Here is a 60948-nt window from a genome sequence, read left to right as displayed (position 1 = left end):
AGGAGACACTGCCGTTGAAAAAGGGTCAGTGGGAGGAGTCTATCAACTTTTGAAAAAGTATATGTATAATCTCCCTGTCAGTGACATAGAGGGGGACGATGTCATCAACATGATCAATGAAACAAGCGTATGCATTTACCTGGGGGTTCCGGATATGCCACAGCTGCGCCGCACAAGACACGTATTTACATATTTTTCTATTTACGACGGGTTCAACAACTACCAACCGATAAATTGGAACAAACTGGCCGTTGACAGCCTCTGAATCGTGGGGGTACAGATTCCAGTATGAGATGTGTGAGCTATGTTTGTTCATGAAAGATGAGGATGGATTAGCGCTGCATGCTGACATAGGTACACTGAACACAAATGATTCGGCTGTATTAAACCATCTCGTTCCCTAAGTCATGCAGAAATATGTCTTCATCTGAACCATGAGAAGATTTAACCATTATTTGGATATTAAGAACCTCAGCCAGTGGGCAATGGTTCTTTAAGGTAAAAATACACTTACATGAGGGGTTGGAGAATGAGGCGGACGAATGTATACAGCAGAGCGCTCTGGAATTTGTGTTGGAATTATTCAACATTGAATGCGGTGTATTCTTCCAAGTCTTGGCGTTGCCTCTGAAAGAATGGACTGAGTGAATGGTTGTGTTCTCGGAAAGAACTGCCGCTCTTTGTTTGAGGAGCCGCCTATGGCATAACATTGTGGGCGTGAAAAAGGCGTTGCCGTTTTTATAAGCACACCTTACACAAGGCCCACCATGATTGCACTGAAAGAATGTGGATTGTTAAAGCAGTGTTACCAATTCATAAATTATCCCCACACTTCAATATCGGGAGAGCATGGTGTGCATGGGACCATAAGTTTAAAGTAAGTTTATGCCAAATGCATTAGGAAGAACTTTGGATCTTTCACCACATAAATTATCAGAATCAGAATGATCTTTATTTTGCAACTATACCAAAATAAAATGACTGGCATTCAATGATGTGTGATATATGTAGATGTTAAGAATGCAGTAAGCAAGGAGATATGCCTAAAAGCTTCATACCATCCACACGTCATACAATTTTAACTGAATGATTCCACAACTATATCCACATCCTTACTTTGGGAAACCAAAGTAAGGATGTGGATATAGTTGCGGAAAGCTGTAATCAGAGGCAAAATCATTTCATACTCTTCCTACAAGAAAAAACAAAAACAAAAATTAGAAAATGAATTGTCGATGAAAATCAAACAAGGAATACGCAATGAATCCGACAGACCTACTAAGGAACCAACTTTATAATGCTAAACAACAACTTGATTGCATACTATCAAAAAGAATGGAGTTCCTCTTACAACAGCTAAGATACACAAATTTCGAGCACAATAATAAATCAGGAACATTTCTTGCAAACCAACTTCAATGTAACAATGAAAAAACACTAATTACATCTGTTCAAGACTCAAATGGCAAATTAACTCAATCACCACAGGAGATGCCACCACAGGTGCTTCTGAGAAAGCACGGCCTGCCACGGGAGCTGCTGAGGCAGTTCTACACAGCGGTCATTGAATCAGTCCTGTGTTCTTCCCTCACAGTCTGGTTTGGTCCTGCTACAAAAAAGGACAAACTCCGACTGCAACGGATAATCAAAACTGCTGAAAGGATTGTCAGTACCCCCCTACCCACCCTTGAGGAGTTCCACGCTGCCAGAACTAACACAAGAGTGTGCAAAATCCTCTTGGACCCTCCACATCCCGGTCACCAGCTCTTCCGGCTCCTTCCCTCAGCTAGGCACTACCGATCAATGCAAACTACAACTAGCAGACATTCCAACAGCTTCTTCCCTCTTGCAATTAACTTCTTAAAGAGCTAACCTACAATTTCATTGCAACATGCTGCCAGTTTCTTTTGTCTGAGTTTGTTGTCACATTTCTGTCGGGCCAATTATATACTGTCAGGTTCAAACAACCTAGAACATTTAATAAACAATAAACAAGGAAGGAAGACAAGAGATGGTTCTTTTACTCGCAAGGAGAACGGACAGAGTTGTTCGCAGTTACAATCTCCTACCGCTCTCAGCCCACTCTGCCAAACCCTCTCTTTTCATTTCCTTAGGACGGTTCGCAGTTACACAGCTGTTGCTGCTATAAAGTTGGGGGAGCACATAGCAGCAACGTGTAAACCTTCTTCACAGACGACTTCAACTTACATGATACAAACAAGGTTATATTGCTGAATAAATAAATTCCAATACTATAAGAGTAAATATGGGACAACTAATGTACATTTGTTCTAACATTTCCCTCCTGTTTATCACATATTTGCTCAAATTATCATATCACCATACATCAGTCACTTCAGTTAGATTTTCGACTGTAGGATCATTTTTATGAAAACACATACATTTAGACTCAGAGGCAATGTTAATCTTTATTCATAGCTACCTGGTTCTAGAAACAAATCAGGCAGGTCATAATGCACGTCATTATCATCATTACTGTCATTCTCTTCAGGGTCAGGACCAAGTAAAGGATACATTTGAGCCATTCAGTTCTCCATGGGTGAGATTGCTGTTGTTAGCATTCTATTAATGAGAGAACGCAGACAAGGAATACAACAAAATCCACACAAGGTCAAAATTGCTGCAAAAACAGCGATTGATACCAAAATTGAGGCTTTGTATTTTCCAAAGGCATTCATCCACATGGAGGTGTCAACACCAGAGTGTTCCTTCATTTTACCATTAAGGGTTCGGAGTCTCTCTATGGCCTCGGTGAGACTGCCATCGGTAGCTGTGTTGTTGGGAATGAATGTGCAGCATTGTTCTCCAAACATAGCACATACTCCTCCTCTCTCAGCCAACAACATGTCAACAGCTATCCTGTTTTGGAATGCCATAAGTGATGTGGCTGATAGCTGTTCACAGCTTCAAACCCACTCTGCGTCCAATTGCCCAATTTTTGCACGTTGTAATGGATGGAGTTGATTCTGTCTACGTTTTTGTTGGTGGTACACCACCAACAGATCGAGGACTCAAATCCTGAAGCTATTTGATCTACTAATTTGTACTCACTTGGAACACCACGGGGAACACCAACGGCGTCAATGTATGTTGGATCATTTTGGCCCTGCCAGTCAGCTGCTCTTTTCTGACGTCGCCAATGTTCTGGCATGACAGTGGATAAACTTGCTGTTAACTCTTATACAGACATAGGATGTGCCGATACCGGTAACAACAAGGTCACTAGGGCACAAAGACTTGTTACATTCTTTGGCAATTTATCAAATAGTCTCGCATCTCCACACCACCACCAGATGTCCCCTCTTGGCTGCGGATTGAAGTCAATTTCTACCACTATTGATACTGTAGGAACCTGAATTTTATGATCACCTATTACTCTTGAGGTTCCATGTGTGTTCGTTTTCGGGAAAGAGCTACAATTATAACGACGTGTTAAAAGTCAACCAATTTATACCTGACAGAGGAGTCTATACATTTTACAGAGCTCTGGGTCAGTAGCTACGCTTATCCTAGCCTCAGCAGAGACAGCGCAGACTGAACAAAGCTATCTGTTCTTGCCCCCGACTTATACAATGTTTCAAAGAGGAAGTATGGAATCGCTGTCATCTGATTGGTCCAACGCCCACTGACATCCTCATTGTCCTGCAGAATGATGACCTGACTCCAGGCGCGGTCTCCACAGTCTTGCATCTCATGTCCACAGTGGCTCCCTGCAGCCATTGTCTCTCCGACATCTGTTCTTTGTGGCCTCCACATGCACCCTTGTGGGAGCTTCCCTGCAATAAACTCCCACACCCTTATCTGATTTACATTATATGCTATACTGCAATAAACACCCTTGTTTACCCCCAGACCAGTTACGCCATAAAACTCTATATCACCTTCAATACCTGACACAGTGGTGCTGAGAGATTTCCTAACTGCTCTGCTCTGCCAGTAATGTTTATACAAGTAAAATTCCCGAGAGCTACCTTTGTGGAAAACATAGGTTTGTGCTTATCAACTCTAGTCACAGGAAACACGCTGTCCCAACTCATACATGTATTACTAGGATTAGTATTATTCATAACATCGATGACACAATTTTGTGGAATGATGGCTGGTATTATCTGTCATAATGGTCTAGGGCCCATGCACACTACACAGTCCTTGTGGGTCAGATTAGCAGCTTGTTCTAACATAAGCATCCAATTATTATTCTGTCCTGAAACTCCTGTAATGGACTGAATTTCCCAATCAAACTCACTTTGTGACATGCGTTTTACTACCACCCTTGCTTGTTTGGTGTACTGACTCACTTGGGGGTTCTCTAATAGAATCATGGTTTTGTTTTTGTAAATTATTATTGGGAAATAGGGGTCTGTTCTAGTAGAATATCCCCACAAAATAAAACCCCAACAGGATGTATTAGAAACAGCCGTGTCAGGCGGTCTAAGAGGGTCACTTCCCATGGTTACTTTCATATTTAACATTGATCCTTGTTTTCCAAGTGTTATCTTTATATGAAAGTACTTTGCCTCGTGACTTTGTCCTATGAACCAATAGTCACTCTCTTGGGTAGTAATTAGAGAATTCCAACTCAAATCTAATACATGTCCTGTAAGGTACCACCAATCCATCTCATAACCTTTTCCAGTTTTCTGTTTGGTGTTTGCAAATCCCTTTAAATTAGTAATCGGGAGCCTCAATTTAGTCGTTGTGTTTGGTGCTATGGTTACCCTAATTTAATTTTAATCTTTTTCACAATTTGGTTAACAAAATGGGTATCGTTATCACTGTATATTTTTTCAGGAATACCATATCGAGGAATAATATCCTTACAAAGTGCTTTTGCCACTGTCAATGCATCTGGATGTTTGGCTGGGAAGATTTCTATCCATTTTGAAAAGGCATTTATGATGACCAAACAATATTTTTTTCCCTCACTTTGGATTAATTCAATTAAGTCCATAGGGATAATTTCAAACGGGTATTGTGGTGTAGGGAAACGCCCTCTACGTGGTCTGAAATTACCTTGTGGATTGTGCCTTGCACATGTAAAACATGCCCGACAAATTTTTTTTGAATAAGAATTAAAACCATAAGTTGTATAATGTTGATGTATCTGCTCCACCATCCCTCCTGTTGAGACGTGTTACACCATGACTCAATACAGCAGCTCATTTGTATAGATTTTTTGGTAGGATAGGTTTGTTGTTTGGTCATAGATAGATCCATCCATCCATCCATTTTCTACCGCTTATCCGAGGTCGGGTCGCGGGGGCAGTAGCTTTAGCAGGACGCCCAGACTTCCCTCTCCCCAGCCACTTCCTCCAGCTCTTCCAGGGGGATCCCAAGGCGTTCCCAGGCCAGCTGAAGGACGTAGTCTCTCCAGCGTGTCCTGGGTCGTCCCCGGAGTCTCCTCCCGGTGGGACGTGCCCGGAACACCTCACCGGGGAGGCATCCGGATCAGATAAATGAATGAATCCTGATTCGGATTCATACATAAATGTCATCTTGTAATGTTGCGCCATTTTTCTTCCTCATCAGTCCACTTTAAGGGTGATGTCATTTTGAGGTCTCTCTCAACATCATTTTACTCAGGGGCGCAGTGATTTCCGCATAATTTGGAACCCAGATTCTGCAATAATTTGTTATTTTCTATTGCCAACACGTGTCTGTCCTGCAGCTGCTTCTTTTTATTAAGGCTTGAGTAGGTGGTATCACATTCCATGACCTTTTAAGGATGTGGTCAACGCCTGGAGGTGTGGAGGCTTTATTGCCTTGTGGCAATCTAGCAAAAGTGTATCTTTGTCCTCCAAATGTAAATGCAAACCAAAACTGACTATCCTTATCTATGGGTATAGAAAATAATGCATTGCTGATATCTACTACAGTAAAGACTGTAGCATCTGGTCTGACTGCATTCAACAACGTGTAAGGGTCAGGCACACATGGAGCTCTTTGAATGACTGCATTATTTACCACTTGTAAGTCTTGCACCATGCGCCATCCTACAGATTGTGGTGCTTTCTTTAGTGGGAATATTGGAGTGTTGCATGGCGAGTCATCACATTTTACTATTACTCCAGCAGCAATCAAATCTTCAATTCCTGGTTTGATGCCTTCGTATGCATCCTGTTTCAATGGATATTGTCTCACACGGTCTGTATTCAGTTTTTGGCCTGATTTGTTGTTGATTTCTCTTCCTTCAACAAATCTTCCTCATCCTCAGTGAGCATTAAGTCTAATTTTTGCTGAGAATGTAGGTGTATCCCTTCTTGTGCCTGAATTGTCCAAAATAGTGCCTTTTTTTCTAATTCTGTTGAGGCACTTATTTCTGTATTGGTTGAAAAGGTAACCCAATCAGTTGCTTTCTTCAACTATTCTCCCTAAGTCTTTCCATTTTTGATGTCTATTTTTGTACAAAAAGATGTGGGGTGGAGTCCACATTCTAAACAGTGCTTCCGTCTCTTCATTTAATGTCACTCCTGCAACTGCTGTGCTTTCTGTCTCAGTGTATAAATAAGTCACAGTGACTCTGGCTGGTGTTATTTTTGCCAATCTTCTCTCATATTCCACATCTGGACCAGGTGTACCTTTGTACCAGAGTTTAATATGCAAATCATTCTCTGACATTTTGTCTTGTAATTTGGGGATCACCTTTCTCCCTTCAGTCACTAACATAAATGTCTCATTTTTGCAAGTCTGCTTTTCGTTTTACTGCAGAACCTTCGGCTGTCGGTACTAATGCTAATCCTAGCAAAAGCAAACCATCTCGACCTAAAAGATTTACTGGACAATCAGGAAACATTAAGATGGACAATTGGCACGATTGTCCTTCAGGGTCTCTCAGCCACACAGGTTCTGATTCTATTATAACACAATGCTCGCTTGGTCTAGCATTTGGAATTGATTCATTACAAGTGGTCCTACATGCACCTGTGTCACATAAGAAAGTAATTGGTTTCCCATTTACCAATAAAGTTATTTCAGGTTTTATCCCGTCTAATGCCAATAAATCCTGTAAATTTAAGAGGACCTCTTCTTCCAAAAATTCATCTGTTTCCTGATTAGCCTTTAAATCCACATCCTCATCCTCATAAAACACCTCTGCCTCTTCCACCTTGGTAGAAAACTTCCTGTCCTTCATCTTGTAAAAGGTGTCTGTAGACTTCTGTTTCTTTTTATTATTATTGTTTTTATTATTATTGTTTTTTTAAAATATTTTTTTCAGCATGGAGGGCGTGATTTACATACTCCTCCAAGGTGCCTGTAGGCAGGCCCATGTAATGTTTGTTAACCCAGCTGCGAATTGCGTCTTTTAAACCTGCATGGAGAGCATTCTTCAACTGCAGTTGAAATGGCCCATTTACATCTCCATCTTCCTGCAGGCTGCTGTGAGTCTTGAATACAGTTGTCATTCTTACTCTGTATACCTCAAAAGGCTCATCATCCTTTTGTTTTACAGTGTAATTTGCTCTCTGTCTGAAACGCTGGGTTGCTCTGTTAATTAATCCTTGCACCCGGTGTCCCAATTTGCGACTATCATGGGCCAAAATCCCATTTGCATCTCTTGGATTCTATGGTCCTTTAATATTATGCCAATCTGGACCCTTGGCTGCCATCCACACTTGTTGGATTTCTGCACCATTTAAGTAACATGATTGCCTTAAATTTTCCAATTCCTAAACAAACTGGTTTATGTCTGCTTTACGTGGTGTCAGTCCTTCTACGGTCTTTTTGACGTCTTCCATAGTCCAGGTCCTATAAACTAAAATATTCGGGTCGGCACCATCTTGGGTGTTTGGATTGGCTACCTGAATCATTGGATACAGGTCTCCTTGGTCAGGTGACATATTAGTTATTTGTGGAGCTTTCCAATACTATAAGAGTAAATATGGGATAACTAATATACATTTATTCTAACAGCATGCAATTGTAAAGCGTCTGAGTGCCTTGAAAAACGCTTTAAAATGGTATAACAATTGATGCATCCATTTTCTACACTGCTTATCCGCCGTAAGGTCGTAGGTGTAAATTGCAGGGCACATATAGACAAACAACCATTCGCACCTCAGGGCAATTTACAGTGTTCAATTAACCTTACACACCTGATTTTGGAATGTGGGAAAAAACTGGAGTACCCATGGAATACCCATGCAAGCACAGGGAGAACATGCAAACTTCACTCAGGAATGCCAGAGCCTGGATTTGAAGCTGCAGCCTGTGTGATGTGAGGCATATGTGTTAACCAGTTTACACAGTTCCGCCCAAAAATGCTAATAATAATATTAATAATAATAACAATAATAACTAACAATAATAATAATAACAAGAAGAAGAAGAAAAATAATATAGATTTAGATATAAGCCCTTTCAAGGGACCTAATGTTGCATAACAGTCAATATAAATTATATTGACATTTTTTTAAAATAATAAAATACATTTGAATAATTATTGCATTATCCATACATACATTTTCTATAGCGCTTGTCACCAGTAGGGTTGCAGGTGAGCTGGACCCAATCCCAGTGACTTTGGGCGAGAGGCAGGGTACATCATGGACCAGTTGACAGCCAATCACAGGGCTCATCGAAACAAAAAATCATCTGCGCTCACATTCACTCATTTGGACAATTTAGAGTCTTCAACACATTTTTGGAATGTGTGAGGAAGCCGGAATGCCCGGAGAAATCCCACACAAGCAAAGCCCAGCCCCGAACCCCAAATCCCCTTCCCTTGAACTTTGCTTTTATTCAGTGATGATTATGTTGACTTAAAAGTGTTATGAGGTCACCTCTCATTTCAATGCACAACTGCATAATGTGGTGGTGTGTTGTATTTCCGTTTTGCCAAACAATTTCCTCCTGCACTGGTCATTGGGAGTTATTAAAAATACATTTAATTTTTGAATTATCTCCTGACCACATTTCAAGGAGCCTTTAGAAAAGGCCAGGCTTTGTACGACCATTGCATTGCATTTGATAGAACACATCACCTAAGGGGGAAAGTAACCCCTGGATCTGTAGACAGCATTAGGGTTTACTCCTGCACCACATTGACAAGTTTGTATTTTCAAAAGCCAATTAGTTTGACCTGACCTCACAACTCCCACCGGTCCCAACACATTTCGTGTTTGCCTGCTCTTCGTGCACACAGGGAAAACCCTGCAACACAGCCAGAAAATGGTTTACTTTGATGTGATCCATCGATGCTCTTTACAGTATGAATCAAAGGTAATTTTAAAATGTCGGAAACAATAAGATCACTGTTTCACGTTTTGACTCCAGTTTGTTTCCGGGATATTATAGCTGTTTTTATTGTGGTGTGTGTGTGTGTGTGTGTGCGTTTCGTGCTTGAGTGAAGCTATGTTCAGCTAAATGTGAACTGGCCTGAATGCACACACTTGCTGGAGGCAAGTGAGGGTTTGGTCTCTTCAGCAAGAAAAGAAATGGGATGTGTGAAGTCAATTATAATTCTTGATCCTTGGGGCATTTTGATGAAAACCATGTTTGATACTCGCGATTAAGACACCTGGGAATTGTTATAAATTGTGGGAAAAAAAAATAAAATAAAGCCCTCGAAGAACCTCAATCATAATCACTGCTTCAAACTTAGGCATGAAAATTTTGCTAAAGCTTAAAAGGGGATTCAGCAGTTTTGGCAGACAAATTAATCCAGGCTTAATTCTCACATGGGAATTTCCATAATATAAATAAATGATTCACCAGAAACCGTTCAACATGTAATGCATTAAGAAAATGGTCCCTGGCTCAATGGAAATTGTTGTAGCAGCAGTTTATCATCATGTAGCAAGTGCATATTTAAAAAACTAAGGCACAAAATCCTAGATTTGCCTTTCAAGTTCTTTTTTTCACATCTTGTTTAACATTATTTAAAAATGCAGCCCTGTGGGGGGAACAAGCCAGTGCAAACTGTAGGCCCGTCCCAGCCCGGATAAATGCAGAGGGTTGCGTCAGGAAGGGCATCTGTCTTAAAACTTTGCCAAACAAATATGAGCGTTAATCCAAAGAATTCCATACCGGATCGGTCGTGGCCTGGGTTAACAACATCCGCCACCGGCGCCGTCAGCCTGCAGGGCGCCGGTGGAAATTCAGCTACTGTGGGTCGAAGTCAAAGGAGGAGGTGGAAAGCGGGTTCTTCAGCAGAAAGAGAAGAGAAAAGCACAGAGCCTAGAACTAAATATGGGGACTTTGAATGTTTGGACTATAACAGGAAAATCTCGGGAGTTGGTTGACATGATGATTAGGAGAAAGGTTGATATATTGTGTGTCCAGGAGACCAGGTGGAAAGGCTAGAAGTTTAGGGGCAGGGTTTAAATTATTTTACCATGGTGTGACAGACGAATTTAAGGTGGAGGTGGAACTGCATCAGGGATCAGCCCTAAGCCCCTTTTTGTTTGCAGTGGTGATGGATAGGCTGACAGATTAGGTTAGACTGGAATCCCCATGGACCATGATGTTTGCAGATGACATTGTGATCTGCAGTGAAAGCAGGGAGCAGGTGGAGGAACAGTTGGAAATATGGAGGCATGCACTGGAAAGCAGAAGAATGAAGAGAGGGGTGGTGGGGGAAGAGTGAGGCTCCAGGGAGAAGAGATAGCAAGGATGGAGGACCTTAAATATCTTAAATACTTGGGGTCAACCGTCCAGAGCAATGGTGAGTGTGGTCAGGAAGTGAAGAAACGGGTCCAAGCAGGTTGGAATGGGTGGAGGAAGGTGTCAGGTGTCTTATGTGACAGAAGAGGATGAAGGGCAAAGTCTATAAGACAGTGGCGAGGGCAGCCATGATGTACGTATTAGAGACAGTGGCACTGAAGAGACAACAGGAAACAGAGCTGGAGGTGGCGGAAATGAAGATGTTGAGGTTCGCTCTCGGAGTGACCAGGTTGGATAAATTAAAAATGAGCTCATCAGAGGGACAGCCAAGGTTCGATGTTTTGGAGACAGTTAGAGAGAGCAGACTTTGATGGTTTGGACAGGTCCAGAGAATAAATAGTGAGTGTATTAGTAGAAGGATGATGAGGATGGAGCTGCCAGCCAAGAGAGCTAGAGGAAGACCAAAGAGAAGGTTGATGGATGACGTAATGGAAGACATGAGGGCAGTTGCTGTTCGAGAGGAGAATGCAGGAGATAGGCTTACATGGAAAAGGATGACGCTGTGCCGACCCCTAAAGGGACAAGCCAAAAGGAAAAGTTTAACATGATTTAAACAGCTGTATATCTGTTGGGGTATCATTGTGGGAGATGAGATGAGGACTGGAATGCTGAGATGGAATATATATTTAGAAACAACTCTGTCAACTAATGTGCAATCGTGTGTTGGTTAGCTCATTATAAGTCCGACACAATCACAACCACCAACTCAATTAAAGGAAAGAAAATAGCCATATCTACAGCTACGGGATAGGAATTGTTAAGCCGCCCTTCTTAAGCTTTAAGTCACATTTTTAAATCGTTCAGCCCTTGATTGATCTACACAGGTCAAATTTGTATTATGAATTTTAGGTTGCAGGAAACCTAAACAAAGCCACACTTTGACAGTTTGTAAAAGGTTGTAATCATGGAAAATAACATTAATGTAGGTCATTGGTTGCTGGAATAAAGCAAAAGTAGTAAGTCTCGTGTTTCCTCAGTCGCATACAACAACGATAAATCAATGTCAACAACTACACATTATCAAGTAAAGCAGGTGGCCAAACAAATACATGAGCGAATTACTGTATATTATTATAAACGGTTTTTCCTGTGCTGTATCTGACTCGTTGTCATACTAATGATGTATCAACATGATATTTGTCATGGGTCTGTGTGTTTTGTTGTGAAGTTTCTTTGGTAAGAGTTGGTCTTTTGTCTCACCTGCTGTCTGTCGCAATCAGCGAGATTTAGAAGCGCAGCAGTGGCAGAAATGAGATGATAGATTACTTTCAGTTGCTTACTGTCATTGTCTTATTGCTACCTTCTTCCTCAAGGTTTAGTGTTAAATATATTGTAGAAGTTATCATTTATTTGCTTAGCTTGCATTAGTATGATGGACGATTTTGATGATTGCTTGCTGACCGTGAGAGACAGGAAGATGTTTCGCCTTCAAGAAGATGACTCAGTAGGAATCATCCGATAGAAGGGCGCCTTGACCAAGGACGTGGCCGGTGTTGGTCTCATGTCTTCACCTTGAAACCCTCCCCTTAGTGTGTTGTGTCTTGTAGCTTAGTATGATATGCCTTGTAACTTAGAAACCTCCCTATTTCAAATAAATACAGGAGCGACGGGAGAGATTGTTTAGAGCTGGCCTGGCCAACCCGCGGCTCTCGAGCCTCATGCGGCTCTTTAACTAGTTTCATGCGGCTCTTCAGGAGCTGTCACATGACATGCGTCAAAAATGCTTGGCTGGCGCTGTCATTCACTCCCCCTACAGCTAGATGGCACACTGACCATGTAAGCCTGTTTGAGTGACGTCAAACGAGCGACGAGAGAATCTTTGGTGTGACATCATTTGTGTTGTAAACAATTTCCGTCAAGTTACCTCTTGAAATGGCAGGGAAAAAAAGCACAGCCAAACGAAAATATGAAGAAGAACACGTTTTTGCCAGAGTGGGAGAGTTTATATTTTTTTGTTAAACGTAATGGCAAGCCGATCTGCCTTCAATGTCACGCAGCATTAGCGCATTTCAAAGCTTCAAATCTTCAGCGTCACTTCAGCTCACTCCACCCTAACATCGAACAGGAATTTCCAAAAGGGACTGAACTTCGCAAGAACAAGTTGGTCGCTTTGAAAAGCAAGGCAGAAAAGCAGGTGCAGTTTTTAAAAAAAATTACAAAACACTCGGAGACCGTAACGCTTGCATCATATCAGCTGGCTTGGAACATAGCACGGGCTAAAAAGCCATACAACGAAGGGGACTTCATTAAAAAATGCCTCATTGACGCCTTTGAAATCTTGGCTCCTGGAGACGACAAACTAAAACGGAGCGTATCAGACGTTCAACTGTCCCGCCACAGTGTTAAACGCAGAATATCGGATATTAATACAGCTGTTGAATCACAGTTGCACTCTGACCTTCAAGCATGTGAGTATTTTAGTGTGGCATTGGATGAGAGTTGTGACATACAAGACAAGCCTCAGTTGGCAATATTTGCACGGTCTGTGTCAAATGAATGTATGATCAAAGAAGAACTCCTTGATATTGTGCCATTAAAAGACAGAACCCGTGGCATAGATGTGAAAGAAGCAATGATGGCTGCGTTTGCAAAAGCAAATCTGCCCATACCGAAACTAACTGCAATAGTTAACTGTTGAAAATTACTGATATTATCATGTTGGTGTGGTTATTTTCATTAGATCTGGCTGAGCAGAGGTCTGTGTATGCGTGCATACATGATTAAAAGATGATGTTCATGTGTACCCATGTGTATGATGTGGCTCTTTGCAGTAACACAGAAAAAAAAGTGGCTCTTAGTCTCTGACTAGTTGGCCACCCCTGGTTTAGAGCGTGATGGGAGGCTGTAATCTGAACAATCTCCCATACGTCCTCCTCATGAGCAAAATAAACAGCGTCTTCATTCCTTTTGTGTCTATTTTTATAGGTGTTGGACGAGATAGATCCAACATTAAATTGGTCCTTCAAGCCGGATGTCAACACACCCGAGGATTCCAGTTGTGGAGCCGACTTCCAGTTAAGAGACCGTGGCCACGGCAAGTAAGACCCTTTACGGGACTGGTCTTCATTCTCCTCAACTGGGATCTGAAGGTTGACGACAATCCACAGGATTGAAGACGACTTTGGTGAGTTAAAATAAAAAAAAAATAAAAAAACGTTATGAAAGAGTGAGTGAATTGCGCGACAAAGAAGTCTGCGGCAGAATAAACCTTGTGTAATACTAGTCACTGGCAAGTAAAAGAGGGACGGCGGAGTCCGAGAAATTCCGCGAGGACGGCGTACTTAAATTCTGTACTGTACGTACTTAAATTCCGTGTTTCCGTGTGTTTGTAAAAACTTTACTAGTATCATGTGAATGTGTAAAGGTATGAATGTATAAGACAGGATTGTAAGTGACAACTGGGTTTGGAAGCAGATGCAAGAATCCTCCGCCCCGTGTGGGTAGAAGTTTGAGGATTACCAAAACTCAGACATTCATTGTCACCCTGTCATTTTGAATAAAGTCAGTATTTAGGTCACTCTAGGTGCAAATAAACTGACTTCCAAATTCACAAAATGGGAAAAAATAACAGTAAAACGGATCCAAAAGAACGCTTAACGTGTAAAAACTGGAAATATGTTCAACTCCAAAACCCTTCCAAAATAAAACATTTAAACACGTGGATAACCAAATACGGTTTCGTTGGTCAGCTAAATTCGCTAAAATTGGTTCAACTTCGAGACGAAATAAAATGTCGACACAAAAATAATATATAAAAAATAGAAAAAGAGGGATATGACGACTTATTCTTCTGGCTAAACATGGCGTCTAAAAGAGAAAAAGGAAGTAAGAAAAAGCAGGACTTAGAAAGTGAACAGAAAAGGCAGGCAGGTAGGGATAAAGATATGTTGTTTCAAAGACAGAAAGATGACGAGACAGGACCAGTCGTAAGAGTAAGCAAGAAAAAGATGTGAAAACAATGATTGAGGTGGCAAATCCAAACTTCCAAGAGGACCAAAAAAGAAACTATTTTGGTCTATAGGACCTGGATTAATGAGGATGTGAAAAAGGCCGTAGCCGGCATCACACCCTACAAAGTAGACATTGATATGAGAAAAGGTTACGACATGCGACACCTGCTAAAATTACTATAGATGATCTGTACTCAGACAATGAAGCAAAAGTCGCGGCAGGAATCATTTTACCAGTACAAATTAGACCCAAAACAGAATATAGACCATACATTCGTCAATATCCATTAAATCCAGCCACACTAATACCCTTACCTGATGAAAGCACGCAGCATGATTGTCAGGAATTGGCTGAACAAGCTGCTGAATTAGTAGCATTAACCGAGGCATGCAAACTAACGATAAATAAAGATGTTACAATCTATACTGATAGCCAATATGTGTATTCCACAACAAGAACGCAATTATTGGGAAAAACAAGGTGTAAAACTACAAAATGAAATTTACATTAGCACAGAAGGGAAACAAACACTTCCAAAAAAAAAAACCCTATTCAAATGGGCTGCTATATTGAGCCATGGTGTGTCACATGTCTCAACCGGAGGGATGCGGCCACATGTCTTGGACACTCGGGTGAAGAGAGGGGCGGAGCTGTCAACTGATCACCACATGGTTGGCTCCGATGGTGGGGGAAGATGCCGGTCCGACGTGGCAGGCCCAAACGTATTGTGAGGGTTTGCTGTTCTGATTCTTTCAGAATCCCCTGTCAGAAAAAGTTTCAACTCCCGCCTCCGACTTTGCTCATGTTCCGGGGGAGGCGGGGGACATCGATTCCGAGTGGTTCCGTGCCTCCATTGCTGCGGCGGCCGACCGGAGCTGTGGCCGTAAGGTGGCTGTCGTGGCGGCAATCCCCGAACCCGTTTGTGGACACCAACTGTGAGTTATGCCATCAAGGTGAAGAAGGAGTCCTATCGTGCCTGTTTGGCCTGTGGGACTCCTGAGGCAGCTGATGGGTACCGGCTGGCCAAGCGGAATGCAGCTTTGGTGGTCACTGAAGCAAAAACTCGGGTACGGGAGGAGTTCGGTGAGGCCATGGAGAAAGACTTCCGGACGGCTTCAAAGAAATTCTGGTCCACCTCCGGCGTCTCAGGAGGGGGAAGCAGTGCACCATCAACACTGTCTATAGTGTAGACTATAGTCGGTGGGGAGAATACTTCGAAGACCTCCTCAATTCCACCGACACGCCTTCCCATGAGTCTGGGTTCTCTGAGGCGGGCTCTCCTAACGCTGGGGTTGAGGTCACCGAGGTGGTTAAAACGCCCCGGGGGTGGATGAGATTCCCCTGCAGTCCCTAAAGGCTCTGGATGTTGTGGGGCTGTCCTGGTTGACACGCCTCTGCAACATTTTATTTTTTTTAAAAATCAGTTTATTTGAAAGGGGACAATGCAATTTCATAAAACACATAAAATACACATGATTAAAAAAGCCAGAATTAGCCAGAAGGCTAGTTTTCATCTGTAGTCTCCTGGCCATGATGTAAAAAGGCAGTAAAATACATCTACAAGACAATATAATACAGGATACATAATCAAAGACTTACTATACTATTAAGAGAGAATAAAACAACAAATCATTTGACCATAACAAAAAAAAAAACATCATAACATACTTGTCTTTTAGTGTTGGCAGCTATAGGTGTTAACTAGCCACATTTTCAGTTTTTTTGTGAAGGCCTTATATGTTGTAAGCAGTTTAACAGGAATGAGACAGTCACCTCTGACAGAGCCTCGAGTGACACGCTCAGAGCTGTTTCTTTGGCTGATGAACTCAGCCAGAGGAGCTGGAGCCAAATCATGCAGTACCTTATAAATCAAATTTAAATCTGCAAATATGTGAATACTGTCCCAGTTTAAAAGACTGTATTTTTTTAAAATTGCACAGTGATGATAGTGCCTTGGTTTTTTATCCATCACTTTAATTACTTGTTTGTACAAAACCAATGGTTTTTTTTTGCATTCTGACCAGCCTGGGACCAACTGGTTATGCAATAGTTAAAGTGACTAAGAATCATTAAAGTAAATTTTTGCGGCTTCAGTTGACATTTCATTTCGAATTGCACGAAAATTTGTGAGGTTTAATTTGATATTTTTGCACAATTTGTCAATATTGGTTTTAAAGGAAAGCTGTGAATCTATTATTAACCCAAGATGTTTGTATTGGCTGACAATTTGCATTTTTTCTCCATTAACAAGTATGTCGGGTCAGGTGATACTCTATTTGTTTTAGTGAAATACATGACTACAGTTTTAGAAACGTTTAGCTGTAGACAGCACTCCTGCAACCAAGTTGTGACACAGGACATTGTATTAGTGAGTTTAGCAGCAACAGTATCTTTGGAGCGACCATGAACAAAGAAAACCGTGTCGTCTCCATACATTACGCACTCTGCTTCAGAACAAACAGTGGGCAAATCGTTGATATAAAGACTAAATAAAAGGGGGCCGAATATTGATCCCTGAGGGACTCCAGATGTTAGCCTAAGAGACTCTGATCTGCAGTTGTTAACTGATACAGATTGTGTTCGGTCATGCAGATATGATTCAATCCAGCTCACAGCTTTGCAAGAGAAGTTAAATTTTGAGAGCTTGGTAAGAAGAACAGTGATTTACTGTATCGAAAGCTTTCCTGAGGTCCAAGAACACCGCCCCTACAACTCCACCCTTGTCGAGAGAAGATTTTATTTTCTCAATGAAGAGGCATGTAGCCATTTCAGTGGAATGCTTAGATCTGAAACCAAACTGCATGGCGTGGAGAGAGGGGGAGCTGCTGTTTAAATAATGGACAATCTGCTCTGACACCCATTTTTCTGCAACTTTGGAAATGGCCGGAAGAATGCTTATAGGTTGGTAGTTATTCAGAGAAGTTGAGTCACCGGATTTAAAGACAGGGGTAACAATAGCAGATTTCCAGGCCTTTGGAAAGTGACCAGATGAAATTGAAAGATTAATGATTGAGGCAATAGGAGTAGCAAGAGTTGAACCTAGATCTTTGAGCATGTTCGTCTCCATTCCAAACAACATCCTTTGCCTTAGATGGTTTGAGTGAATGAATTAAATCGACAACTTTGGTCTCAGTAATATTTGTAAGAGTAAAGAACTGCGTTGCAGACAATGCAGGGTATTCCTTCCTTTGTTTTACTGCAAACTTAGAAGAGATTTCTGACACAGATTCAATGAAGTAGTTGTTAAAAGCATCAGCCATCACTTGAGGTTCCATCAGGATGTTTCCATTTAATTTAATTTGCATTAGTTTCGTTTTGTTATTTTGTGTATCACCCAATAGTTTTTTAATATAATTCCAGGTTATTTTTTTTATTTCCCTTCGCACTATTCAAAGCAGTAATGAAAAAGTCAGCTTTCGATTTTCTTATTTTTTCACTACCCTATTTCTCAGTGAAATAAAGTGGTGTCTATTGTATCCTGATTTGACTCACAACTTCAAGGAATGATCGCGTTCTTTCAGCAGTTTCAGATTAAATGTGTTTAACCAAGGAAGGCCATTCTTTCAAGCTTTTAGTTTAATTATCCGTGTAAATTGTATAATAATTTACCCATGTAAGCATTGAATTCCCCCAGCAGAGGCGCACTCACAAAAAAGGAAATAAAAGATAGAATGGGCACATTGTCTTTATACATTAGACACTGTCAGGAGTGTGATTTGAACCCATGCCTCCATAGAGACTGCAAATGTTAATGCACCGCCTTGGAGCGCTCGGCCATCCTGACAGTTTCATATTGTGTTGTTTAGAAGAAACACAGGGTCCGGGTCTTTATTCACTCCAGGGGGTCTGCTCATCCGGTGGGCGACCCGTTCGAGAGGTATTGGAATGTGGTCAAAGTACCAGATCCACCATACCAAGCATTAGTTGCTCAGTGGTAGATTTCTCCCCTGCCATGCGGGAGGCCCGGGTCCGATTCCCGGCCAATGCAGCTTGACTGTTTAGTGTAAATTAAGCTCTATTTGAGGTAAATAAGTTCACACTCCTTCTGCTTGCAAAACACACATTTTCCCCTCCCGGTACTGGACGACCGAGGACAGGAACCAAGTGTTTGTTGGTCACATCTTGTCAGAAGTGGGTCATATGCGTAGACTTTGCAAACGTAATTCACCAACTTGGCGCGCTGGGCCATCCTCACAAATATCCCTTGTGTTGTTTCGTGGCAGTGTAGGGCAGAAACAATGATAACACCCTAGTACCAATTTCTGTTGGACTGGAAAGCCTAGGAGAGGAAACAGACAGTTTTTGTCAGTCTAATCACACTCGAAGCAGAATTTCAACCCGCTTACCCGTAGAGACGGCAAACTGAATGGAGTTGCTTGGACGGCTCGGCCACTCCGACAGACTTCGATTGTGTTGTTTTTCATTGCATCATAGTTTTCTGATGTTTATATGCATGGTAGTGCTTCTGACTTACTGATTCGATACTCATCTGAAATGTAGGAATCCAAGTCAAGAGCATGAGAATGAAGACAAAGTCTGTTGACAGAACACGGACCACTCGGACTTAATGTCCCCTGCTTCCCCCGGGACATGGACAAAGTTTTGCCAGAGGTGGGAGTTGAAGCTCCTTCTGACTGGGGACTCTGCAAGACATTACCAGCACACCCTCACAATACGTAATTCTCTTTCAGGTCGAACTGACATCTGCCCCCAACATCGAAGCAAACACACCACCTGGTGGGAATCAGATTGCAGCTCCCCCCCTCTTTTGACCCCAGTGTCCAAGAAATGCGGCAACAAATCCGATGACATGACCACAAAGTTGATCATCGAACTGCGGCATTCGGTTGTCCTGGTGTCAAGTGCTCATCTGGAAACCCTTATGTGTGAAGATGGTGTTCATTATTGACAGTCTTTGACGAGCACATTATTCCTATAAGTAAGTGTTGGATTTATTTTACCCAACATTATAAAAAATAGACACAAAAGGAATGAAGACGCTGGTTTCTTTTTCTCATGAGGAGGGCGTATGGGAGATTGTTCAGATTACAGCCTCTCAACACGCTCTCAACAATCTCTCCCGTCGCTCCTGCTTTTATTTGAAAATAGGGAGGTTTCTAAGTTTACAAGACATAACGTACTAAACTACAAGACACAACACACTAAGGGTAGGGTTTCAAGGTGAAAACATGGGACCAACACCTGCCACGTCCCGGCCACGTCCTTCTCTCTGATGATTCCTGCTGAGTCATCTTCTTGAAGGTGAGACATGTTCCTTTCTCAAAATCATCCATAATACTAATGCAAGCTAAGCAAATAAATGATAACTTCTACAATATATTTAACATTTCCCTCCTGTTTATCATGTATTTGCACACATTCTCATATCATTTTACAGTCACTTCATTTCGATTTTTTTAACTGTAGAATCATTTTTATGAAACAAATACATTTACACTCAGAGTAAACAACCTCCAATAAAGGATACATCTGCTCCATACGGTTCCATGTGGGGGTAATTGCTGTGGTAATTAATCTACTGATTAAAGCCCGAATGCATGGGGTACAATAACATCCACACAATGTCAGAATGGCTGCAAAAACAGCAATTGATATCAATATTGGTGAAATTAGGGTTTTGTATTTACCAAAAACGTCCATCCAGCTGTCCCACAAGGAGTGTTGATTGAGGGTCCGTAGACCATCGATGGCTCTGGTCAAGCTGCCATCTGAAGCAGTATTGTTTGTTCTCCAAACATACTGCAAACACCTCCCTCTCTTGCGAGGAGCATGTCTACAGCTATGCGGTTTTGGAACGTCCTTGAACTGCTCATGCACAGCTTCCAACCCACTCTGAGTCCAATTTCCTAATCTCTGTACATTGAAGTGGATATAGTTTATCCCATCAACATTTTTATTAATCGTACACCACCAGCATATGAAGTATTCAAATCCTCCTGCAACTTGGTCAGCTAATTTGTATTGATTAGGAACCCCACGACGAACACCTATGGCGTCGATGTATGTTTTATGTTGAATAATTTTGCCTCTGCCAGCATAAATCTCTTTTTTGTCCATGTTCTAGATTGGACAAAAACATTGGTGCCCTTTCCATTAAATCTTGAACAGGCATAGGGTATACTGACACATGCAATATCAAAGTGATAATAGCGCACAATCCAGATATATCTTTAGGTAATCTATCAAACAGTCTATCATCTCTGCACCACCACCAGATGTTTAACACAGTTCCCATAACACAATGCTATTCGGAATTGGGGAACTTTTCCGCCAGAATATGCCCACAAGCTCATCATCAAACACACTGGGTGACTTGATTTGTATTTCAATATTAAACTATGGGCCGTTTTGCTTATGTTAAACTTCTTTCTATGTTCTTTTGCTGTTTTTTTTTTTTTTTTTTTTTTTTTTTTGACCAAATGGACCAATCATAACCTGTTTCACCAATGAGGTGTTCCCATCCAAAGCCTATAGTTGCATACCAGTCATATCCAAATCCCCAATTCTGCCCATTCTCTTGAGCATCATTGGTGAGAGCCGCATATGGAATTATGATTAAAGCAGCTTGATTTTAGGGGGCACAAAATATTAAACCGGTTTGGCGTGTTTGGAGGCCATGCCCACAGTCCTGATCATCAGCTGTACTCCTTTTGATAAGAGTTAATGTTTCAAAATTTCCCATTATTGGGTTCGTCATATTGGTCCAGTTGGTAGGTGATTTTCTATCTAAAAAATGAGTTGTATCATTTAGGGTGGGACGTCCCATGTACCACATAAACAAAACGAACACCATAGTAGCCAAAGTTGCTACGTAACAACCTATTGAATCTCATAACCAACGTGGGTGTGCCTAAAAGGGTTGGTGTCTTTTTTCTTCACTGACCAGCAAGCGTTTTCAGAATCTACACATCTGCTCCCGCTCCGTTATCAGACTTTTGCTCACCTTCCCTATTTGAGTACTCAGCTGAAATGACTCTTTTACAGTGTGTTAAATGAACCCATGTCCCCAATGTTTCTTTCTGCTATTTTTTAGGGCTGTAAAGTGTCAATCTATCTGTGCCACCATCCCTCCGGTTGAGACATGTGACACAGCATGGCTCAATATAGCAACCCATTTGAATAGGTTTTTTTTTTTCTTCTGTGCTAATGTAAATTTCATTTTGTAGTTTTGCACTTTGTTTTTCCCAATAATTGCGTTCTTGTTGTGGAATACTCATTGGCTATCAGTATAGATTGTACCATCTTTATTTATCATTAGTTTGCATGCCTCGGTTAATGCTACTAATTCAGCAGCTTGTTCAGCCAATTCTTGACAATCATGCTGCGTGCCTTCATCAAGTAAGGGTATTAGTGTGGCCGGATTTAAGGTTGTGCATCGCTCAACAGTCAAATGTGGTTGTGACAGCAAGATGGCCATGCAAGATAAATGTCTTGCAGGTGATAAAAACGCCATATTCGTTTGCAATAGGAGAGCAGACACTGTATGTGGGACCTTAAGAGTTAATGGATGAAATAACACAATTGTGGAACTGCTCTCTACTGCCATCAAGGCTGCCACAACTGATCTGACACAATGTGGTAATGCACACGTCACGCTGTCCAATTTAGTCAAAAAATAAGCCCATGGTCTTAGCTTATCACCCGTATTGTTGTGTAAGTACGGAGGTCATGTAATAGCTTTTACAATCTACCATTTGAATGAATGTTTTATCATTAAATTTGGAAGGCCCATCGCAGTACTCGACACCAAATGTTGTTTAATGTCACAGAAGGCCTTTTCTGCCTCTGTACTCCATTAAACAGGTGATGTCATTTTAAGGTTGTCTTCATACATTAATTTTGACAATGGTGCAACAATTTCTGCATAGTTTGGAATCCATGCTCTACAATAATTTGTCAGACCTAAAAATGATTATTATATGTTTCTTCGTCTGTGGTTTAGGATTTTTTAAGACTATAGCTTTCCTGTCTTCTAATATAGTCCTTCCTCCTACACTTAAATTATCCATCCATCCATTTTCCGAGCCGCTTCTCCTCACTAGGGTCGCGGGCGTGCTGGAGTCGCAGCTGTCATCGGGTAGGAGGCGGGGTACACCCTGAACTGGTTGCCAGCCAATCGCAGGGCACATAGAAACAAACAACCATTCGCACTCACAGTCATGCCTACGGGCAATTTAGAGTCTCCAATTAATGCATGTTTTTGGGATGTGGGAGGAAACCGGAGTGCCCGGAGAAAACCCACACAGGCACGGGGAGAACATGCAAACTCCACACAGGTGGGGCCGGGGATTGAACCCGGGTCCTCAGAACTGTGAGGCTGACGCTCTAACCAGTCGGACACCGTGCCGCTCACTTAAATTGTGGTCTAGATATTTGACTTCACATCATTGCAATTTATTTTTTGTTAACTTTATGTCCCTCTTCTGCTAGATGATGCAGTAAGGCCAATGAATCTTTGCATGTCGCTCCATCCTGGGGGAGTGAATTTAGACATGCGTGTTGTCATTACTTGTGAATAAATGGTTGGACTTTCACAGTAACCTTGCGGTAATCTAGTAAATGTGTATATATATATATATATATATTTTTCTTTTTCTTTTGTCCTAACACTCTTTCTGCGCGGAGGGCATGATTAACATATTCCTCCAGAGGGCCAGTTGCTAGGTTTATCCAATGTTTATCTACCCATCTGTTAATGTGTTCATTCGAATTCGCATGTAAAGCATTTTTTAACTGTTGTTGATAAGGGCCCTGAGGATTGGCATCCTCATTCAAGCCGCTGTTTGCTTTAAAACAAGCGGTCATTCTAACCCTATATTCTTCAAAAAGTTCGTCGTCTTTTTGTTTACTGTTTTTTTGTTTTTCATTTTGTGAATTTGGAAGTCAGTTAATTTGCACATAGAGTGACCTAAACACGGGGCGGAGAATTCTTGCCTCTGCTTCCAAACCCAGTTGTCACTTACAATCCAGTCTTATACATTCATACTTTTACACATTCACACGATAGTAACGTTTTTACAAACACACGAAAACACGAAAACACGGAAACACAGAAACACAGAAACACAGAAATACGGAATTTAAGTACGTACAGGACTCCGCCCTCCCCGCGGAATTTGTCGGACTCCGGCGTCCCTCTTTTACTTTATTAAACACGGAATTTAAGTACGTACAGGACTCCGCCGTCCTCGCGGGATTTGTCGGACTCCGCCGTCCCTCTACCACTTGCCAGTGACTAGTATTACACAAGGTTTATTCTGCCGCAGACCTCTTCGTCGCGCAATTCACTCACTCTTTAATCCTTTTTCCGAATTTTTTTTAAAAATTTAACTCACCAGTCGTCTTCAATCCTGTGGATTGTCGTCAACCTTCAGATCCCAGTTGAGGAGAACGAAGACCAGTCCCGGAAAGGGTCTCAATTGCCGTGGCCACGGTCTCTTAACTGGATGGCGGCTCCACAACTGGAATTCTCGGGTGTATTGACATCCGGCTCGAAGGACCAATTTAATGTTGGATTTATCTTAACCAACATTATAAAAAATAGACACAAAAGGAATGAAGACGCTGGTTTCTTTTTCTCATGAGGAGGGCGTATCGGAGATTGTTCAGATTACAGCCTCTCAACATGCTCTAAACAATCTCTCCCGTCGCTCCTGCATTTATTTGAAAATAGGGAGGTTTCTAAGTTTACAAGACATAACGTACTAAGCTACAAGACACAACACACTAAGGGTAGGGTTTCAAGGTGAAAACATGGGACCAACACCTGCCACGTCCCGGCCACGTCCTTCTCTCTGATGATTCCTGCTGAGTCATCTTCTTGAAGGCGAGACATGTTCCTTTCTCAAAATCGTCCATAATACTAATGCAAGCTAAGCAAATAAATGATAACTTCTAGAATATATTTAACAGTAAGCACAACTCCCGGGGAGGGGTGAGGAGGCCTTCGCCTTTATTACGCCCTTCCGGGTCACATTGTCACGAACCATGTGAGTATTGAATTCCCCCAGCAGAGCCGCACTCACAAAAAAGGAAATAAAGGACAGAATTATACATTTGACACTGTCAGGAGTGGGATTTGAACCCACACCTCCATAGAGACTGCAACCTTAATGCAGCGCATTGGACCGCTCGGCCATCCTGACAGTTTCATATTGTGTTGTTTATAAGAAACACAGGGTCTTTATTCACCCCAGTGGGGTCTGCTCATCCGGTGGGCGACCCGTTCGAGAGCATTGGAATGTGGTCAAAGTGCAAGATCCACCATACCAAGCATTGGCGGTTCAGTGGTAGAATTCTCGCCTGCCACGCGGGAAGCCCGGGTCCGATTCCCGGCCAATGCAGCTTGACTGTTTAGTGTAAATTAAGCTCTATTTGAGGTAAATTAGTACAGACTCCTTCTGCTTGCAAAACACACATTCTCCCCTCCCGGTACTGGACTTCCGAGGACAGAACCAAGTGTTTGTTGGTCACATCTTGTCAGAAGTGGGTCATACGCGTAGACTTTGCAAATGTAATTCACCAACTTGGCACGCTGGGCCATCCTCACAAATATCCCTTGTGTTGTTTCGTGGCAGTGTAGGGCAGAAACAATGATAACACCCTTGTACCAATTTCTGTTGTACTGGAGAGCAAACAGACAGTTTTTGTCAGTCTAATCACACGAGAAGCAGAATTTCAACCCGCATTATTTGATCCTTGGCGAAAATTACAGTGGTTGACGCCACATATGAAATCATCGTACATGTCCCTTTCCATTTGTCAGGTAATACAACTCGTACTACATTAATTTCACACATATATGCCAAATCACCTGAAGACCTTTTGCTCAATAACGTAATATTTCCCCATGTAGTGACATCTATTATATTATGACAAAATGGAAATACCCGGCAGCACGGTGGACGACTGGTTAGAGTGTCAGCCTCACAGTTCTGAGGACCCGGGTTCAATCCCCGGCCCCGCCTGCGTGGAGTTTGCATGTTCTCCCCGTGCCTGCGTGGGTTGTCTCCGGGCACGCCGGTTTCCTCCCACATCCCAAAAACAAGCATTAATTAGAGACTCTAAATTGCCCGTAGGCATGACTGTGAGTGCGAATGGTTGTTTGTTTCTATGTGCCCTGCGATTGGCTGGCAACCAGTTCAGGGTGTACCCCGCCTCCTGCCCGATGACAGCTGGGATAGGCTCCAGCACGCCCGCGACCCTAGTGAGGAGAAGCGGCTCAGAAAATGGATGGATGGATGGATGGAAATACCCCTACATATTTAGTTTTGTTCTGGTTTCTTCTGTCATGCTTTAAACAAGTGTAATTTCCTTCTGCATAATGGGCCATGAGTGGTACTGTACTTTTAGGTAATTTTGGCCACATATTCTCATACTTGGCGCATCGAGAGCTAACATTATGGTCTATTTTGTATATTTCAATCATGCAATTTAGTGAATCAATATCCATAATTGGTTCTGGAGCTGAACATACAGTGGGTCGTGCGGCTGCACACATTATACAATCCCCAAAATTGCCAAGTCGGGCAGGTCTTGTAATTAGGCTATCCACAGGTTTTGTTTTGTGTATCCTGTGGCTAAAGCTAAAATTTGACCTGATGTAATTTTGTCTGTGTTGAAAATTTCCACTATGCTCGGTGGGTTATGTATTTTGACCTGATGTAATTTTGTCTGTGTTGAAAATTTCCACTATGCTAGGTGGGTTGTTAAGTATTTGTACGACAGGAGGGTTTGCAACAGCCTCAGAACTTGATTGGTTGTTAGCGGTTGATTCTTCCTCAAATACATTGATGTGGATAAGACCACGTGGGTCTCTTCCAGAAACATTCGCTCCAATCACTAAATATGAATGTTGTGTTTGTACCATTGATGATTAGCATAATAGGGTTTTGTGTTGAATCATAATTTCTTTGGAATTTTATTCTATCCATTATTGCATTGTGGTTTTTGTGGCCCTTAATGCCTTTGTCCACCATTTTTTGTGCGGTCCACCTGCCGTTAAAATGGGTGGTTTGTCCCCATGTCTGACACCATGTGTGACTATATGGCAAATTCTGCGCGCATCGGGTCTGTACCGTCTGGTCGAAACATAAGTAGATATCTGTTCCTCTCTACGAGCTGTTATAGCCTCCACAGTTAATCACTTCACATAAGTCAAAAACATAAGCATTGTTTGTTCCTTTCTTTGTGATTAATTGTAATTTGGAATGGTATTCCACATTTGCTTGGTACCCTTTCTCTTGCTATATGAATTGTTGGTCTACTAAATTCCCCCTGTTTGCCGAATGCAACTTGAGGCAATAAATGCAACACTAATGAAACAATCATAGTGGTTTGGCAACGCGATATTGTGACCTGTGGAACCAGGTAGTCCCTTTTCCTACAAGTTGGTAGGCGTGTGCAGTCCTCGCAGTCACGGTGAACGGTCCCGTCCACCTTGGTTCAAACCAATTCCTCTTTATCACTCGAACCCAAACAGATGCAGGTGGATTATCGCCGTCCGACTGGATGCCTGCAAAGCTGGACAGAACTGTCAGGTTCAAACAACCTCGAACATTTAATAAACAATAAACAAGGAAGGAAGACAAGAGATGGTTTATATACTCGCGAGGAGAACGCTAAGAGTTGTTCGCAGTTTACAAACTACTACCGCTCTGAACACACACTGTCGATCCCTTTCTTTTTATTTTCTTCGGGCGGTTCCTAGTTACACAGCTGTTGCTGCTATAAAGTTGGGGGAGCACAAAGCAGCAACATGTAAACAGACTCACAGACAACTTCAATATACATGATACAATCAACATTATACTCAATCAACATTATACTGCTAAATGCATGCTTTGAAATAGGATTAGAGTAAACATGAGATAACTTATATACTTTTATTCTGACAAGAACACCTCTTAATTGATCAAAGTAAGACAGGCTCGACAAGGAAGAAAAAGACTCAAAAGATGAGCCAGAAACTGGACCAGGAAAAGAAAAACCATGGTATATTTTGAAAGGGCTGAGTTTGTGTGTACTATTTACAGATGCTCTGATGGACTTGAGCACAATTGGGAGAGCTCTCAACCATGACATATTTGACTGTGCACAGCATTTAGCCAATTTTTGTTTTAAAGTTGCATTCATACGTTCAACGACTCCTTTTGTTCACTACTAGTTCAATTACAGCCCATCCAGCCACTAGTTCCCCATTGTTTTTCCTATAACAACAACCATCCGTAAACAACTTTCTCCCTTCCTTCAACGGTTCCGACAATAAATCTGAACGACATGCTTTGTCTTTTCTAGCCTTCGGCTCACACCAATGCATTCCTTCAGTTACACCGTCGGCCATGTTAGTATTGACAGGTGTAAACTGAATATGCGGTTGTTGTAACAATGATAATATTTTCATTTTTCGCTTGTTTGAAAAAGTAAATAGTCGTGAGTTGATGAAGTGGTTGTGGAGTGTGTGGTGTGTACGCAGAGCAGGTGCATAAGCACCACGTGTGCACATTTTCTTATAAGAGCCGCAGCTGCTGCTGCATACCTCTCGCAGTCAGATGCACGTGCTACTATTGGTTCTAACAAAACACTCGTGTGTAGTAGTACCTTTCTTTCGCCCCGTACTAGTTGGTACAATACTGCAACAGCAGTATGAGGTTTTTTTTCAAGATGTCCAAATGAAATGGTTGTTTATAGTTAGAAAGTGCCAAAGTAATGTCTTGTCTTAATTCGTTTAATTTGTATGAAGAGTTCTTTCTCATCATGTGTCCAATTGAGTTTAGCCGGCAGATTTCTTAATCCAGTTTAAGTGCCAATGAAATGTGAGGCGCAGAAAATGGCATTTTGAACCAAGGCAATAAATCTGATGTCAGGTCAACCACTGCCGTAACACCCTCTCCTCCCACCACTAGTCTATCAGTTGGGAAAATACCATGAGTGTCTGATAGTTTTTCAAAAATTCTTGTTGATAAATCAAATCGTGTTCTCTATCATAGAACAAGGTACAATGTGGAGGGTCAGGGGCTGGCAGGATTGGCCCCAAGGACACAACCCACGGCTTCCACTCCGCAAATGCCTGCAGCACGGTGTTATTTATTTGACACGTGTCGCGCAGTCCCCAATAGATGTCAGCAACAGGAGTCACAGTTTTTTGTTGGACACATGCCAGCACATTTGGCCGGCAGCATGGTTCCATCTGGAAACACAATGTCAAGTCCGTGTACTGCACAGACAATGGCAGCATTACATTTCTGTAAAATGTCTCTTTGGTACATTTCCCCTGCCTCGTCCTGTTGTTTCACCACGTCCTCTGGGCAGCAGGTTGGGAGAACAGTTGGCAGTGTGTCCCTCTTGTCCACAGGTGAAACAACTGTAGTTACTCTGTGCTTCAGCAGGGCCTCGACAGACACGTGCAACGTGTCCAATTTTTCCACATACGAAGCATCTTATGGAGTTCGCGCCGCGGGACTGACCCCTGAAACCACCTCCCACCCCCCTCTAGTCTGCTGCTGTAGTAGCAAAGTGGCCCACGTCGGGTCCTGCGACAGGAGCTGAGGTGCCATGACAGGTAGTGCCTGTTTTTTTTTTTTTTTCTGACACATTTTTTCTGGCAGCGCCTTCGATGCAGTTTTAGCAAGGTTTTCTGCATCTTTTCATAAAGTGAAGTATTGTTAGTTCTGGGTATAGTGAGGAAGTTTGTGGTGCCTGCACGTATGGTGTTTTTTTTTTCAATTTCATCCTCCTTTCTTTCTCTTTTTTTCTTTTGTCATGCCATAATCATGGCATCATCTTTTGGTTCAATCATCCCCACCGATGCAGGTACATTCATCACTGTACACAGAGCTTGTTCTTTTTCAGTGATTTTAGAGTTGACTGCGGATTTCTTAAAGACGGACGGTTTTTTGTTTTTTAGAAGTTTTATTTCTACAACTAGTCTGTCTTTTAGACGGTGTAACTCAGGAACCAAAGGCTCAGTCTTTCTGATTTGTCCTTCTTCCTCATTTTTATCTAATCAGTTACTTATTTTCTCTCTTTCCTTTTTCTGTTTCTTCTTCCCTACATACCTTAGTCCTGTATAGTGTAACAGTAACTGTGAATTGCTGTCATGGTCTGTGTTTTGGTTTGGGTTGTGTTTAGTTTTGTTCCATGTTTTCCTGTGTTCCATGTTTGTCGTGTGCTCATTAGGTTGTTGTGTCCACCTGTTCTCGTCTACTTTGTGTCGACCAATCAGCTCTCTCCACCCACTCGTGTCTTGTCCAGGTGTTCCTCGTTGTCTCGTCAATTTGTTTGTATTTAGTTCCCTGGTTTCTTTCAGTTCTTGTCGGTTCATTGTCGTTGTCACATGTCTTGCCATGTCATAGTCACCAGTTGTTTTTATCATTGTGATTAAATATTATTATTTTGAGACTCCCTCACTCCTGCCTTGCCTCCCTGCTTCCCTGCAATTGGGTCCACCATGTTCTTGCCTTGCGTTCCTCGCCTTCGCCCTAACCACGTTCGTGACAAATTGCCACCTTTTCCCCCTTTGTGACCTGAATCTCCCAATACCAATTCGTGTTTTTCTACCAATTGACAATGTTTGTCAAAATGTCCTTCCATACATCCATCCATTTTCTGAGCCACTTCTCCTCACTAAGGTCGCAGGCGTGCTGGAACCTATCCCAGCTATCATCGGGCAGGAGCCGGGGTACACCCTGAACTGGTTGCCAGCCAATTGCAGGGCACATAGATACAAACAACCATTCGCACTCACATTCACAACAAGGGGCAATTTAGAGTTGTCAATCAACCTACCACGCGTGTTTTTGGGATGTGGGAGGAAACCGGAGTGCCCGGTGAAAACGCACACAGACACGGGGAGAACATGCAAACTCCAAACAGGCGGGATTGAACCCTGGTCCTCAGAACTGTGAGGCAGACGCTCTAACCAGTCGGACACCGTGCGGAAAAATGTCCTTCCATAATATAAATATGGGGAGAATTCATAGAAAGGTACGGAGCCCTCCTGGTGCCAAGGTATGAGAAAAATAAAATTCATTGATAATCTGTTCTCTCAGTTTAGTAAACTGTACCCTCAGTTTAGTAATCCGTTCCCTCAGTTTAGTAAACTGTACCCTCAGTTTAGTAATCTGTACCCTCAGTTTAGTAAACTGTACCCTCAGTTTAGTAATCCGTTCCCTCAGTTTAGTAATCCGTACCCTCAATTTAGTAATCCGTACCCTCAGTTTAGTAAACTGTACCCTCAGTTTAGTAATCCGTACCCTCAGTTTAACAAATGTCTGGGGCTCCGTATACCTACGTATATCTGTCAAGTGAAGTAAGTTCTCTTTGGATGTGATATTCTTACTGGTGTGAATTCTGTGTATAAATTGTCATGTCGTGATATATCCTACGTCCCATTTTTTCAACTGAAAGGCAATATTGCTGTTGTTCGAGGGGATTGATCATTACATAGCAGTACTAGCAGGACCGGCTACAATTAGCCTGCATGTTTCCTTTCACTTTCCGTGCTGCAATCACGCTATCATGACAACCTTCGTATCCCCGATGTGTTGACGTTAGTGTTTTTTTTTGTGGCACATAGCGGCCACCAAAGGGGTCCTAGTTGAGTTGAGTTCTCGCCGCAGAAGTGGAAGTTCGCAGACAGACAAATGCGTCTGTGATCGATGAAGCAATGTAAGTATCTTGTCTGCAGTTATTCACCTTTTTGTTTCATGATAACAATTTGTTGGGGCTATTTACTCCCGTACTGAGATACCAGATTTTCTTTTTCAACTGGAAGACAAAGTTTGAGGGGGTTGATATTGGTAGTGGCCGGCTATAATGAATGCACGTTTCTCTGCAACGATGTTTTTATCAGACTTTTAAGACATTCACTGGAGTCATGCTATCATATAAAGCTCTTCTATACCCCGCATGCTCCGATTTAAGGAGTGTTCAGGAAGAGATTTTGGGCAGCCGTCTAGATATCTTCCTCATTCCTTATCACAGGGGTTCCCAAACGTTTAGGAAGGAACCCCCCACTGCCCCCCCCCCCCAAAGAAAATAGCAAACCTGCTCACTGAGGACCCCCCCCACACACACACACGTGTTTGGATTGGTGGTTAAAGCTCAACATAACACAGTTCTCTCAGAACTGTCAATATAAATCTATTCTTTTAGCCTATGTAAATAAATATGCTAAATGATACTCCAATTAATTATTCATTTGATCACATATCCATTCTCCAGTGTAATTGGAAATCTAAACATAATTCTATTCCCCCCCTACAGAACTGGTGTGATGTTTGACAAGTACTGGTATCCATTATCGATCAACAAGAATTCATAGAGCTTTACTTTCATTTGGGACTTAACTACTAACACATTCTGTAGGTGCTGAACTCCAAACACAGGATTGATCTTAGTTTGAGGACCCTCAAACAAATTCTGAAGAAATATGGATTGTTCCGCCGAATCTATTATGACCACCCAGAGACAGTTGTGGACTTCATCAGGGAGGAGCTACAAGGCTCAGGGGCTTTGCATGGCTACAGGTGGATGCGCACAAAATGCAAAGACGGGGGACTGCATGTACGTAGGGAAGATGTACGCCTGCTCCTTTCCGCGATTGACCCAGAGGGCACCGAATTTAGAAGGAGAAGACGACTGCACAGACGAGCATACTTTGCCAAGGGTCCAAATTTTGTCTGGCATGTTGATTCGGATGACAAATTAAAACCATTTGGCATTTGTATCAGTGGAGCCATTGATGGTTTTTCGTGGGACCCACAATGATGTTCATGCTGGTGAAAAGAACTTTGTTGTTGGTAGGAGCACATCTAATCAGAGAATCGAGAGTTGGCGGGGCTTTCTCCGTCGAGAGAGTGTGGGGAATTCTGGCTGGACCTCTTCCACAGACTGAAGGATATTTTGATGGCGACCTACTGGACAAGAACCTCATGTTGTTTTGCTTCCTTGGTTTAATACAGGCAAGTAGCAACATTTCACAGGCATTCTGCATGTGTTTACTTCATGTTGGCCATCCTCTGTGCCATATCATGGCAAAGTTACAGTGTGCTCTGATATTTTTCTTCCCAGGAATGGGACTTTGCATTGAAAAAGTTCAATGGCATTGCCCATTTGCAAACATATTCAACCTTTGCCCCACTCTCCATCAAAATAACATTCAACATTGGTAAGGAGCAATTTCTATAGGTTTTCTGTGACATTAGAAACAAATTGTATTTACAGTGCAGTCTCACTGGATTTTATTCTTTTGGCATAGTAGGCCTTGGCAGGCACATGCACAAACATTTTTGAGGACAGCTGGTACTCAAGCTAAAAAAGGACACCCATCCACAAAATTATTCATTCAATTAAGAAAATCGGTATGTACAGTGGGTACGGAAAGTTTTCTGACCCCCTTAAATTTTTCACTTTGTTTTATTGCAGGCATTTGTTAAAATAATTTTTCATTTTTTTCCTCATTAATGTACACAGAAAAAAAACGTAATTGAAATTTTTGATGTTTTATTAAAAAAGAAAAACTGAAATATCACACAGCCATAAGTATTCAGACCCTTTGCTGTGACACATATATTTACCTAGGGTGCTGTCCATTTCTTCTGATCATCCTTAAAATGGTTCTACACCTTCATTGGAGTCCAGCTATGTTTGATTGTACTATTGTTATTTTATAATACTATAATATTATATAGTTCAGCGTGTACGCCGCCTCTCGCCCGAAGATAGCTGGGATAGGCTCCAGCACGCCTACGACCCTTGTGAGTATAAGCGGTACAGAAAATGGATGGATGGGTATGTATGTATTTAATTCACAGGACATTTTTATTTCTGTTAATACAGTAAAGACAGTCAATAATACAACTATTAAAAAGAGGTAAGGAGAGGTTACAAAGGATATAAAAGTCAACACACCCCTGTTCAAATGGCAGAGAGGGCCTGGGGCAAAGTGGGAGCATATGCGGAATTCTCCCAAGGACTCAAATAAATGCCCATCAGATTTCAAAACACTTGATAAAATTGTGGACAGAAGGGGTTATTTATTTATTTGATTGGGGGGGCTACAGCTAAAAAAAGGGCACTTTTTTTGCCCAGGGCAAAGGGGCAGGTGCTTGAGCACCACCTAGTGGGTATGTGTGCACGTGACTGTTCCTTGGTGAAAGTTGAGAAGGATGGAGTTGTCAGTGGTGAACTGTTAAGATGTCAGACATGACTCTACTGGTCTGGATCTGATGGCTATGCAGGTCTCTGCTGATTGGAAATAAATACATGCTACTTTTTAAAATAGGTTGTTATTACAAAGAGGGTGATGTCTAGCCACAAATATGGTCGTGCGCTAACAGTCAATTGTTCGAACAGTCATTGTTTCAACTATGATTACGGTATACTTGTAAAAATTTACAAGTTTACCTCAATATGGACACGCAAGCTGGTTTGACCTCAGTGAAGTTTTTATGAAAGATGTTGAAACTGCTGTCAGTTTTTTTCCTTCACTATTACATCATTATTACATGTATTTGCCTTGATATTGACACCCAAATTGCTGATGTATAGAAATTTTTGTGATCAAAATATGTAGCTATAAACCTTATAAAGCTATAAATGTGTGTGGTAATTAAAAATAAGTTTAAAGAATAAAACCAACTGTCTTCTACTGGTTCAGGTAGCTAAACCAGCTTGAGTACGAACTGTATTTTGATCCTTAGTATATTTCTGGGAGGATGGCGCAATGACCAAGTGAAACGAGGTGGTCAAATTTACGTTAATGCACGTTGGCAAATCAGGCGGTAACAAGGTGACGACCTTAAAGCTGGAGACAATATCTACATAGTCTGTGTGAACTGAGTGAATTTGGCTGTACTGAGTGAATTTGGCTGTCTCCACACAGAAACATTTTTCAGATTGGAACATTTGCGGACTTTATTTTTATACAATCAGTGTACAACAAGGCACCATGGTAGTGCAACAAACAGTATTACCCTGAAACCTGCTTTACGAAAATATGCAGAGTACATTGCATAAAAACTTGCAGTAAGAGCGGTTTTATAAAGGGAGAAAAAAAAACTACTTAAAACTTGCATGACAATACCAGTTAAAGTTGTGTGTAACGACACCAAAAGTGCTTCTTTTGTCAACAACAATGTGCAAATGTAATGTAAACAATGTCAACTCAGTGTAAACAAGTAGTCACTTTGGCTGGTATGAATAGAGGTGTTTGACTCAACTTTCAGCGCAAGTGTATATAACAATGCACCACATAAAAGTGCATAATCAGACAAAAATAATCATCTGATCATACCACAGTACATTATAAAAGACCCAAAAACACATTCTGGACAAGGCAGCTACCAAACTGTCCATCAAATGCAACAGTATCTCGGTTTATCAAAGGTTTTTAACTATTTAAATTGAAATACAGCTAAAAGAACAGCTGGCTTAACTTGCTATCCTTCAGATAGATAGGGGAACAAAGATGTGTTACAATGAAAACTAAATGATGTTCATCACCCACATGTTTGCATTAAGTATACTATCAAACTCCTCTGCCAACTCAGGGTAGGACCCATAGTTGTTGGGCAACTCCAGAACACAGCCACATGTATGTGACATTGGTCTCCTTGTAAATGTATTATATGGCTCGAAGAATCGCACATAGATCTCCTGAGCCACTAAAAGATCTGCATCTTTGGACAAAAAAAAGAAAAGAAAAGAAAAGATTAGTTCCACACCACATACACCAACCAGTCCACACTCAACAACCCATGTGGCTGTCACTTTCAATTCATGCTCTCTCATTGTTGGTTTTGATAGTTCTGTATCCATCAACTGACTATATGTGCATAGACCCACACTAAAACAAAGTTTTTAAAGGGCCTATAACATGCGATTTTAAGCCTTCCAAAGTGTCCCACTTCTTTCTTCTTAGTTAACTTCTTTCCTTCTATGATTTCCTGTACTGTGAGGTTCCGCCACCAAGTCTCCTCTCAGAAGGTACACCAAGGACACTCCTGCCTGTCTCTCTGATCACCTTGGCTGTAGTTGTCCAGTCTTCTGAAAGCTCCTCCTGTCCACCGAGAGCCTGTCTCACCTCTTCCCAAAAAGCCGCACAACACTCTTCCTGTCTCAGCTTCCACCACATGGTTCTCTGCTCTGCCTTTGTCTTATTAATCTTCCTCCCCACCACCAGTCATCTTACAAACCACCATCCTATCCTGTCAAGCCCCACTCTCCCCTACCACTACCTTACAGTCGGTAACCTCCTGGAGATTACATGGTCTGCACAAAATGTAATCCACCTGCGTGCTTCTACCTCCACTCTTGTAGGTCACCCTATGTTCCTGCCTCTTCTGGAAAAAAGTGTTCACTACAGCCATTTCCATCCTTTTTGCAAAGTCTACCACCATCTGTCCCTCCTGTTCATTTCCTGGATGCCATACTTACCCATCACTTCTTCATCACCCCTGTTTCCTTCACCAACATGTCCATTACAATCTGCACCAATCACGACTCTCTCTCTATCTAGGATGCTCAGAACTACTTCGTCAAGCTTCTTCCAGTATTTCTCTTTCATCTCGAGGTCACATCCTACCTGTGGGGCGTAGCGACTAATCGCATTATACATAACACCCTCAATTTCAAGTTTCAGCATCATCACTCGATCTGATATTCTTTTCACCTCCAAGACATTCTCAGCATACTCTTCCTTTAAAATAACCCCTACTCCTTTTCTCTTCCCATCCACACCATGGTAATATAACTTAAACCCATCTTCGACCCACAGTAGCTGAATTTCCACTTTCACAAAGTCAGGTCACAGAGACAACAAGAGTCAAAGATGCTTGCAATACACAAGGACAAAAGTATTTTACAATTTTGTATACCAAATCATTTGCATAACAAATGCATGGTCTACTCTGTGTAATATTTTGCCATTTTCCCACCAGGGACCAACAATTGCTAATCTAGACAAGTCCTAAGAGTGGCGTCTCCCCCCCTACCCCCCACTGTGCAGATTGACAGATCTTTTTCAGTGGAGCACGACTTTCCAGCAGCACGACGACAGGTGGGCACAGTGGGAAAATGGCAAAATATTACACAGAGTAGACCATGCATTTGTTATGCAAATGATTTGGTATACAAAATTGTAAAATACTTTAGTCATTGTGTATTGCAAGCATCTTTGACTCTTGTTGTCTCTGTGACCTGACTTTGTGATTTAGACTTTAAGCAATTAAATGTCCGAAAAGAAAAGAGTAGCCCGAATAAACGCACAAATGGCCATAGGAATTCATTTGATGTAGAAATACAAAGAAAAGATGGTTGGCTTGATAACTGCTCAAAACACTTGGTCCTCTCAAAAGAATTCGGACTTCAATGCTTAAATATACTACATTATGACTTATCATTTGTAAATATTCAATTCTGCTTGAGTTGGTGGGTTGGTCAATCAATAACTCCATGCCCGCATTCGGGTCCTACAGCCACCACAGTTTCCATAGTGTAGTGGTTCTCATGTTTGCCTCACATGTGTAAGGTCCCTGGTTTGAGACCGGGTGGAAACAGCTTTTCTTGTCAGGCAGCTGATGTACGTGGTTTGCTGGTCACGTTGTCAATCTCTGGAGTGGAAGTTACCATTGTTTATTGGTGATCATGTGCACCTCACATGTGAAAGGTCCTTGCTTCAAAACATAATGTGAACAAGGCCTGTATTTTTAAATTTTTATTATTATTATTTGAATTAATCTGCCTTGAAAAACAAAAACCTTGAAGCTTGAGCTCCTGCGCAGACACCATGAATAGCGCTGCCAGTGAAGTGGAATCAGGACAGAGAGGATGTCGACCAAATATGTCGAACTCAGGCCCACGATGTAATTATATTTGGCCCGCAGGACCGTATTAAATGTGTATTAGAGCTGGCCCGCCAGTATATAGCACATGCGCCACTAATATTACTTATCCCAGAATGCTTTGCTAGTTGGCCCATCAGTCTCGACCGGCAAGCGCCCCTTCCTTTTCTGTTGCAGTCGTTCGCATCTATGCTATCTCGAGCAAATTTACACTCCTTTTTTTCCCTCTTCCATCTCCTCAGACAAGGCCTTCAACCCTGTTCCTCTACCTGTACCTGACCACGACACCAAGAGACGGACCTGCTCTCAACCCCAGGAGACGTGGATGAAGACAGAGCCGCAGGATCTGGGGCCGTGGCCGGGATGTCGCGTGGCGCGCAGAGTGGGCAACGCCGCCGCTTGATGAGCAGCTCTCGTGGCACTCTCTGACCGAGGGCAGCCGGACGGCCAGCGTTCCGGCGTTGAAGATGGAGCTGGCCAGCAGTGATGGATGGACAGTCGTTAATGACTGTGTGCATGCATTTTTTGTGTGTGTGTATACATCCATCCATCCATTTTCTGAGCCACTTCTCCTCACTAGGGTCGCGGGCGCGCTGGAGCCTATCCCAGCTGTCTTCGGGCAGGAGGCGGGGTACACCCTGAACTGGTTGCCAGCCAATCGCAGGTGTGTGTATACATATTGTAAAATATTGTGTGTCAGTGTTTGTAATACTGTATAAAAGGATGTGTGTAATCCTGTAAATTCTTTGTGGCTGTAATGTTCTTTTTTTATGTTCATTGTAGTATGTTTTTTCTCACGTTATTTAGTTTTTAATGTGTAATCTTTGTATAACACAGAGGAATGCCCTTTTATGTGGGTTTTATTTCATTAAAACTTTTCACTTTTATCTTCTTTAATCATTTATCATTGTATTTACTTTTGTATATACTGTAGAAACCATCCTACACTTATATCGTGGTTAAAAGTCATGTTCATTGGGAAGAGTGAGGCTAACTGCATGTACAGTATAAATACAAATTTGTGTTTAAACTTGAATTGGAATTTTTCTTTTTTCTTTTTGACGTGCAATCACTTTAAGGCAAACATAAAGGATATTAGTTGCAATGAAGCTGAGATAGAATAAAGGCTAACCCAAGAACATGCAACCTCCACACAGGTAGGACCGGGATTTGAACCCCGGACACTAAGAATACAGTAGAATTCATTTATTTGACGTCACTGATGGTGTAGCGGTACACTGGCCTGACTTTAGTGCGGGCAGCGTGGGCTCAGTTCTCACTCAGTGACGGTGTGAAGGTGCGAATGGTCCATGATGAAGGCCCTCGCACGTGATATACTGATGTCATGATCATACATAGACTTATTTGTGCACTGTTATGTTGTGTAACCTAACCTCAGTATTAAAATGTTCTGATAATCAGGTAACTGTGAAAACTACGTCAGCCGCAAAACAGGATGTTTTGTCCCAAGAAGAGATAATGCTGTGACCTTGGATCCACCCTGCTCAAGCTTTAAACACCGCCCTGAACACTGTACATAATCTCGCACTAAACGCTGAGAAAGCGCACATTTGAGCACATTTTGTGCAGCTGCAGCCTTTGCCTGTGGAACATTTGTACCCAGAATATTCTGCAATAAAATATCTTAAAGAAGTTCATTTCCAGTCTCTGATTCGGACTCCAACATTCTCATCATCCGAAATTCAACGAACACGCGAAGGACTGGCGGAGAGATACCATCCTTCAACAATGTCTATATGTGCCCTGCGATTGGCTGGCGACCAGTTCAGGGTGTAGTCCGCCTTTTGCCTGAAGTCAGCTGGGATACGCTCCAGCGCCTTGTGACCCTAACCAGGATAAGCGGTGTTGAAAATGTATGGATCATTTATTTGACTTGTGTCAAAAACACTGGATAAACAAGATGCATAACTGAGTTTTATAAGGTAGATAAAATACTAGGAGGTAGATAGGGTGAGATTTGTTCACTTTTAAAATATTTATCATGGCGGGTTTATTAGCTCAGGAATAATCTTTTCTAGCACTTTGAAGAAGTGAAGTGAAGCACTTTGCCATCCTTCCGGCAATGTGCCTGTAGTTGCTGGCTGTGTCCCTATCCCCACATTTGTGGATGGGTGGGACGATTACCATTTTCCACATTTGTGGCAATTCTTTTGGATTGAATTGAAAGGTTAATAAGATGCGGAATGGGTTCTGGAACTTTTTTACTATTGCAACATTGAGATTATGGATGTCCTTTGATGTTGAGTTGTGAGTGCCTGGTGATTGGCTGTTGTGACATCAGCAAAGATGAAAGACCAGAGCAACAAAGGAGCATTTCAGATGAAAGATCAAAGGGACATTTAAGCTTGAACGTGGGCTGAAGTCAGGCAGTCTGTGTGTGGAGTGCCTGTCGTGAGTAGTAGTCGACAGCAGCTCTTGAATGAATGTGCATTCTGTTTCCGCTCGTGGAAATGCTGTGAAAATGTGTGCAAAAAGGACAGCAGAGTACGAGGAGGAACTTTGGGGACCGAAAGAGGAGAACGAGCCACAACGTAAACAACTGGACGCTGTTTTCATTCTGCAGCCTCTAATTGTGCTTCACAGAGCAGATTGGTTTACTTCTTTCTCACTTTTTGAGGAAATACTCTCCATTTTGAACAGTGACTGTTTATATACGGGCACTGTGTGATGTTACATTCATTATAACATTGTAAACATCCAATATTGTGACCAATATTTATAATTTTAATTTTTATTATTATAAATGTAAAAGGGGCGGCACGGTGGACGACTGGTTAGAGCGTCAGCCTCACAGTTCTGAGGACCCGGGTTCAATCCCCGGCCCCGCCTGTGTGGAGTTTGCATGTTCTCCCCGTGCCTGCATGGGTTTTCTCCGGACACTCCGGTTTCCTCCCACATCCCAGAAACATGCATTAATTGGAGAGTCTAAATTGTCCGTAGGTGTGACTGTGAGTGCGAATGGTTGTTTGTTTGTATGTGCCCCGCGATTGGCTGGCAACCAGTTTAGGGTGTCCCCGGCCTCTCGCCCAGAGTCAGCTGGGAGAGGCTCCAGCTCACCCGTGACCATCGTGATAATAAGCGGAACGTAAAATGGATGGATGGATAACATTCCATCATTGTATATAGTGAATAAAAGGTTCATAGCAGGCTAAAAACAGGGCCAGTGGTCATGTACAGTATACAATGAGATTGTAATTTTATTATTTATTACTGCATTTATTTTGTATTACACACAGATACGTCCACGCACACACACACACAAAACAGCCTTCTGACTTCTGCCATGGAAGTTCGATGGAGTGGATCACTCGTCTCAATTTCAAGATATATTAGAATACAATAAATAACATGCACACAGTAAACAGTATTTTGATGTGAAAATATTTTTAAAATTTACATTTTTGCCACATAGTGTAACATTCACAAAGTTTACAATTGACACTTCTTTCCATGCGTAACCAAGGATAGGCACTTTAAAAAAATCCCTAAATAAATGAATTTGCAAATCCCAAACGGCTAGCATGTGGGGGTCTACTGTTTTATTATTATTCCAACTTGTTGTTTAATGCACATTATTAGTTTACACTTGTTCACATTTTATTTTTGTTGCCCTGCCTATTTTTATTATTGCCTATAAACCTTAACTCATATGACTCCCCTAATAACCTTAAATGTGATTGTAACCCATAATACACATTTAAGTCAAACATGAAAATTGACGAGACCAAACTTGTCTTGTCTTCGTGTCTTGCAGACATCAGTGAAGATCTTCGTCCTGAGCAGCAGGGCCCAGAGCCCCCTCACATTAAAGAGGAAGTGGAGGCCGAAGAGGTCCACCGCATCAAAGAGGAAGAGAAATTGGAGCCCACTCCCAATAAAAAAGAGGATGTGGAAGAGCACCCCCACATCAAACATGAAGTGGAGGAGGACATCACCAAGTTTCCATCTACTGGTGTCCCTTTGAAGAGTGAAGATGAAGGTCAAAGTGAGGAGAGCAGAGGGGCGGAGCCTCCAAGCAGCAGGTCAAGTCAACACATGACAACAGAAGGTGATGGAGACCACTGTGGAGGATCACAAGCAGACGGACTCTTAGCTCCACTGTCAGATTGTGATGACACAACGTCACACCCTCCTCACACTGATGATGATGATGATGGACACTGTGAAGGTGATATGACATGTCACATTGAAAACAAACAATGGAAATGTTCTCAGTGTAGGAAAACATTTGGTTATAAGAGCAATTTGAAACAACACATGAAAATACACACGAGAGAAAGATTTTGCCTGCTCTGTTTGTGGTCAAAGATTCTCTTGCAAGGGAGATTTAAAAAGACACACAAGAACCCACACTGGTGAGAAACCTTTTGCCTGCTCAGTGTGTGGTCAAAGATTCTCTGAAAGGGGAAGCTTAAAAAGACACACAAGAACCCACACTGGTGAGAAACCTTTTTCCTGCTCAGTGTGTGGTAAAAGATTCTCTGTCAAGAGAAACTTGAGAAACCACACAAGAACCCACACTGGTGAGAAACCTTTTGCCTACCCGGGTTGTGGTCAAAGATTCTCTGAAAGGGAAAGCTTAAAAAGACACACAAGAACCCACACTGGTGAGAAACCTTTTTCCTGCACAGTGTGTGGTAAAAGATTCTCTGTCAAGAGAAACTTGAGAAACCACACAAGAACCCACACTGGAGAGAAACCTTTTGCCTGCTCAGTTTGCCGTTAACGATTCTCTCATAAATATCAGGCTAAGACCCACAAGTGTGCTATGAGAACAGCAGTGATGAAGAAGCTTGAGATGAAAAAAGTCAATGGTTAATATCAAAGGAAATGACTATCATACTGAATTACAAAAAACTCCAATCTTGGATTCTGTCTGCCATATTTTATTTTGTCAATCCTTTAGTTTTCTTTGTATATTCCAAAAGCCTCCGATGGACAAATGTTGAGAATTCCCACTGGTGCCAAAATGCTTTTATCCAATGTTTTAAAATGAGCAAATGATTTATCAAACTAGATTTTGAAGAGACTTTTAACTTTTGGTGAAAATTTTGAAAAGTGTAAATGGGATCCTTAATAAAATACAATTCTTCAAACTGTGAGACTCATTCAATTGTCTTGTGTATCAAATCATTTTTTCACTTAATTCACTTCACTTCAAATAATTGAAATGCCTTTAATCCATTCGAAACCCTCCAAAAACGAATGGTGGCAAAAGAAAGCAATAAATGGCCAAAGCGACAAGGCCTAAGTGGAAAATTGCTTAGCTGGTGCATTGGTAGGTCATCGTAGCGCTATACTTGGCTGACTTTAACCACAATAAACTAATTCTGCATATGAAATAATGCAGTGAGCCATCAAGCCAGCCGCCGTCCTCGCCACTGCCTGCTATGTATTCTCTGCCTCAACAACCCGCCAGCGCATCTCAAGGACTATCTTCCTTTCCCTTTTCAATAAACTCTTCATCACAACCGCTCAGCCTCCGCCTGCTCATGGGTCGAGTCTCCATCCAATTTGTGACACTTTCCTCGAACTTTCAAATTGACACCAAAAATAACCCAAGAATAATTCTAAATTCAACTCAAGCCATACATTAAAAAGCCTATAACTTAATAACTGCACTGATGGATTTGAGGCTTGTGGGTTGTTGAGGTTGGGCTTCCTATCTAGGATTTTTAACTGCAAGTGATCACTCCTTGTTGCTCCTTGTAGTCTGTTTTCTTGCCATTTCTGCTATGTGACCAAAGGTACTCATGTAGGAGTACGAGCTGAAACTTAGAATAATATGACTCAAGTAAAAAGTCGTCCTCCAAATAAATACTTGAGAAGTTAAGTATTCTGTGAAAAAACAACTACCAGGTAAGTAACTTGTATTGTGTATGAATTTCAAATAAAAACGAAAAATATAGGAATGTGCAAATTCAAATATCGCCCTATAATATCACTTTAACTAAAACAGTAATGAAATGAATCTTTTCCCGATTAGGCTAAACGCAAACGAACAAACTACGAGCGCAGCTCGTTCACACTCAATTGAACCATTTACAACTATATATCCATCCATGCATTTTCTTTACCGCTTATCCTTACAACTATATATATATATATATATATATATATATATATATATATATATATATATATATATATATATATATATATATATATTTTAAGAGAGACTTTCAGCCATTAACTATAAATATACTCTCGTTGACCGCATTAGGTTCCCTCTTCACACTCATGACACTCGACACAAGGTATGTCGCAGAGAACAATCCTCAATCAGTTTTGTCATGATCAGAGGTGCATTCATTTTTATCATGGGTTTATTGTTGTAGATTGCACTGAATCATACTGACGATGGAGAAATTGTACAGGTTCACCTGATGTTTCGGTGGATCACTTTACTTTCACTTCTAATATTAATGTGTCGATAAGATTTGTTGGCGTCAGCTACACAGTGGATTATCATTATTATTATGACTCCGCCCGTATTCATACACAAAACTCAAGATTCTATACAACAAACAACCGTGATGCAGACAAGGTATCTGTACTTCATGACATGCTTGATGGCAATGAGAATGTTGCATTAAATATAATACACAAAAGTTGATTTTAGTGATGGCTCAATTATGTTTCATGGCTAGTTAAGTTTTCTGTGATGAGATGGATCAATCCCTTCTTTATAAGCAGAGAGAAAATACTGTTTTTTGAAAGTTGAGGTGAAAAAATAACTTTGTTGAGTAATAGATGTTAGTCAGTCAGCATATGCGTAATATTATTCATAATAATTTCACGGATTTTGAAATGTGAGAGTTGAACAATTAGAAAATGTCATGGGCATAATAGATTTATCGTTAAAACTCAGGATTTGTAAGAAACACGGAAGTCATGTTTTTGCAATTACCAATTATCCATTGTAAAATACTGATTTTAAAAGTTGAGGTGGGAAACACAGCCAAAAACCCTAAAACCTTGAATAATGCTATGTTAATAAGTCAGCACATACGTAACCTAGCCTTGAATATGACCACGTGACACATTAACCGACCTCTTTCATTCCAATTCAAACACAGTGGCACAATCTGACCGTCTGAATTGTTTTCTTAGCGAGAGAAAACATTTGCTCACTCCTCTGAGCATGATGAAATAAAGCTCATTATCCAGTCAAAACCGGATTTCAATTTCAATTCCAGTACTATGAATGCAATGGTTGGAGTGGATTGCTCTTCAAGTGGTACAATTTAGAGTTCCATCAAAATATTCTGGAAGAGTATGTCTCTTAAAGTTGTACAATGAGGTCCAACCATCATCATCATGTGGCGACATCAACAAATCCTGCAAGAATTTGGCGAAGGACTAACCTTCTATTAAATTTTCTTTTTTCTGTGTTATAATCCCAAAACAGAAGGGATGACACTGATGACAAAATGGAAAAGTGCGATTATAGCCATGGAAGCAGGAATAGAACTTATGAAAGCATAAGAAGATGTTACTACCCTTCCTGCCTGCTCAGTACAATATGGTTCCGTTGACCTCAATAATAATGACGAAGGCATACAGAGAAATCCTGCCGCTGCAATTGTCTGCCAAGTGTCATCAAAGTTAAGGGTGAGTACAAAATGTGTTGTTTTGTAAATTGATTCAAGACAAATCCTGATCCAAAGCATCCCACATCGGTCTAAATTGTTGATTTACCAGAGTGGTTTAACTTATTTATACACTTGTATGACAGTTAAAAATGTTAAAGAGTGTTATGAAGTCTTACAGCAAGTGTTCTGGACACCTACGACACACATCATTGACGGGTGAGTGATTTCCTTTTATTTTTGTTAGCAGTTTAAAAGATACACTTGTATGGTTGTTGAAAAATGTTCGAATATTTTTATTGTTGTTTTTTCCATTTCCACTATTTGTTATGGGGAGAAAATGTTCATAAATGTAAACACCTTGAAGGATAACCAGCTTCTCAAATTCATTTTGTTTGGCATTAGGGTCACTATTTATATTTGACTGTTTTATTGTAATCTCTCCAATTCTATTGCGAGTAACACATCTTCATAAATTCAAATTAGAATAATTGTAGCTCATTTTTTTTTAGATTTGTTCATCAGTAATACAGTTTGGAATATTGAAACGCTGTTGTGAAAACTGCTTTCTTTGTTGTTGGCAAGCTTGTCATCAGTTTTTGAAGCTTTTAGCGCTATAAATTAAGGACGTGTATAAATGGAAGAGAAAAAAAACTGAAACTTATAAAACCAAGTATTAATCCCTAAAAGTGCTGTAAACTGACACATACGCGCACACACACACACACACACACACACAAACACACACACACACATGCATACACTTTACTATCAAGATCGAGGTAAGTATGATCATTTGTTGGTTATTTTCAGAAGTCATAATTTTAATCTTAATGAGTAATCAGGTTTACATGCAGACCTTTTCTCTTTCTGATTGAAACATGCTGATGCTTTAAACGCATACCATTGATATTTATTCAAACTGAAAAAACAGTGATCTACTCTTATGTACCGATAGTTAAAAAAAAAATCTGTTCTGAAAAAATAAAGTAAATATAGTAGAGCTATTGAGTCCAAGTGAAGAACCTCCTCATCAAATGTGACTGATGTCAAAATACGATTAGGTGACTCACAAACTGAATTTTCTTCTCATATAGGGCACTTCAGCAAATCACCAGATCAACAATATTTTGCATGGTCCGGCTCTCACATGAGGTGTTTTGGAGACAAAGAGAGCAGACATGGATGGTTTGGACACGTCCAGACGAGCAAGAGTGAGTATATTGGTAGAAGAGTGATGAGGAGGTAGCTGCCGGGCAAGAGAACTAGAAGAAGACCAGAGAGAACGTTCATAGATGTAGTGAGGGAAGACGAGGGCAGTTGGTGTTCGAGAGGAGGATGCAGGAGATAGGTGAGTACATGGTAGCATTGCTAATAGTTTTCTGATGAACTAATTCTTTCTATTTCTATTGAATTGTTTCATCCTTTTGAAGCTTGAACTTGTGAATGGGCTTCTGGGGATGTAAGGTGTGTGGACAATCAGTATCAAGTAGGTATATATGGCTTGCTTAGACATGGCAGGCTGAAATATGGCCTTCATGAAAACAAGTTGCGACATCTCTGCCCGTATTCTAAATTGTTGATGCACGTTTAGACGGCGGAATAGTCTTTGGACTCTTATGATGTCATACTCATAATCATCTGACCTATCTATATTTGAATTGTCAAGAACATGTCTGGAAATATCTCTCAAGGTTACACTTCTGTAAAGTACATTTCCGCCAAGGGATGAAGATATGATCAAGGTCAAACTATACTTTCATCTCTGTCATGTTTTTAGACATAAAGTTAAGAGATCTTGAGTACTCCTGTTTGTGCAATTTGTTTGAAAAAAGTTTGTGCAAAAGAAACTATAATTTACACTCTGGAATGTATCTTAACGAGATACATAAAACAACTTGTTCCTTATACGTTTCAACATTTTACAATAGAAAACGAGAAGACTCCTGGAACACGCACACACGTGTGCAATTTAAAAAAGGAGACCCCCGTCCTAACAGAGTGAAGATAATTGGATGAATACAACGGCAGTTTTTTTTTAACAGTGGCTTGCTCTCAATCATCTAGTTTGTAGTCTACGCTCTCAATGGAGACAGCAACACTGCCGGTGGATGGAGGGACGGGCCTTCCCACATGTGTGAAGATTCTCAACGTGTGTGTGTGTGTGTGTGTGTGTGTGTGTGAGTACCTTAAAAACTGCGTTCTGTTTGTTTCAAAAATAAATGCGCCTGCCCGCTGATCTATAAATGCATCATCAACAATACACAAGCAGAATTGAATATTTACAAATGATAAGTCATGATAAATGCACACACAACATAAAACAATTTAATAAATAAAAAAACACGTGTAAATTGCAGATATGTTAGTGGATTTGAAAAACACGTAAGTCACAAATATATTTGTGTCAAAAATGTTGAGATAAATCTCTCCCCATAGTTTTTCGTGGCATATAACAAAAAATAACAAGTAACTAACACGCCTTGTTTCCACCCGGTTTCAAACCAAGGACCTTTTGCAGCATGTAAGGCAAACATGATTACCACTACACTATGGAGACAGCTGGTTAAAGTTGTTCGACCGGCCCACCAGTACTATTTGTAGCTGACGACAACCCGACGGAGCATAAATCGAGTAATCATTCATTCATCTTCCGTCCCGCTTCTCCTCACAAGCCTTTGAAAAGTCTGAGGCGCTCCCATCAGGCCAGAGGACATGCGAAGAAATTCAAACAGCCATCGCGGTTTTGGGCACATCCTCCAGGCCCATGTGTCTCTCTAACCCTTCCCAGCATCACCTCGAAGTGTCCCCAAAGCTGCAACAGCTGCAGAAACGTGCATACGCCAGCCATGAAGTTGGCGTGAGGCACCGCACGCTCATTTCACTCTTGATACATCTGAACTTCGCCGTGAAAAAGAACGTACGCCACGTTTTTGTGCAGACGCTTTCTGGATTTGAGCGTACGCCATGTTTCAGTAGGAAAGCCACGCAAGTTTTTGGACATGAGGCCCCTGATGACTCCTGGATGTGTAGATGGTAGTTTCTTTTGTCCTCGTTTCCTATTTTTAGTTTTAGGATTTTTTTTTTTATTTTATTTTATTTTTAGATTATTGATTCCACCATGATTTATGGTCCAAAAACAGCGAAAATGCACTTTTTTGGTTTCCCTTACCATGTGGTGGCCCAGTCCGCCTTGGGTCATAACTGTAGCAGCAGTTTCCATAGTGTAGTGGTTATCACGTTCGCCTTACATGCCAAAGGTCCTCGGTTCGAGACCGGGTGGAAACAGCTTATCTTTCGAGCTGTTGTCTGTGGTTTGGCGGTCCCGTTATACGTCTCAACAGACGCAAAAGTATGATTTTTCCGGTACGACTTCTCAGATGTTCCAAATGTCAGCGATATGGACACAAGGGAGACAGAGTGGAGGAGAAATGCTGTCATTGTGGAGGACAACACAGGGTGACATTTGGGTGTGGATGCAACGTAAGAAAGACGAAATCAACAATGAACGTGATATTTCCACATAAGCAATAAAAGATTTATTCAGTAACAAGAACTTCTTTTTTTTTTTTTTATTTCTTCGAAGAGGCCAAAGAAGTACGATATTCCTTTCAACATTATTGTGAATAAAATCACAGTTTTTGCCCCCCAAAAGATTACCATATGGACAGTACCAAAACAGGTGGACAACTGTTTCAGCGTATTCGTTACAAAAGCTGCAGTTCACATCATCTTTCTTAAAATTCAGTTTTTTTCCATAATGGAAGGCGGCATGGTGGACGACTGGTTAGAGCATCTGCCTCACAGTTCTGAGGACCAGGGTTCAATCCCCGGCCCCGCCTGTGTGGAGTTTGCATGTTCTCCCCGTGCTTGCGTGGGTTTTCTCTGGGCACTCCGGTTTTCCCACATCCCAAAAACATGCGTGGTAGGTTAATTGACAACTCTAAATTGCCCGATGATGTTTTTTTTACTTTTTACTGAAACTTTATTTAGCACACCTTTTGACAAAAAAGATCCCAATATGCATTTACTTTAAAACCATGAAAATGATATTACCAGAACCATAATTTAAACAAACAAAAAATAAAAATTTACACAGAATAAATAAAAAAGAAACATTAAAAATTCAACACCAGTGACCCATGTTCGCGGCACGGTGGACGACTGGTTAGAGCGTCAGCCTCACAGTTCTGTGGACCCGGGTTCAATCCCCGCCCCCGCCTGTGTGGAGTTCGCATGTTCTCCCCGTGCCTGCGTGGGTTTTCTCCGGGCACTCCGGTTTCCTCCCACATCTCAAAAACATGCATTAATTGGTGACTCTAAATTGCCCGTAGGTGTGACTGTGACTGTGAGTGCGAATGGTTGTTTGTATGTGCCCTGCGATTGGCTGGCAACCAGTTCAGGGTGTACCCCGCCTCCTGCCCGATGACAGCTGGGATAGGCTCCAGCACGCCCGCGACCCTAGTGAAGAGAAGCGGCTCAGAAAATGGATGGATGGATGGATGATCCATATTCATCTACTGAGCAAAAAACATTTCCTATAGCCCACCTATCCACAAAATCATCCAGATTATTGGTAACCGTATATAAGGTGTGGTCCACCCTTAAACGGGCTGCCACCAACCCTTTGAAACAGTAAAGCGGATCAGTCCGACTTGCTCCAACCATCTTGTTTTTCCTCCTTTTCCATATCGCCAATTTAGCACTTGCAAACATAAAATTCATTAACACCACAGTTTTCTTCCTTTTTCTGGAATAAGTTGGTCCAAATCTAAATAGATGGAAAGAGAAAACCTCCACCAACCCCCCCACCCACTCCTTTAATATTTTAAAGAAAACAGCCAACCGGGGACATAGAAGCACTAAGTGGTCCAATGTCTCTGCATGTAAACAAAATGGACAACCTTTCCCAGTGCGAGGGTCTAAGTGAGCACTGTATCTGTTCGTAGCTATTATTCCATGTATAATCCTCCATTGGATGTCACCCATCCGTTTTTCAACAGGAGGTTTATACAGGACCCACCAGCTTCCTTTTAGGGAAAATTCCGAACCAAACACCTCTGTCCACCTCGACTCTCTGACTCCAGCGATCCATTGTTCAGCACCTTTAACCAACTCTCGTAGAGCCACTTTCCGCTACAGGAGCTGAAGTTCCCAAGTTGTGGAGTTTTTAGGGACAGTACGATTCCACTCTGCTCCCTCCATTCCCCCACAGCAGGAATCACGCCAAGAGGAGGAAAAACATACTCAGCCCCCTCACTCCACTGGTGAGCTAAATCACTGTTCCATATAAAGTCCTGGTGTTTTGCTGACAGCGACCGCCACACCTCCTTCACAGGACCCTGTAGAACTCGGTTGGAGTGGACACCAGTCCTCTCAGCCAGTGTCTCTGGGGATGTCCTCATTAGGTGTCGCATCTTCACAATCCCTGCCTCCCTGAAAGCGCTTCTCATAGTGTCAGACAAAAAAGCACTCAAAGGTAGAATAGGGGCTCTTCACACAACCACAATCCAGGCTCTGCAGAGGCTCGAGTAAAGTCCAAAGTCTGCCATGTATCAAGGACAGAGCTGTAAAAAGGTGACAGTCCATCCAAACCAGAGCCAGAGGACAACAGGAAGAGATGTTTGTCATAACCCAGCCGTCCGGCCCTCCGGAGCAGCAGACGAGCGACTGCTGACCAGCAGATTGAGTCTTTGTACAACAGCCTCTGTGCCGTTTGTAAACGAAAAACAGCCATCCTGGAGGCAATGTCTATGAGGCCCTGCCCCACTTCCGTCACAGGGAGATACAGGACTGACGCTCTCATCCAGTGAGGACCAGACCAGGAAAAGTCCACCAGCATCTTCTGTAGCTGTTTAATCAGTCCTGGTGGGGGTGCTCACACCTGAAGTCTGTGCCACAAAAAAGAGGCGATGAGATTGTTTACAATCAGAGTTCTTCCCCTGTAGGACAGCTGAGGTAGCAACCATTTCCATCTAGACAATTTAGCTTGCACTTTTCCCAGCACTCCCTCCCAATTTTTAGCAACCATCTTGTCGTCACCCAAATAAATCCCCAGAATTCTCAACCCACTATTTCCCCATGTAAGGGCACCAGGGAGACCATACGCAGTCGCCTGTGTTGGATTACCAACCCAACATGCCTCACTCTTTTCCCAATTTACCTTAGCTGAGGAAGCCTTTTCATACAGCGTTAGACTTTCTCTCAGTGCCTCTATGTCCCCATGTCCCTGGACCATTACAGTAATGTCATCAGCGTAGGCTGACATGACCATGGGAAGGCTATAAGTCATCTCTGGCAGACATAGACCTTTCAAAGTTTTCCTTAGTCTCAATAGGAGAGGCTCGATAGCAAAACTATACAATAGTCCCGAAATAGGACAGCCTTGTCTAATCCCTCTCCCGACCACGACTGGTCTGCTCAGTCCTCCCCCAACCTTAACTACACAACATGTACTCTCATACAGGAGTTTCACCCATGATACAAAATGCTCCCCAACTCCAAAAGTGCGCAATGTGGAAAATAAGAAAGAAACATTCACACGATCAAATGCTTTTTCCTGATAATGCCTACATCAACACCGTATGCCTTGCTCACATTAAAAATATCTCTCATTAAAAATAAATTGTCCAACAAAGATCTGCCAGGGATGCAGTACGACTGGTCTTCACCAATTACAATGTCCATATAAACTTTTAGTCTATTTGCCAAAACTTTGGATAACATTTTATAGTCCGTACATAGTAAGGCAACAGGTCTCCAATTCTTGAGCAAAGTTAAATCCCCCTTTTTTCGCAGAAGAGAGATCACCGCACACCGACAGGAAGCTGGAAGAGTCCCTCTCCCAAAGGAGTCCTTGAAAATCTCCAACAAGTCAATCACAATTATATTCCAGAAGTGTTTATAGAAATCTGCTGCTATTCCATCCAAACCTGGGGCCTTACCAGAGGCCTTACCAGTCAATTCCTTCAGAGTAATGTCAGAACCCAGGACATCTTGTACATCAGATCCCAGCTGAGGGACACCCTGAAGTAGTGTCTCTGTAGCCTTTCCATCGCACGTTTCTGCCTCAAACAGGTTGGAGTAGAAAGACACCGCTAGCCTTCTCATTTCTGCAGAATCTGAAGTCAGCGTCCCATCAGGCCGCTGAAGGCACACCATTTGTTTCCTCTGTCCAAAAGATCTCTCCAGGTTAAAAAAGAACGAGGTGGGTGCATCGATGTCCCTCAGTGTGGTAAAACGTGACCGGACCAGAGCTCCTTTATCCTTCTCTTGAAGAAAACAAGTCAACTGCTGTCTTTTTTTTAATTTAACTGCTCTGTATTTTCAGCAGCCACACTCTCCAAAACCTCAATGTCCTCTTCTAGTTTCTCTATAGCCTTCCGAGTATTAATACGAGAGAAGGATGCGTACTGTTGGTAAAACACTTTCACTTGACTTTTTCCTACCTCCCACCACTGAATTAAGGAGGGAAAAAACTCTTTATTGGCTCTCCAATTACTCCAAAACAATTTACAATTTTCACAAAAAACAAAATCATGTAAAAATTTGACATTAAAATGCCAGAATGATTTCGGCTTGTCCATGTGTGACAAAATTAGCTCCAATAATACCAAATGATCTGTAAAACCAACTGGGGAAATTTGACAATGAATTGCCCTAGTGTTAAAAGCCACAGACATAAAATCTGTCTAATCTGGCTGCGGTAACTACGCCATCAAAACCTTTCAGTCGGGTATATTGTCTGTCGGTCGGGTGCTTTGTCCTCCACACATCATCTAAATCCAACTCCTTGGTCATCTTTGACAAGAAACAGGACGACTGGGTATGGAGCTCCTGTCCTATTCTATCTAAAGCGGGATCGGTGCAATAGTTACAGTCCCCCCCAACTAAAACACATTCTCCTTTATCACAGTTGTCCAAATTCTCCTTTAGTACATGAAATAAACTCAAACGGTCCCGCCCGCAATTTGGTGCATATACATTCACAAATTTAAACATAATGTTTTGATTTCTGCTTTAACCATTAGAATCCTCCCTGCAACTCTTTCGGTCATCGATAAAACATTAACACTAAGAGTGGGACAAAATAATATACCGACCCCCGCACTAAGATTAGAGCCATGACTGAGAATGTACTGACCGCCCCAACATAGCCCCCAGTCCGTTTCATTTAAATCATCAGTGTGTTTCTTGCAACATAGCGACATCTATTCTTTTTTGTTTTAGGATTTCTAACACTACCGCCCTCTTCTGTGCATTTCTACCCCCGTTAATATTTAAGGATGCAACCCGTAAAGAATTCATATTAATAAAAGAGAGAGAAAAACAACCAGCCAAAAGCCAACAGCAGAGAAAACACCCAGTGTTGTAGTTCCATTTCTAATTTAATAATCAACTCTCAATTTTTTCTGTCTTTTACCACTTAAAATTTTCCTAGCAGCAAGTCACATGCTTCCTCAGGCGATATCTCTTCTTGTCCTCAAGCAAGTCTGTTCCTACCACCTTCTGTAGGGTACTCACAGTCTTCACAAACTTTCTAACATCTGGAAAATATTCTTGTACATCAACCGTTTTACCGAATGTATCCTCCAAAAACTCATCTAATTCTTTCAAAGGGTATAAACCCTTACTCTGGGAAACGCTGTCAGCAATTGAAGCAACATCAGAGTCACCATCAGTCTCCAGCCCCATAGCCTGGCTACCATCACCATGCTGAACCTGGTCTACTATATCATCATCAGTGTTTACCCTGTCAGCAGCCTTCAGCTGCTGTCTCACATCACTAGCCTGTGCCAATTTCATCCGATCAACAATATTATTGTGTTCTATAATTTGCATGTCATTCTTACTTTCATCATTCTCAATAATAGCACGTTTTCCCTCTACCTTCGCCGCCACCGATACACGGCTTACAGCAAGGGGTACCTCCGCCGTCGAGACGGCATTCACACTCATAGGGCCCACTCCAACGGGGTCAGGCTCAGCCGTCCGCTCCTCAACGTCAACGACCCCGTCCACAACCGGACCTGCCTGGGCGTGATCCTCGGGGCTATCAACAGCAGCAGGTCTCACTGTAGCATTGTTATGCGGGCACGCCACCTGTTTATGACCAACATCTCCACACTCAAAACATTTGATCCTTCCCGAGCTTGCATACACCATATACATTCCTTCCTAATGGCAATCACGGAAAGAAACATCCAACGTCTGCGTCTGAGAGTCTAAAAACATGAAAACCTGTCGTCGAAATGACTGAACATGCTTCAGTTTTTCATCCTTACATCCTAACCAAACATTACGAAATCCGCTAGCAAACTTACCAAAACGCTTCAGCTCCCATTCCAGCGCCTCGTTCGAAATAAACGGAGGGACGCCCGAAACAGTGATCCGTGTTGACGGTACGGCCAGCGGGGAAACTGGGATTAACTCGTCATTTAGAATTAATCCATTCTCTATAAATTCCATTACATATTTTTTATGCTTAAAAAACACAACCACCGCTTTATTCATGCGGGATGCATGTGAGATATGCATACATCCCACCTGTTCGCCAACAGCCAGCAGCACTTGCTCCACCGTGAAGCTCGGCTGTGGCACAATCCGCACGCCGTGCCTCAGAGACGGTGGCGTCTCAGGCGGCGCCATCCTCGCAACGGGGCACGGACAAAACCTTACGAAAAAAAGACGAACCTTTATTAATACACAAAAGCCTACACCGTGAAGATACAATAATCACACTGTGAGAAAACATGTATTTACATAAATATACAAAATCTTTCTTCCAACTCTCCCTCACACTTCTCTGAAACACACCACCACAGAAGAAGAAGACTTTTTTTGACTTTTTCAAGAAACTTCATTTAGCACACCTTTTGGCAAAAAAAGATCCCAATATGCATTTACTTTAAAAACATGAAAAAGATATTACCAGAAACATAATTAAAACAAAACAAAAACAAATGAAAATTTACACAATATAAATAAAAATTAAAATTAAAAATTCAACACCAGTGATCCATATTCATCTACTGAACACAAAACATTCCCAATAGCCCACCGATCCACAAAATCCTCCAGATTATTGGTAACCGTATAAAAGGTGTGCTCCATCCTTAAACGGGCTGCCACCAACCCTCTCAAACAGTAAAGCGGATCAGTCCAACTAGCTCCAACAATCTTGTTTTTCCTACTTTTCCATATAGCCAATTTAGCACTTGCAAACATAAAATTCATTAACACCACAGTTTTCTTTCTTTTTCTGGAATAAGTTGGTCCAAAAATAAAAAGATGGAAAGAGAAAACCTCTCCCAACCCCTCCACCCACTCCTTTAACATTTTAAAGAAAACATCCAACCGGGACATAGAAGCACTAAGTGGTCCAATGTCTCTGGGTGTAAACAAAATGGACAACCTTCCCCAGTGCTAGGGTCAAAGTGAGCTCTGTATCTGTTCGTAGCTATTATTCCATGTATAATCCTCCATTGGATGTCACCCATCTGTTTTTCAACAGGAGGTTTATACAGGACCCACCAGCTTCCTTTTGGGGAAAATTCCGAACCAAACACCTCTGTCCACCTCGACTCTCTGACTCCAGTGAGCGATCCATTGTTCAGCACCTTTACACAACTCTCATACAGCCGCTTTCCACTACAAGAGCTGAAGTTCCCAAGTTTTGGAGTTTTTAGGGACAGTACGATTCCACATTGCTCCCTCCATTCCCTACCAGCAGCAATCACGCCAAGAGGAGGAAAAACATACTCAGCCCCCTCACTCCACTGGTGAGCTAAATCACTGTTCCGTATAAAGTCCTGGTGTTTTTCTGACAGCGACTGCCACACCTCCTTCACCAGACCCTGTAGAACCCGGTTGGAGTGGACACCAGTCTTCTCAGCCAGTGTCTCTGGGGATGTCCTCATTAGGTGTCCCATCTTCACAATGCCTGCCTCCCTGAAAGCGCTTCTCATTGTGTCAGACAAAAAGGCACTCAAAGGTAGAAAACTGTTATTGAATAGTGGCTCTTCAAACAACCACAATCCAGGCTCTGCAGAGGCTCGAGTAAAGTCCAAAGTCTGCCAAGCATCAAGGAGAGAGCTGTAAAAAGGTGACAGTCCATCCAAACCGGAGCTAGAGGACAGCAAAAACAGATGTTTGTCATAACCTAGCCGTCCGGCCCTCCGGAGCAGCAGACGAGCGACGGCTGACCAGCAGATTGAGTCTTTGTACAACAGCGTCTGTGCCGTCTGTAAACGAAAACCAGCCATCCTGGAGGCAATGTCTATAAGGCCCTGCCCCCCTTCCGTCACAGGGAGATACAGGACTGACGCTCTCATCCAGTGATGACCAGACCAGAAAAAGTCCACCAGCATCTTCTGTAGCTGTTTAATCAGTCCTGGTGGGGGTGCTAACACCTGAAGTCTGTGCCACAAAAGAGAGGCGACGAGATTGTTTACAATCAGAGTTCTTCCCCTGTAGGACAGCTGAGGTAGCAACCATTTCCATCTAGACAACTTAGCTTGCACTTTTCCCAGCACTCCCTCCCAATTTTTAGCAACCATCTTGTCGTCACCCAAATAAATCACCAGAATTCTCAACCCACTATTTCCCCATGTAAGGCCACCAGGGAGACCATACGCAGTCGCCTGTGTTGGATTACCAACCCAGCATGCCTCACTCTTTTCCCAATTTACCTTAGCTGAGGAAGCCTTTTCATACAGCGTTAGACTTTCTCTCAGTGCCTCTATGTCCCCATGTCCCTGGACCATTACAGTAATGTCATCAGCATAGGCTGACACGACTATGGGAAGGCTATAAGTCATCTCTGGCAGACAGAGACCTTTCAAAATTTTCCTAAATAGGAGAGGCTCGATAGCAAAACTATACAATAGTCCTGAAATAGGACAGCCTTGTCTAATCCCTCTCCCGACCACGACTGGTCTGCTCAGTCCTCCCCCAACCTTAACTACACAACATGCACTCTCATACAGGAGTCTCACCCATGATACAAAATGCTCCCCAACTCCAAATGCGCGCAATGTGGAAAATAAGAACGAAAGATCCACCCGATCAAATGCTTTTTCCTGATCAATAGAAATAATGCCTACATCAACACCGTATGCCTTGCACACATCAAAAATATCTCTCATTAAAAATAAATTGTCCAACAAAGATCTGCCAGGGATGCAGTACGACTGGTCTTCACCAATTACAATGTCCATATAAACTTTTAGTCTATTTGCCAAAACTTTGGATAAAATCTTATAGTCCGTACATAGTAAGGCAACACGTCTCCAATTCTTGAGCAAAGTTAAATCCCCCTTTTTTGGCAAAAGAGAGATCACCGCATGCCGACAGGAAGCTGGAAGAGTCCCTCTCCCAAAGGAGTCCTTGAAAACCTCCAACAAGTCAATCCCAATGATATTCCAGAAGTGTTTATAGAAATCTGATGGTATTCCATCCAAACCTGGGGCCTTACCAGAGGTCAACTGGGTCACCGCAGTAGTCAATTCCTTCAGAGTAATGTCAGAACCCAGGACATCTTGTACATCAGATCCCAGCTGGGGGACACCCTGAAGTAGTGTCTCTGTAGCCTTTCCATCGCACCTTTCTGCCTCAAACAGGTTGGAGTAGAAATCCACCGCTAGCCTTCACATTTCTGCAGAATCTGAAGTCAGCGTCCCATCAGGCCGCTGTAGGCACACCATTTGTTTCCTCTGTCCAAAAGATTTCTCCAGGTTAAAAAAGAAGGAGGTGGGTGCATCGATGTCCCTCAGTGTGGTAAAACGTGACCGGACCAGAGCTCCTTCAGCTTTCTCTTGAAGAAAACAAGTCAACTGCTGTCTTTTTTTATTTAACTGCTCGGTATTTTCACCAGCCACACTCTCCAAAACCTCAATGTCCTCTACTAGTTTCTCTATAGCCTTCCTAGTATTAATACTAGAGAAGGATGCGTACTGTTGGCAAAACACTTTCACTTGACTTTTTCCTACCTCCCACCACTGAATTAAGGAGGGGAAAAACTCTTTCTTAGCTCTCCAATTGCTCCAAAAAAATTTAAAATTTTCACAAAAAACAAAATCATGTAAAAATTTGACATTAAAATGCCAGAAAGATTTCGGCTTGTCCATGTGTGACAAAATGAGTTCCAATAATACCAAATGATGATCTGTAAACCCAACTGGGGAAATTTGACAATTAATTGCCCTGGTGTTAAAAGCCACAGACATATAAAATCTGTCTTATCTGGCTGCAGTAACCACGCCATCAAAAACTTTCGTTCGGGTATATTGTCTGTCGGTCGGATGCTTTGTCCTCCACACATCATCTAAATCCAACTCCTTGGTCATCTTTGACAAGAAACAGGATGACTGGGTATGGAGCTCCTGTCCTATTCTATCTAAAGCGGGATCGGTGCAATAGTTAAAGTCCCCCCAACTAAAACACATTCTCCTTCATCACAGTTGTCCAAATTTTCCTTTAGTACTTTGAATAAACTCAAACGGTCCCGCCCGCAATTTGGTGCATATACATTCACAAATTTAAACATAATGTTTTGGATTTCTCCTTTAACCATTAAAATCCTCCCTGCAACTATTTCTGTGATCGCTAAAACATTAACACTAAGAGTGGGACTAAATAATATACCGACCCCCGCACTAAGATTAGAGCCATGACTGAGAACGTACTGACCGCCCCAACATTGCCCCCAGTCCGTTTCATTTAAATTATCACTGTGTGTTTCTTGCAACATAGCGATATCTATTCTTTTTTGTTTTAGGATTTCTAACAATAGCGCCCTCTTCTGTGCATTTCTACCCCCGTTAATATTTAAGGATGCAACACGTAAAGAATTCATATTAATAAAAGAGAGAGAAAAACAACAAGCCAAAAGCCAACAGCAGAGAAAACACCCAGTGTTGTAGTTCCATTTCTAATTTAATAATCAACTTTCAATTGTTTCTGTCTTTTACCACTTAAAATTTTCCTAGCAGCAGTCACATGCTTCCTCAGGCGATATCTCTTCTTGTCATCAAGCAAGTCTGTTCCTACCACCTTTTGTAGGGTACTGACAGTCTTCACAAACTTTCTAACATCTGGAAAATATTCTTGTACATCAACCGTTTTACCGAATGTATCCTCCAAAAACTCATATAATTCTTTCAAAGGGTATAAATCCTTACTCTGGGAAACGCTGTCAGCAATTGAAGCACCATCAGAGTCACCATCAGTCTCCAGCCCCATAGCCTGGCTACCGTCACAATGCTGAACCTGGTCTACTATATCATCATCAGTGTTTACCCTGTCAGCAGCCTTCAGCTGCTGTCTCACATCACTAGCCTGTGCCATTCTGACTTTCATCATTCTCAATAATAGCACGTTGTCCCTCTACCTTCGCCGCCACAGATCCACGGCTTTCAGCAAGGGGTACCTCCGCCGTCGAGACGGCATTCACACTCATAGGGCCCACTCCAACGGGGTCAGGCTCAGCCGTCCGCTCCTCAACGTCAACGACCCCGTCCACAACCGGACCTGCCTGGGCGTGATCCTCGGGGCTATCAACAGCAGCAGGTCTCACTGTAGCATTGTTATGCGGCCACGCCACCCGTTTATGACCAACATCTCCACACTCAAAACATTTGATGCTTCCCGAGCTTGCATACACCATATACATTCCTTCCTCATGACGAACACGGAAAGAAACATCCAACGTCTGCGTCTGAGAGTCTAAAAACATGAAAACCTGTCGTCTAAATGACTGAAAGTGCTTCAGTTTTTCATTTTTGCATCCTAAAACAACATTACGAAATCCGCTAGCAAACTTACCAAAACGCTTCAGCTCCCGTTCCAGCGCCTCGTTCGAAATAAACGGAGGGACGCCCGAAACAGTGATCCGTGTTGACGGTACGGCCAGCGGGGAAACTGGGATAAACTCGTCATTTAGAATTAATCAATTCTCTATAAGTTCCGTTACATATTTTTGTTGCTTGAAAAACACAACCACCGCTTTATTCATGCGGGATGCATGTGAGATATGCATATATCCCACCTGTTCGCCAACAGCCAGCAGCACTTGCTCCACCGTGAAGCTAGGCTGTGGCACAATCCGCACGCCGTGCCTCAGAGACGGTGGCGTCTCAGGCGGCGCCATCCTCGCCACGAGGCACAGACAAAACCTTACGAAAAAAAACCTAACCTCTATTAATACACAAAAGCCTACACCGTGAAGATACAATAATCACACTGTGAGAAAACATGTATTTCCATAAATATACAAATTTTTCCTTCCAACTCTCCCTCACACTTCTCTGAAACACACCACCACAGAAGAAGAAGAACAACAACAACAAGAACGTGGTTAATACGTCTCCTTTCCCTTCTCGCCATGCGGGAGGAGGAACGATCGTGCTTCAGCAAATCTTCCTGAATTTCCGATTGGAGTCGTCTCGTGCACGAAACTTCTTGGCCTAGCTTAGTTTAGCTTAGCTTGCTAACAAAGAAACGCGTTTGTGATCAACACTTCCCTCAGCAGAGATCAAGCGTGAGGTAAAGTTCTTCTTTCCGCCACCTACTAGTAAGGAGTGGACCACAATATCTAATACTAGCACTTAAATGTGGTGAACAAAAAGAACAAAAATCAAAACACCAACAATTACATTCTATTAGCTCTGTTTGTCTGAGATACTGAAGTAATATCATGTAACATTATTTTCTGAATCATTTATTATTATCTTAATCGGGAATCTGAATCCTTTTGAAGAATGTCTATAATGTTACAACAATCCCCCCCACACACAGACTACCTGCCTTCTTTTTGTCTCATGTTTCTTACAATGCAT

At 42.0% G+C, this 60948-nt stretch overlaps 2 long non-coding RNA genes and 3 other non-coding genes across 9 annotated transcripts; 4 read left to right on the top strand and 1 right to left on the bottom strand.

Moving 5' to 3' along the window:
• Positions 1 to 12340: 12340 nt before the first annotated feature.
• LOC133481223 (uncharacterized) lies at positions 12341 to 42622 on the top strand. Of its 5 annotated transcripts, XR_009789481.1 has the most exons (4): positions 12341 to 13091; positions 13609 to 13807; positions 37742 to 38163; positions 41275 to 42622. It is a non-coding gene; the product is annotated as an uncharacterized LOC133481223 (long non-coding RNA). The 5 variants fall into 5 exon arrangements; XR_009789482.1 differs by lacking the exons at positions 12341 to 13091; positions 13609 to 13807 and adding an exon at positions 32634 to 32824; XR_009789483.1 differs by lacking the exons at positions 12341 to 13091; positions 13609 to 13807 and adding an exon at positions 33729 to 35643.
• trnal-aag (transfer RNA leucine (anticodon AAG)) lies at positions 24719 to 24800 on the bottom strand. Its single transcript has one exon. It is a non-coding gene; the product is annotated as a tRNA-Leu (tRNA).
• trnag-gcc (transfer RNA glycine (anticodon GCC)) lies at positions 24928 to 24998 on the top strand. Its single transcript has one exon. It is a non-coding gene; the product is annotated as a tRNA-Gly (tRNA).
• Positions 25792 to 32618, top strand: LOC133481224 (uncharacterized). The gene is made up of 3 exons (XR_009789485.1): positions 25792 to 29215; positions 31232 to 31323; positions 32461 to 32618. It is a non-coding gene; the product is annotated as an uncharacterized LOC133481224 (long non-coding RNA).
• A 5705-nt stretch (positions 42623 to 48327) lies between the features above and the next one.
• trnav-uac (transfer RNA valine (anticodon UAC)) lies at positions 48328 to 48400 on the top strand. Its single transcript has one exon. It is a non-coding gene; the product is annotated as a tRNA-Val (tRNA).
• Positions 48401 to 60948: the final 12548 nt, after the last annotated feature.

This window comes from Phyllopteryx taeniolatus, chromosome 7 (assembly GCF_024500385.1).
Source record: "Phyllopteryx taeniolatus isolate TA_2022b chromosome 7, UOR_Ptae_1.2, whole genome shotgun sequence".
Classification (NCBI taxonomy): Eukaryota; Metazoa; Chordata; class Actinopteri; order Syngnathiformes; family Syngnathidae; genus Phyllopteryx; species Phyllopteryx taeniolatus.
The sequence above is the reverse complement of the archived record's forward strand: the minus strand, read 5'-3'. Positions and strand labels throughout refer to the sequence as shown.